The sequence below is a fragment of the Tachysurus fulvidraco genome, chromosome 20, assembly GCF_022655615.1.
Source record: "Tachysurus fulvidraco isolate hzauxx_2018 chromosome 20, HZAU_PFXX_2.0, whole genome shotgun sequence".
Classification (NCBI taxonomy): Eukaryota; Metazoa; Chordata; class Actinopteri; order Siluriformes; family Bagridae; genus Tachysurus; species Tachysurus fulvidraco.
Genome location: NC_062537.1, coordinates 12,362,040 through 12,434,128, shown reverse-complemented (window position 1 = coordinate 12,434,128; position 72,089 = coordinate 12,362,040). Strand labels below are relative to the sequence as shown.

The 72,089-nt window shown below is 36.5% G+C and overlaps 4 protein-coding genes across 6 annotated transcripts in view; all 4 read left to right on the top strand.

The window, feature by feature from the left end:
• The window catches only part of LOC113644212 (ferroxidase HEPHL1-like), a 12,611-nt gene extending 3,277 nt beyond the window's left edge, over positions 1-9,334 (top strand). The window contains exons 3-19 of the mRNA XM_027148862.2: positions 372-584; positions 1,023-1,223; positions 1,328-1,582; positions 1,959-2,133; positions 2,275-2,405; positions 2,687-2,818; positions 3,178-3,383; positions 3,476-3,620; positions 3,850-4,062; positions 5,122-5,329; positions 5,408-5,547; positions 5,654-5,782; positions 5,891-5,997; positions 7,306-7,525; positions 7,662-7,801; positions 7,997-8,156; positions 8,475-9,334. Coding sequence (XP_027004663.2) covers positions 372-584; positions 1,023-1,223; positions 1,328-1,582; positions 1,959-2,133; positions 2,275-2,405; positions 2,687-2,818; positions 3,178-3,383; positions 3,476-3,620; positions 3,850-4,062; positions 5,122-5,329; positions 5,408-5,547; positions 5,654-5,782; positions 5,891-5,997; positions 7,306-7,525; positions 7,662-7,801; positions 7,997-8,156; positions 8,475-8,548 — 2,849 coding nt within the window. The 3' untranslated portion in view covers positions 8,549-9,334. The remainder of the gene's footprint in view (positions 1-371; positions 585-1,022; positions 1,224-1,327; positions 1,583-1,958; positions 2,134-2,274; positions 2,406-2,686; positions 2,819-3,177; positions 3,384-3,475; positions 3,621-3,849; positions 4,063-5,121; positions 5,330-5,407; positions 5,548-5,653; positions 5,783-5,890; positions 5,998-7,305; positions 7,526-7,661; positions 7,802-7,996; positions 8,157-8,474) is intronic.
• Positions 9,335-16,230: 6,896 nt separating this feature from the next.
• Positions 16,231-29,655, top strand: LOC113644015 (ferroxidase HEPHL1-like). 3 transcript variants are annotated; one of them, XM_027148511.2, is made up of 19 exons: positions 16,231-16,594; positions 19,940-20,184; positions 21,504-21,716; positions 22,171-22,371; positions 22,476-22,730; positions 23,178-23,352; positions 23,498-23,628; positions 23,911-24,042; positions 24,186-24,391; positions 24,548-24,692; positions 24,909-25,121; positions 25,941-26,148; positions 26,227-26,366; positions 26,473-26,601; positions 26,711-26,817; positions 27,627-27,846; positions 27,984-28,123; positions 28,274-28,433; positions 29,353-29,655. In XM_027148511.2, the coding sequence occupies exons 1-19, from the start codon at positions 16,422-16,424 to the stop codon at positions 29,370-29,372; spliced, it is 3,213 nt and encodes a 1,070-aa protein (XP_027004312.2). In that variant the 5' UTR covers positions 16,231-16,421; the 3' UTR covers positions 29,373-29,655. The 3 variants fall into 3 exon arrangements, with proteins under 3 accessions (XP_027004312.2, XP_027004320.2, XP_027004304.2); XM_027148503.2 differs by lacking the exon at positions 29,353-29,655 and adding an exon at positions 29,099-29,346 and having other exon boundaries at positions 16,232-16,594; XM_027148519.2 differs by lacking the exons at positions 21,504-21,716; positions 29,353-29,655 and adding an exon at positions 29,099-29,346.
• A 2,354-nt stretch (positions 29,656-32,009) lies between these two features.
• Positions 32,010-44,522, top strand: slc43a2b (solute carrier family 43 member 2b). The gene is made up of 14 exons (XM_027150185.2): positions 32,010-32,146; positions 32,671-32,883; positions 36,795-37,080; positions 37,161-37,216; positions 37,316-37,392; positions 39,002-39,094; positions 39,306-39,439; positions 39,689-39,885; positions 40,082-40,225; positions 40,820-40,949; positions 41,246-41,378; positions 42,512-42,585; positions 42,702-42,825; positions 43,012-44,522. The coding sequence occupies exons 2-14, from the start codon at positions 32,724-32,726 to the stop codon at positions 43,171-43,173; spliced, it is 1,770 nt and encodes a 589-aa protein (XP_027005986.2). The 5' UTR covers positions 32,010-32,146; positions 32,671-32,723; the 3' UTR covers positions 43,174-44,522.
• Positions 44,523-46,439: 1,917 nt separating this feature from the next.
• pitpnab (phosphatidylinositol transfer protein, alpha b) lies at positions 46,440-68,607 on the top strand. Its single transcript, XM_027150199.2, has 11 exons — positions 46,440-46,646; positions 49,781-49,811; positions 59,374-59,519; positions 59,609-59,700; positions 60,397-60,404; positions 60,596-60,670; positions 60,833-60,916; positions 61,834-61,911; positions 62,001-62,111; positions 63,744-63,866; positions 66,028-68,607. The coding sequence occupies exons 1-11, from the start codon at positions 46,630-46,632 to the stop codon at positions 66,073-66,075; spliced, it is 813 nt and encodes a 270-aa protein (XP_027006000.2). The 5' UTR covers positions 46,440-46,629; the 3' UTR covers positions 66,076-68,607.
• The last annotated feature ends 3,482 nt before the right edge of the window (positions 68,608-72,089 follow it).

Here is a 72,089-nt window from a genome sequence, read left to right as displayed (position 1 = left end):
TCTGATGATTCTAAACAGAGAAATAATTATAAACTGGTAAAAAGGTCAGCACATTATTTAAGTTTTCAGAAGTCATAGGGCACTGATCTATTTTATTTATGTCATGGAGCTTTTACAGAAATACATGTAGTGAAGGAATGTAATCTATATGAATACAAGACATATACATTTTCCCCACACTCATCCTACTCAATGTCTGTCTTCCATTAAAGCTGCCTTTTTGTTAGAACTATTTTTACACGAAAATTGAGGATATCTGATATTAAACTTGAGGGCTTAAGAGGTTAATGTATAATATAACTCTCAGTTTCCATGTTTTAAATAATATCCAAGCAATGTGATATGGACTAAATTGATGTCATGTGTATCAGGAGCGCTATATCCAGATAACAGCTCTATAGCACAGAAGCAGGATGATGGTGTTCCTCCGGGTGGAAATTATACTTATACCTGGAGAGTAAAGCCAGAGTTTGCTCCCACTCAGGGAGATTCCAACTGCCTGACTTGGGCTTATCATTCACATGTGATTGCCTACCATGACATCTCATCTGGACTTATAGGAGCTCTGCTGACTTGCAAGAAAGGTACATCTGTAATCAAACAATGGCGTTATCACACATTACACTCAGTGTATATCCATAGATGAGTGGTAGCAATTTGACTATTGGATTTTGTTTCTGGTTTTGTTTTTCATTGACTAAGACCTTGGCATACTGTACATGATGAAAAAAACATGCACAATAAACAAACAATTTTACAATATTCTAAAAACAAATTAATTTTTTGTGAGCATTATACCACATACAACTTTAAATAGAGAAAAACAAAACAACCATTTTGGGCGTTACAAGCCTTTTTTGGAGTTACAGTTGAGGTGTGAATTTCTTGGCATGATTTAAAAAAAAAAAAAGAAAAAATTTGCCTATTGATTAGATCTGTATTCACATTCATTTAGGATACATTTTATGCTTAGTTACACATGTTCAGTTTCACCCCTAATATTTATGGTCTGTTTCAATCAGGGATCCTGCAGCCTGCTCCATCAGGGGATACCTACTCGCAGGTACGGAGGACAGATGTTGATAAAGACTTCCTCCTCTTATTTAGTGTGGTGAATGAAAACCTGAGCTGGTACCTAGAAGAAAACATCCAAACGTTCTGTTCGGATCCTAAAGGTGTCGAACCATCTGATCCAGACTTCCAGCGGTCTAACCAGATGAATGGTAAGTATATCTTTGTTGGGGCAGTATCTGAATGCCAAAGACGGAGCTGAAATTCTGAAAACTAATACTATCAATAGCATAACATTCTTCATCATATTTTATAGCTATTAATGGATATGTGTTTGGGAACCTTCCTGGGCTTGACATGTGCCAGAACAAAAAAGTTTCATGGCATTTCATTGGCATGGGCAATGAAGTAGATATCCACTCGGCATATTTTCATGGGCAGACGTTACTGATTGATGGACATCGTTTTGACACTGTCAGCCTGTTTCCTGCCACTTTCATGACTGCATTGATGGAGCCCTTAACAATAGGAAGATGGATGCTGAGCTGTCAGGTTAACAGCCATATACAAGGTAGACTTTCAGCTTTAAAAATGTGTTGCATTTGAACCATGCATGACATCCATTAATTTTGTTCTAAAAGACATGCATCTCTTGGTCTGACAAAGCTGACATTTGCATAAAGTTCCAATACATTCATATTGGAAATACTTATATTTAATTATTGGGAGAATTGTATAAAATCTACATTCCAGACAATGGGTTCAATTTTGAATATGTAAAGCAAAATATTAGTCTGTAAACAGTTTTGCATTTTAAAAGATGATTTCTCCCATATTAAGTATATATAAGTATAGTTTAGATATACAGCAGAGTAAACCTGTGTGAGTATTGCGGATCTAACCAGCTGTGACCTAATGCTGGAAAGAGTAATGATGTTTGTGTGCAGATGGTATGCAGGCACTGTTCAATGTTTCACAATGTGCTGGGGAGACAAACTCCTCTGTCACTCCTCTGAATGGGACAGTGAGGAAATACTTCATTGCTGCTGAGCTGGTTCGATGGAACTACGCCCCATCAGGAACCGACAGTTTCACTAATGTTTCACTGAATGAAAGTGGAAGGTATGAAGCTGAACTATTTTTTATTCAGTTTCTAGTTTCAATTTTTTAACTGACATTATATTATTAATCGATTGCTTGTACAGTTTTTTAATCTAAAATATAAGCCATACTCTATCTACATTGTCTTTTTACTCTTCTTAGCAATTCAGAGCTGTATTTTGGTACGGGTAATGGTCGTCTTGGTGGAGAGTATACAAAAGTGGTATATAGAGCATACACCGATGAAACATTTACAGAAAACATCAGCAAGGATGCGTACCTAGGCATACTAGGTAGACAACCATTTTTAAATATTACATACATTGTGTATTTGATATATAAAGGTTGCCAGAAAGAAAAAAGAATGATATAAAAACATTATTATTGTTGCATAAGAACAGTATGAGGATGTCCAGGATGTACATTTTAAAGCATATTACATGTCACAGATACTGTAGTTATATTTACATAGTGTATATCCTACAGATACAGCACTCTCCTTCAAGTAGGGAGATTTTGTATCGATATTTGTATTACCTTGTTCTATACTATTTCTTTTTTTTTTCTTCGTCAGGTCCTGTACTCAGAGCTGAAGTTGGGGATACTTTACAGCTCACATTTTTGAACAAGGCTGATAGAAATTACAGCATTCAGTCCCATGGTCTTCAATACGCAAAGTTATATGAAGGAGCTCAATATGAAGACGGTGAGAAGGGGACAATACAGACTTTCAATACCCAGTTCCTTTTTTTGTTGAACTTTCTGTAATTTTTGCTGTATTTTTTTATCTATATTTTAAATAAGAAGCAGCTCATAACAAATATACTAATAAACAAAATACAGCCTAAGCTTACTTAGACTAATATGAAGGCAACATTTCAGCTTGAAAAATAATAGATAATAAGCAGCAATTCCTATGAAATAATTTGCTCTTATGAAATTTTACAATTCTGTCCTAATTATGATTGGCCAGAGCATCTTACCTATAGAGTCTTAACTAATTATAACTAGTTTTTTTCAGGTTTATCTTATTGATATCTTATTGATTTTATATTTGATCATTAGATACAGAAAAAAAAGGATCTAACGTACAGCCAGGAAATTCCTTCAACTACACGTGGTATGTGAGAGAAGGGCCATCTGACAGTGACCAGGCCTGCATCTCTTACCTTTACTTTTCTTCCCATGAACCTATCAGAGATACCAACTCTGGCCTCCTTGGACCTCTACTTGTGTGTAAGAGAGGTGCACTGACCCCCAATAATACCCAGGTATGCTTTTCTCTACAGTTACATAATATATGTATATTATATTTCAAAAATAGGTTTTAACATTTTTTTTTATTCTTTGCTGATAATATAAGAAAGATGTGGACAAAGAGTTCTTCCTACTTTTCGCTGTGATGGATGAAAACTCAAGCTGGTATCTGAAGAACAATATTCAGATATATGGTACAAATGAATCAGACCCAGAGAATGAAGGATTTCAGGAGAGCAACATGATGCATGGTAACATACACACTGTCACTTTCTCATAATTTATGAGTCATGAGTTAAATTATTTTCAATGTGAAGGCCTAGGAGTTGTTCATATTTTCACATTATTCATTTTCTTTGCTTTCGGACAAACTGTTTTTCCAATAATTACTATACAATATAGAGGATACAGTACAATATAAAATAGAGGATATTCCATGCTGTCTAGTTTCATCTGTGTCTTTGATCGGGTGTAATACAGCAGTGAATGGCTACATGTACGGGAACCTACCAGGGCTGGAGGTATGTGATGGTGACCGAGTGAGATGGCATGTCCTAGGCCTCGGCACAGATATGGACATGCATGGGGTGTACTTCCAGGGAAACACCTTCCACAGAGACGGCATCACCCGTGACACCCTTGCTGTGTTCCCGCACACTGCTGTTAATGTTTTCATGCAACCAGATACAACCGGTCAGTTTCCTTATATCAGTGTTTTTGTTAGTTTCTTCCCACCATACAATCAAACGCCAAAAGGTGGATTGGAGGATGCACTAAATTGCCCATAGGTATAAATTGTACCCTTGTACCCACTGCTCCCAGGATATTCAAGATACCCTGAGAAATACTTCTGATGGATAGGATAAAACAGTTTCTAAAGATTTAATTTAATTTCAAGCAAAATTACAAACAAGTCAGTGGAATTAATCTAAATCATTTGTTTTGTGTCAGTGTAAACCTTGCATGAAAAGCTTAAAAATACTAAAATCTGACAACTATACATTATTACATTACATACAGAACAACGCCAAACATTGAGCAGTCAGTTGGAAGACTGGATAAGATGATGCTTTTGATTTTTCACCTTTTAACTATTTCTCAAAAAAAATTATATTATTATCAAAACAATTTAATCAGTCAGTGATCCAATAGCAAAGCAGACACCCTTTCTGGCTTCAATGGGCAAGCAGGGTTTATGTGCAGTCAAGATCAAGCGTTTGGGTGTGTTTTTTGAAAAGCTTGAGGAAACTTTGAACCATTGAAGCATGCACACCTCCCCTGAACAATCATGTAGACAGACTGCACAACACAGAGTCAGGAAACAAACAAGACACCGAAATTAAATACAAAAACAATGGAATCTTGAAAATAAATCAGAAAATTTTATCTGCAACTCAATGTTCTATCTATCTATCTATCTATCTATCTATCTATCTATCTATCTATCTATCTATCTATCTATCTATCTATCTATCTATCTATCTATCTATCTATGATATTTATCCGTTTGTTTTCTTTCTGTGTTCCATTTTAGTTTCGATTTTACTCCTTAATCTCCATTTCAAAAGCTGGCCATGAGTAATAGCAGACACAGACAATGAAAACAAAGGCAAAATTTAATCAGCCTCTACAATTGTGGGGAACTGACTTCCTTCGCACGGGAAATCTCAGTGTGCGTCCCCTACTGGCTTCTGTTGCCGAGTGTAGAGAATCATTGTCAATTACTGTGTACTGATGTATGTGTGAATACAGGACTTTTTGAGGTGAGCTGCAAAGTGACTGACCATTACATGGGAGGGATGAAGCAGCAGTACAGAGTGAAGAACTGTAGGCAGAGATCATCTGCCAATGCCTCTGCTCCCACAGCACATTACTACATCTCTGCAGAAGAGCTAGAGTGGGACTACTCACCCAATCGCACATGGGAGCTCGAGTACTTCAACACCACAGAGGAGGACAGGTATTTACAAACACACATAAGTATCTTTATTATAGGTGCAGTTTTTATCAAACTTTTAATGGACACTCTGTTTCTTAGTCCAGGCAGTATATTTGTGGGAACTGGTGAGAATAGGCTTGGCTCAAAATATAAAAAAGTGATTTATAGAGAGTACACTGATGCCACCTTCAGGACCAAGAAGCTACGGTCATCTTCAGAGAAGCATCTGGAAATCCTGGGTACAAAGATATGATTTTCTAACTGGTCCTTAATCCTCTTTGCTATTTGTTGATTGTCATGTAGTGTAACTGTCATCTGTACATCCGTGTGTGTGTTTGTGTGTAGGTCCAATCATCAGGGCAGAGGTCGGTGAAGTAGTTCATATTACATTCCTTAATAAAGCTAGTCGTCCATACTCGATCCAGCCTCATGGAGTGAAGACCTCACCTCAGAATCCAGCACCTGTTTTGCCTGGTGAGGAATCCTGCAAGTTTGGACATCTAAAATTTTGGATGGAATAAAAATTATTTGAATGAAAAAAGAATGAATTTTTAAACAGAAGTGTGTAATCATTAACTGCAGGAAACATGAGTATGTACCAGTGGATTGTTCCAGAGAGTTCTGGGCCAGGAGTCTCTGATCCAAACTGCATCACATTTGCTTACTACTCTACCGTGGACTTCATTAAGGTGATCTCAAATGAGCAGTGAATGAACACATATACATTATAATACCTTTACATAGGTACTACACTGGATCAATGTGAACGGTGGGTGAGTAGACAAACATCAGCAGCTAGTTAAATGCCGACTAGAAAAATAAGCTTCTGTGTGTTCTGTTTTAACTTGAACTGGAAGTTTAAATTGATTTGAGATTAAAACTGTTCTGATGGTTCACTTTCCTGGATATAGCAAATTTGTGAAATGTCAAAAAAATACACGTTAATAGTGATGGGAAGTTCGGTTCTTTTCCGCGAACCGTTTTTTTTCGGACAGTTCGTTTTAATGAACCAGTTCAATAATCCAGTTCACCAGTTCTTTTACGTCCTGACGTGATGACGCAATTCAAATTCCTTCATCCCGCCGCTGCCGGCAGATATTAGTACAATCAATTTAACACGTTTGAAAAGCTCTTTGTAATCATAAATTTTGTTGAATATGTTTCGTACATTTAAGTTTTGCAACTAAAACACCCAGTACAGGCATTGATGTGCAAAAACGTGGTTGTTTTACGTGTCTTAAAGATATAAAGTTAATAAACTAATCTTCATCAACTTACAAAAATTTACAAAAAAAAGCATAATTTTGAAATGTTTCTTTCGCTCCATCAGTTGTTTCAAAAACTAATGCAACGGAGTTAAACACTCATACGTTGATATTGACATTAAATCATAACCATTTCCATTTGTTTCCAGCTGTTTCAGTTCAGTCATTTACGCATGCGCAGTAACAACAGTTCATTGATTCTCAGTATGTCGGACGCGTCCAAAAGAAACAGTTCTCGGTTCTGTACTGATGATTCGCTGTATCGGTTCAGTGATGCACGCATGCGCAGTATCAACAGCTCAAGCTCACAGTTCTCTCAGCACAACATGTCTCAGTTCAGTGTACAGGAGTTACATATACTCCAGGATATTAGTTTATTTAGACTCGGAGGGGCTGTCAGGCATGACCGAAAGTGAGTAACTTTTGTAACTTGTGGATCAGCGCTGAGTCAGGATGGGAATTGTTTAGAACGAATCACTCCAATTTGTTAAACTGGTTCATCCAGTTCACTAAAAAGAACCGGTTCAAAAGAACGATTCGTTCACAAACCGGCCATCACTATGTTATATGTAAGAATATTCAGATGAAAATCTCTCTAAAAAGTTACTGTCAGGCATCTATAGATCACACAAGAAATCTGTCACTGCATACAGACTATATAGATTCTTTTTTATCGTTATGAACTGAAGATGATGTTTGATGCCTCCTCTTGGATGTTGTACTGGGTTTCAGGACACAGTCAGTGGGCTAGTTGGGCCCTTGGTGATCTGCAGGAAAGGGACACTAAACCAGAACAGACAAAGACTGGATGTGGATAGAGAAATTGCACTTCTTTTCTTTATCTTTGATGAGAATATGTCATGGTACCTGGAGCAAAACATCCAAACCTATTACAACAGCTCAAAGCCTCTGATCAGAAATGATGATTTTGTCGAGAGTAACAAAATGCATGGTGAGACTTTACCATGTTATTTTTCCTGACTACTATCTGTTTATTGTAGAAATTTTATACCTTCACAATTATTTAAAAAACCTCATTTTGAGGTTCAACCCTTGTCAGTATTGTGTTATTCATTCTCATTTTTCAGGAATTAATGGCAAGCTGTATGGAAACCTTAAGGGAGTGGAAATGTGGCAAGGGGAGAGAGTAAACTGGTATCTCCTTGGGTTGGGTGGTCAAGCTGATCTGCACACAGTGCATTTACATGGTCAGACCTTCATCTACAAGGTGATAATAAAACACATCAGGCTGTGCTAGTCATTATTATTCAGATGTATATCATGGAAAAAATATATATCATTGGATAAAATAATGATAATGATAAAATATATCATGGATAAAATATATTTCTTTTTTTAAACTACGAAACTGAACAAATGTTTACATGTACACTGCTTTCTTTAATTCTCCTCCATGGAGCAGACAGACCTGCCCCACCGGGACGATGTTTTTGACTTGATTCCAGGCACATTTCAGACACTGGAGTTGGTGGCATACACTAAGGGAACATGGCTGCTGCACTGCCATGTGGATGACCACATCCGAGCAGGCATGGAAACCACCTACAGCATCAAGAGTTCAGGTGATTTTTAAAATAAAAAAAAGCTTTGAAGAAGCTATAAAACACTATAGTTTGTTTAAAGTTTTTAGTTTTAGACACTAGTGTGGAGTTTATTTACAAGTTATACTAGCATAACTTTTATACTTTTATATGACCTTTATTGTCTGAAGGTGTTAATATTCAGGATGTCAACAGAAGTAAGCACTACATGTTGAGACATAGTTTGTTAAAGTTCACAAAAATCAGTTTGTTAAAATATAACTTGTTAGCAATTGTTAAAAAGTCTGTAAGATGTAGCAGTGATTGCACAGTTTTTGATGTTTTATATGTGTGTTGTAGGTGCCAGTGCTGTGACTCAACATCTGGGTATAGTCTCCATCCTGGCTTTTATTTCTGCCCTCGGACTAAAGTAAAATTAGCTGAAGTATAGATTTTATAGACTTTATAGATACTGTATAGGTTTAATTAAAATAGCATACATAGATCTATTCTGTTTAAGTGGTGCATAATAAATGGGAGATTATACCAAAACCTTGAATGCAATTTTATAATTTTTTTTTTTGTTTCTTAAAGATTTAGCCAATGTTTGTTTACCTGCTCCACACAAACTGCAGATCTCCAAAAAAAGTCTTTTACATTACTGCAATCCAAAAGCACACTTAACTTTACAAAAGAAATATAGTTGTCATTGTTTAAGCACAGCCCTGCGATGGGTTGGCACTCCGTCCAGGGTGTATCCTGCCTTGATGCCCGATGACGCCTGAGATAGGCACAGGCTCCCCGTGACCAGAGAAGTTCGGATAAATGGAAGAAAATGAATGAATGAATGTTTAAGCACAATTTTTTTTCAGTGTTGCACTCTGAATATATAGATAAAAAGTATTTAAATAAGCTCTTTGGTATGTTTGGTGACATAAAGAGGAGCCAATGAAAACAGAAGAAAGTAAAGGAGAAGAGGACAAAAAAAGAGAGGAATACAACTACTTATGAGAGAAGCCTGACAGACCAGAAATGTAAACCTTAGTTACATATAAATCTATGTGATTATCTGGTTACTAAGATATAGTTGATACATAATAATCATTACAATGACTTGGAGATCATATAGAGTGTAGGATGTGTGCTTACAATAAATTGTGACATGTCTCAATGCCTCTCCATTTTTGCATAAAAGATTATCAACTGTGTAGCCAGAAGATGTAACATACTTGATATCACATGCAATCTGTGTCTGTATATGTGTTTAAATATGTATAAACCTGATCAGAATATTCTAAAACTAATTAAATATATTACATAAGATGCTGGTGTCACTGAGATTTTATAATGAATTTCTTAAAGAAAAAGAAAAGTCATATGAATGCAGTAAACTACACATCTGTGGAATTATCTCTGATAACTAGCCATACTACAAAAGACAAGCATCTAGGAGCTATTGGGTCTCATATACGAAAGTTTGGATTCGTATGTTGATTTAAAATGCAACAATTTCAAAGAATCAAACATAAATGGATAATTATCTATTGGAATAGATTATAAATCAGTTATTATCAAAGGGGACAGACAACTGGCCTGGAGAAAATAATGAATGTTTTAAACCACTGTGTATATAGACTGCAAACTAATTTGCCTATGACTCTGATCATTAAAACTCTACCTTCTCTACATCATGAATCACATTTGAAAGCAGACCTACCCCAGATGACTCTGAACATAGTTGGTCACATAATCAGTCTAAGGTGTATTGAGGATATTATGGAGGGTAGTGAATCATATTATCATTTTATAGTATCACAGTATATTCATGCTATGTCAAATGTTAAATCATTGTCATATGAAATTAAATTGTATCCTATTGTAGTCTATCATCAAATATCCAATCACTGGCTTTAAAACCTGAGTCTTCATGTATCATAGTATATTATGTGATAGCATCCATTATGAAATTGTTGACTTATAATGTGGAGAATCAAAAGCCTGTCATATTATGTGGAGGATTCCATCCTATGCTGTAATGATCAAGGTGTCAGGGTGGACTCAAATGCAGGATGCCGATGTAAATAATAAAAGTCTTTGAGCTTGACACAATAATCAGGCAAGGCAGGCAAACACTTACCGTAAAGACCAGTTTCTAATTGAATGCAGAGGCAGGCAACGAATATAGGGCAGGCAAAAACACAGAAACTAGAAACAAACCGAGTCAAATGAGGCAGGGCAGTACAGGAACAAGGCTGGATGAATCACAGTGCACAGGGCAAGCTGAGAAACACCATCTGACAAGGTGAAAGCAGCATCCTTATATAGTGCCTAACACCAGTGAGCAGGCTTGAACTGGCTTGAGTCTGGCTAGGGTGAATACGTAGGGCTCTGGGGAGATTGAGTCTTGCCGCCACTGGATTGAGCACCTTGGAGATGGGAAAAGGCCCAACAAAGCGTGGAGCAAGTTTCCAGGCAACCTTAAGCAGCAGGTCTCTGGTGGATAGCCAAACCCTCTGACCAATGCGATACAGCGGAGCTGGACGGTGCTTGCGATTGGCCCACTGTGCGTAGCTCCTAGAAAAACAGAGTAGGACAGCTTGTGCCTTTCTCCAGACATGTCGGCAATGCTTGACCAGGGCAAGGGCAGAGGGAACTGATGCCGCCATTTTCTGGTTGGAGAACTGTGGAGGCTGGTATCCATACGTGGCCTGGAAGGGGGAGAGACCCGTGGCAGCCAATGGCAGGGAGTGTGGGCGTATTCCACCCACACCAGGTTAAAGGACCGGGATGTAGGTTCTTTGGAACAGAAGATGCAAAGTCCTTTTTCTAGTTCCTGGTTTAGCCGCTCAGTTTGTCCGTTAGACTGAGGGTGGAACCCAGAAGACAGGCTGATGGTGACCCCCAGGAGCTGTCAAAACTCTCTCCAGATGTTAGAGGTGAACTGAGGACCTTGGTCGGACACAATGTTGCGCGGGATGCCATGTAGGCGAAAGAGCATGAGCAGGGCTGTTTCCTTGGCTGACGGAAGTTTGGGCAAGGCAATGAAGTGGGCCATCTTGGAGAATCGATCCACCACAGAGAGGATGGTGGTGAGCCCAGCTGACGGGGGTAAGCCCATAACAAAATCTATGGAGACGTGAGACCAGGGCAGCCTGGGAACAGGAAGAGGACGAAGCAAGCCTGCTGGGGGGCCCCGGGGTTTCTTTTGCTGAGCGCAGACAGGGAAACAAGGACATGCCGCCACGAACTCCTGGGCATCCTTCCTTATCTTAAGCCACCAGAATCGCTGCTGGAGGACTGACAAGGTGCGGGGCAGAGCCGGGGTGACAGAACAGGTGAGAGCTGTGGCACCTTTGGAGGACTTGGGAGTGTAGATGGTCAGGAACGAACAACCTTCCCTCTTGACAGCCCTCTGGAACCAGGAGACTGGAGGTGGCCTGCTGGACCCTCCATTCAATGTCAAGGCGAAGGGCTAAGACCACGACGGAGGAAGGAAGTATATGTTCCATGGCAGATTCTCCATCATCCTCCATGGTGAATTGCCATGATAGAGTGTCTGGCTTGGAATTCTTGGATCCCGGGCGGTAGGACAGGGTGAAATTAAAACGTCCAAAGAAAAGATCCCAACGGGCTTGCCTGGAATTCAGATGCTTGGCCAAGCAAAGATATCCATGATTCTGGTGGTCCGTCCACACTAGAAAGGGCTGCCCAGCACCCTCCAACCAGTGACGCCATTCCTCCAGGGCCAACTTGACGGCCAAGAGTTCAGGTGCACGTATGGGATATTTCCGTTCAGCCGGACTGAGGCGCCTTGAGAATAAAGCACAGGGATGGAGCCGGTTGTCTTTGACTGCTGAGACAGAATGGCCCCCACACCGACATCGGATGCATCCACCGCCACAATAAACTGCTGGTCTGGATCGGGGAGAGCCAGGATGGGAGCTGTCGTGAAGGTCCTTGAGTCTGGTGAAATCTTGCTCAGCTTCAAGATTCCACAAGCTTGAAGTGTGGAGGTTAGCTTTACCATAAGAACTGACCACAAGCCACTCATAACACTTCTGAAGTCCAGAGCAAATTATAAGCAAAAGAAGTCCGGAATTGTCCATGAATTTGAAGTACAAGACACCTGTACAAAGATGGCGGCGGTTTTGATGCATTTTTAGGACCCCAAGGCGACATCTAGTATAGATATCCATGGTTTTCTGATATCATCCAGTGAGTTGTGTCCTTGAATACAGAGTATAGAGGAACAATACACACAATTTACACACAGTTTCACACTTAAGTAAAGTTGGCCTCATATTCACAGATTCAAGTTTCCCGAGTCAATAGCTCCTGAACTGAAGGGTGTTACTACACAAATAACAGCTCATTTTTATCGTAGTAAGCTACAAAGAGTCAGCTACAACCAATTTTTTCTCAAAATCGGCTTTCCTCCACGGTGGACAAAATACACAAGTCTCTATGTGCAGACGACTGAGAAACAGATTCTAAGGACCCGTCTGCAAAGTGCAAAACCCGAAAAGCGAATACAAAAAACAGTCAATAACTTTACTGTAGTACACTGTACTGTCACCAAACTCATAACACACATCCCTGATGTCCTAATACATATACTAAAACACAAATTTTGGGGAAATGTCTTTTTGTTCATTTTTTATATTATTAAAAAATCATAAAAAATGAACAAAAAGACATTTCCCCCCAAAAAGTTGTTGTAGTAGATCAATTAGGACATCAGTGATGTGTGATCTGCGTTTGGTGACAGTACAGTGTATTACAGTAAAGTTATTGATTTTTTATATTATGAAAAATCATAAAAAATGAACAAAAAGACATTTCCCCAAAATTAGTGTTTTAGTATATGTATTAGGACATCAGTGATGTGTGTTATGGGTTTGGTGACAGTACAGTGTAGTACAGTAAAGTTATTGAATATAATTTCCATAATAGTCAATTTATTGATTTTTTATATTATGAAAAATCATAAAAAAATCAACAAGAAGACATTTCCTCAAAATAAGTATTGTAGTACATCAATTAGGACATCAGTGATGTGCGAGTTGAATTTGGTGACAGTACACTGTACTACAGTAAAGTTATTGACTTTTTTGTATTCGCTTTTCGGGTTTTGCACTTTGCAGACGGTCCCTTGGAATCTGTCTCTTCGGTACTTAAGTCAAGTTGGCCCCATATTCCCAGATTCAATTTTCTCGAGTCAATAGCTCCTGAGCTAAAGGGTGTTACTATACAAATAACACCTCTTTTTTATCCTAGTAATATAGAGAGGCAGCTACAATGCAGCTACGACCTAATCTTCCTCAATATCAGCTTTCCTCTGCGTTGGACAAAATACATAATTCTCTATATGCGAACACCAAAGAAACTGATTTTGTCCACCGCGGAGGAAAGCTGATATTGAGAAAAATTTGGTTTTAGCTGCCTCTCTACATTACTAAGATAAAAAAGAGGTGTTATTTGTGTAGTAACACCCTTTAGTTCAGGAGCTATTGACTCGGGAAACTCGAATGTGGGAATATGGGGCCAACTTTACTTAAGTTCTTCGGTGTTCGCACATAGAGACTTATGTATTTTGTCCACCATGGAGGAAAGCTGATATTGCGGAAGATTGGGTTGCAGCTGCCGCTCTACATTACTACTATAGGAAAAGAGGTGTTATTTGTGTATTAACAGCGTTTAGCTCAGGAGTTATTGACTCGGGAAACTCCAATCTGTGAATATGCGGCCAACTTTACTTAAGTACTAATCTCAAACTGGTCATTTGTTAGTTTGTGGCAGTTTTAAAAGGCTATATACTTAAAAAAATATGATCAACAAACTCATGGTTTTGAGTTGGTTACCTAGCAAGTCAGTTATTTTCAGTAAATTAATTCATAAGCTTGTTGGTCCCCATTGCTTTTGCTCTATACTTCTCACCAAAATGAAGAGATAGAACGACATCATGTCGTTCTTCCATAGAAAAGATAAGGTAGACAGTGAGCCAGATGGTTCAGGTAATAGTAATCCCAGCAAAATATTTTTGTATATAGTTGTAGTAATATCAACAAAAAGACATGACAAAGAGTAAAAATGAGGGTGGTAAAATAAATATATAAAAACATTGTCATCAGCAAGTAAATGAAAACTGAAATATACTAAGATAGACATAATAAGTGCACTTCAAACTTCTCAATATTTATGTAAATGAAAACTATTTGCTTAAATGAAAAGGGTATATATATATATATATATATATATATATATATATATATATATATATATATATATATATATATATATTTATAAAAATGGATGAATTTGCTGATTTTTTTTGCAAAAAACCCCCACAAAAATCGTAGAATACAGTTACTGTGACTGATACTGAATATGTAATGCAAATGTAAAAAATAAAATTGAAATGCAAATACATTGTTGAATGATTATAAACATGCCTGCAGTGCAGTGCAGAAAATGATATGACAAAAATAAGGTCTAAATGTAACTGGCCCCTCTAACAATATGACTGGCCCCAGCTTGGCCCCCCGAGTTGAAATGGTATAGAACCGCAACTGGTTGATACATGACGACAAGGTGACAAAGAGTTTATCCAGAAGAATCCAGTCAGATTATTTCACGTTTCAACATAGATTTTCAATCGATTAAAATCAAACATCCCTTAACAGATTGTGTTTTTTAACTATAAGATTTTTTCCTTTTTTTTTCCTTGTTTACAAAACATCTTTAACAGTTTGAGCACTGCTAACACACTTTTACAAAATTTAAATTAGCACAGTTACATTTTATACATTAACAATTTTACTCTACATGTGAAAGAAACACAATAACAACATGAGCACGAGGCGTTGCACGAGTAGCAAAACGATCATCGTGATGCTACACTTAGCAGTTCTCTTTAGCATATTTAACTTCACGTTAACAATTTAATCGCATTTTCTTTGACATTCATACATTCTGACTGGATTTGCTCAAATACTAAACACGATATAACAACAAAATAATCATATACGTAGAATAAACTGCAGTAAACAATCACGGAAAGCAACAAGTACTTTTTGACTTCAGGGGCCTGTTTCAGAAAGGAGGTTAAGTGAAAACTCTGAGTATGTTAACCATGAAATGAGGGAAACTGGGTTTTCCGTTTCAGAAAGGGAGGTATGTTAAACCCGAGAAAGAGAGCTAACCTATACTCATAGTTAGTTACCATAGTAACTTACTCTGTGAACCTAACCTGGTCAAGAGCAGGTTTTCTTTGGTAAATCCAGAGTTTCTTTCGGTCTCCTCCCTTTTTTAAAGAGGAAGGAGATGTTTAAACACCTCATTCATGCACACATTTCAGTTACGCAGAGAGCATCAAATGGAATGAAATGTCCTGTTATGGATGATCCTGTTGATGAAGAGGCTGTATTAATTCGTAGAGCATTTTTATTTGAGCGGTACCGTTTTTCTTTACAATTAATAAGATACATCCATAATCTCATCCACTCTTACATCAGAAACATCAGCCATCGCTTCTGTGCTCTTACATCCGAGCAGATGCTTTGCGTTATACAGTTTTCTGTATAACAGTTTTTTTATACGTGTTCAAATTCTCCATATGCTTGCATAAGCACTCCCAGTTCTGCTGGTGAGAAATATGCAGACTTTTTTTTGTCTGACGCTGTTGCCATGGTGACTCGTTATATCTGCGCTCCATTGATAATGGCTTTTTATAGTTGCGGTGCACGCGATGACTCAGAGTCAGTCAATTTAGAGTTGATAAAACTAACAACTCTTTTCAGCTGTTCTGTAACCGAAAACTCAGAGTTTCCCATCCCAGGGTAAATTAACTCAGAGTTCAAGTTTAAACTCAGAGATGATTGAACCTCCTTTCTGAAACATGCCCCAGCACTCTTCCACAGTATTTCGATTCAACTTCATAGTAAGCATGTAAATCAATAAACCAGCCATTTAACTTCAATTTGCAATATACGTCCTCGTTTTAATCAAACCAAATCAGCATTTCTCACATTCTGTGTGTTTTCTCCCTGCTGATTACACACACGCACTCTCTTAAAGGGGCAGTACAAATTTAAGTGCTTAATAATTGTGTTAATTCGGGATACAAAATGAAAGGGGTTACACGTGCACGTGTGCCACTGGTTAATTACGCAGATGTGTTGGGAAGCTCCAGATTCCTCAAATTATGGGATGTTCCGTGTGCCATAGTCTGAACCCTACTATCCCCTGCCTCGTCATTATCATCCAGCTTTCAGAGTGCTTCAGTGAAAACACGCTGCAGTTTACAGAATGGAGTATCATATAAACCGTCGGTGTTTATTGAGTCTAATCACTTTTTGCACCCTCTTTGGACAAAATGAAGGAATCACACGAACTTTCTTCATCGGGATAAGAGAAGAGAATTGGGATTATGCACCTGGAGGTTACAACCGCATCACAAAGAAACCAGTTACTCAGGATGAGTGAGTTTCTAGTTTGTAATTTATTTTGCGATATTTGATTATATCATGCCTGGATCAATATATCGATATTGTGTCATATCAGTCAGCACTGAGATAAAGTGCTATGTGATACTACTAAAAGTTAACATGTTATTGAATAGTTTGATACTTGTGTAGTTCCCCTCCACAAAAACAAATAAATATATAGATAAATAGATAATCTCATCTCATCTGTTTTACTTATATTAAAGCAGCCATGTCCAATCTTATCCACAAAGGGCTGGTGTGGGTGCAGGTTTTCATTCCAACCAAGCAGAAGCCACACCTGATTCCACCTGGGGCATGTTTCAGAAAGGAGGTTCAACCAACTCTGAGTTTAAACTTGAACTCTGAGTTAATTTACCCTGAGATGGGAAACTCTGAGTTTTTGGTTACAGAACAGCTGAAAAGAGTTGTTAGTTTTATCAACTCTAAATTGACTGACTCTGAGTTAAGCGCGTGCACCAGAACTATAAAAAGCCATAATCAATGGAGCGCAGATATAACGAGTCACCATGGCAACAGCGTCAGACAAAAGAAAAGTCTGCATATTTCTCACCAGCAGAACTGGAAGTGCTTATGCAAGCATATGGAGAATTTGAACACGTATTAAAAAACAAAAACCCTATATACCCTTAAAAGGTATATTTTCAATGTAAACTTCTCCCTGCTAGTTACACAGTTTGTTCAATTAAAGAATTATTCATGTAATTGTATATTGTTTATGTGAAAGCATTAGAAGTGCAGTTTCTTGTCTCTTCTTATTGTTCAAGCGGTTGAGGTTGATTTGGGGTTTAGAAAGATATTAATAAGTAAGTAGACCAATACTTTCTAGAGATACTAACTATTACATTAATCTAATTAGACTTGTTGAAGATGTAATTTGTAGTTAGTAATTAAGAACTATTTTAAAGTAAATTCCCAACTGTTATAATATCAGAGGCGAAACCGGAAAAACAGTATTTTATCAACATAAAAATTGTCAGAGAGCGCTTAAGAGTAAGGCACACTTTCCTGACCGCTCTGTAAACAGTAGCCTTACTAACATTTTCTGCATCCCCGATTTTATACACAAAACTACAATTCGCAAAGAAACGTAAGGCAGCACAAAGCATCTGCTCGGATGTAAGAGCACGGCCGCGATGGCTGATGTAAGGATGGATGAGATTATGGATCTAATTGACTGTAAAGAAAAATGATACCGCTCGGATATAAAAATTCATAGTGACAAAAATCCACTCTGGGCTCAAAAGAATTGATACAGACTCATCAACAGGATTGTCCATAAAAGGACACGTCATTTCATTCATTTTACATTTACAGAATTTTGCAGGCCCCCTTACCCAGAGTGACTTATATTTTGTTTCAATTTATACAACTGAGCAATTGTGTCCACAAAACCTTGGAGGACCTGGGATTCCAACCCATGACCTTCTGATCAGTAGTCCAACACCTTAACCATTGAGCTACCACATCCCACATTCGCTTTGCTGCTGTCTACGTAACTGAAATATAGGCAATGAATGAGGTGTTTAAACGTCGCTTCCTCTTTAAAAAGGGTAGGAGACCGAAAGAAACTCTGGGTTTACTGAAGAAAACCTGCTCCCAACCAGGATAGGTTCACAGAGTAAGTTACTAATTCACTTAACCTGCTTTCTCAGGTTTAACATGCCTCCCTTTCTGAAACGGAAAACCCAGTTTCCCTCATTTCAGGGTTAACATACTCAGAGTTTTTCACTCCTTTCTGAAACAGGTCCCTGTTTAATCAGTTGTTCTTGGCTTTTAGTAGACTATGTGTGGCTTCTGCTTGGTTGGAATGAAAACCTGCACCCACACCGGTCCTTTGTGGATAAGATTGGACACTGCTGTCTTGAAGAATCTTAATTGAGAAATGATTCCCTAGTTGAATGAGAGATAATGTGTTAAAATATTATGAAAATGAATGTAAAAGTATTCAACAAAAATCCTTATACTTTCAAGTTCAAACTGTCACTATTGTCACTACTGTCACTAATACTATTACTAACCAGAAAAAAAGACCTTTAAGGTTTAAAAGTCTAAATAAAAAAGCAGGGAACAAAACAGTTTCTTAGAAATATAATTAAGCAAATGTGCATAATTGTTCCATTTCAGGATCAGTTGATGTGGTGAAAGCAGGATAAATGGGCAAGCATGAGGATTTGGGGCCAAATTGATAATGTAGCACAAATTGCTGAAAATGCTGGCTATGCTATAAAGGTGCCAGTACACACAGTGCCTTAAAGCTTGCTGCGTATGGGGCTGCATAGAGTGCAGTTAGAGTGCTCATGCTGACCCTTGCCCACTTCTGAAAGAGCCTTTGCTCTAGGATCATGGCACTAATTGAAACAACACAGAACTGAAGAAGATTAAAATGACCTGCATTACATAAAGTACCAATCAGTAATGTGTGCAAACAGTAAAATATTTACTAAATATAAAATAGTGTGAAAACACATTACAATATACTAAAAGAAATATAACACAATATACTAGCTAGCATTGTGATGCTCTGGGAAATTTTCTACTGGGAAATCATGGGTCCTGGCATTTGTATGGAGGTTACTTTGACACGTAAAACCCACCTAAACATTGCTGTAGGCCAACTAAGACCTGCTACAATATACTGCAAAACATGTTCAGGGTGGTTTGAATGATAAAAAGAGTTAAAGGTTTTGACTTGGCCTGATAATTGCGCAGAATTCTCAAGTTAATTGAGCATCTGTGGTTTGTGTTGGACAAACAAGTGAGTCATAAAGGCTCCACCTCACAGTTTCCAGGAATTAAGTGATCTGCTGCTAACTTGTTGGTGTCAGATACCACAACACACCGTCACACACCTTTGTCTTGTGGAGTCCATATCTTCTTTGGTCAGAGCTGTGGTTCTTACTTAACAATAGGTGGTTGGTCTTAATGTTATTGCTGATCAGTTTTAATACCCCAAAATAAAAATTAAATTACAATATAGTAATATTATCACTATATTAATATAGTAATAGTATAGGAATTAAAATTTGATTCCACTCCTGTAATCAGATTGCAGTTAATTTCAGAATAAAATAGATGCATTTTAGATACTAGTTAAGATGCAGAACCAGTTGTCAGGTTCAGTTTCAGGTGCTCAATTCCTTGTCATGTTCCCTTTGAAATGAACTACATTTCAATTTCATGCATGCTTATGTTGAATCTAATGTAACAATATACATATAATTATGTAACCCACATAGTTTCAAGTTTAGGTCCTCCGTATTTGCTGAAAATAATAGTGTACCAGTAATAGAAACTATTGTGTTGTTTATTGTGTTCTAGTGATGCATCACTGTTCCTGCTTCAAGGTCCCCATCGAATTGGCCATGTGTATAAGAAAGCCATATACAGGCAGTACACAGATGCGACATATTCACAGGAAATCTTCAAACCAACTTGGCTGGGTTACCTGGGGCCTGTGATTCATGCTGAGGTTGGAGATGACATTGTGATCCATCTGAAGAACTTTGCCTACAGAAGATATTCACTTCACCCACACGGAGTCCACTATGAGAAAGACTCAGAGGGTAAAATATGTCTGCTGAGGCCATTTAAAACATGTTGAACACACAAAAATATATGGTGTAAAAATTGAACTGCGCTAAACAAGAGAGAAACGATTTTTCAATGTACTGAAACATTTATTCAGTAGATCAGATTCATGGGGTATATGATGCTTACGGCCAACTGCGTAACTGTGGTCTGGTTTTGTTACATGAAAACCCCTATTCCTTAAAGGAAAAAGGATATGTTAAAGGGAAAAAAGACACTTTGCGTCAGAGTGGTCATTATCTTCTAAGTAGGACATCCTGTTTTTTCAAATGATCTAGACTATGCCTTTTGACTATGACTAGGCATTTTCTTTTTTTGTCTCTTTGTCAATATATTTTTTTCTCCTAAAACTGCACTGCCTTCCTCAATATTGGGTGTCAGAGCAGTATTAGGAGAAAAAAATCTGGTGCCAACATCTTAAAATGGCAAAATTGATTTTCTTGGGACTGATGAAACCATGAAACACTATAGATTATATATGCAAAAACATCTAAATTGTCAATCTCTCAACAAAAATAATAATGACCAACTCACAGTTAAATCTGTACCATGAATAACCACAGAAACAAATCATTACATTTGATTTATTACAACTAACAGCCAACTGGTGTTTTGACTGTATTTACAAATGAGAGTTTCAGCAGCATAATCATTTATAGTGACTGTTGAAAGTTGTGGAACAGAAGCAGAAAGTGTTGAATCCATTAGAGTAAATTTATTAAACAAATTTAATTGTGGGTGGCGTTCTTACGAATGCACTCCTTTATGTGATTAGTGCTCTCTTGGTCAAGAGCATTATATACTAAACAACAAAAAAGTCACTGAGGAAAGATTCTTAAGAAAAATCTGAAAAAGAAAAAGTTTAGCTGTAAATTATGAATATGTAATGCATTATTCCCAAATCTGATGATTCTAAACAGAGAAATAACTATAAACTGGTAAAAGGGTCAACACATTATTTAAGTTTTCAGAAGTCATAGGGCACTGATCTATTTTATTTATTTCTCTGGGCTATGTCATAAGTGGAGCTTTTACAGAAATATATGTAGTGAAGGAATGTAATCTATATGAATACAAGACATATACATTTTCCCCACACTCATCCTACTCAATGTCTGTCTTCCATTAAAGCTGCCTTTTTGTTAGAACTATTTTTACACGAAAATTGAGGATATCTGATATTAAACTTGAGGGCTTAAGAGGTTAATGTATAATATAACTCTCAGTTTCCATGTTTTAAATAATATCCAAGTAATGTGAAATGATAGGACTAAATTGATGCCATGTGTATCAGGAGCGCTATATCCAGATAACAGCTCTATAGCACAGAAGCAGGATGATGGTGTTCCTCCGGGTGGAAATTATACTTATACCTGGAGAGTAAAGCCAGAGTTTGCTCCCACTCAGGGAGATTCCAACTGCCTGACTTGGGCTTATCATTCACATGTGATTGCCTACCATGACATCTCATCTGGACTTATAGGAGCTCTGCTGACTTGCAAGAAAGGTACATCTGTAATCAAACAATGGCGTTATCACACATTACACTCAGTGTATATCCATAGATGAGTGGTAGCAATTTGACTATTGGATTTTGTTTCTGGTTTTGTTTTTCATTGACTAGGACCATACATGATGAACAAAACATGCAAAATGAACAAACAATTTGACAATATTTTAAAAACAAATTCATTTTTGGGAGTATTATACCACTGTTAACTTTTTTTTAAATAGCTTTAGAAACAAACAAACAACCATTTGGGGCAAGTCACAAGTCTTTTTTTGGAGTTATAGCAGAGGTGTGAATTTTTTGGCATGATTTAAAAAAGCAAACAAACCAAAAAAACACTTAATAATTTGCCTATTGTTTAGATCTGTATTCATATTCATTTAGGATACATTTTATGCTTAGTTACACATGTTCAGTTTCACCCCTAATATTTATGGTCTGTTTCAATCAGGGATCCTGCAGCCTGCTCCATCAGGGGATACCTACTCTCAGGTACGGAGGACAGATGTTGATAAAGACTTCCTCCTCTTATTTAGTGTGGTGAATGAAAACCTGAGCTGGTACCTAGAAGAAAACATCAAAACGTTCTGTTCGGATCCTAAAGGTGTCGACCCATCTGATCCAGACTTCCAGCAGTCTAACCAGATGAATGGTAAGTATATCTTTGTTGGGGCAGTATCTGAATGCCAAAGACGGAGCTGAAATTCTGAAAACTAATACTATCAATAGCATAACATTCTTCATCATATTTTATAGCCATTAATGGATATGTGTTTGGGAACCTTCCTGGGCTTGACCTGTGCCAGAACAAAAAAGTTTCATGGCATTTCATTGGCATGGGCAATGAAGTAGATATCCACTCGGCATATTTTCATGGGCAGACGTTACTGATTGATGGACATCGTTTTGACACTGTCAGCCTGTTTCCTGCCACTTTCATGACTGCATTGATGGAGCCCTTAACAATAGGAAGATGGATGCTGAGCTGTCAGGTTAACAGCCATATACAAGGTAGACTTTCAGCTTTAAAAATGTGTTGCATTTGAACCATGCATGACATTCATTAATTTTGGCTAAAAAAGAAAAATATTCATTTTACAATTTATCCACAGAATGTTCTAAAAGACATGCATCTCTTGGTCTGACAAAGCTGACATTTGCATAAAGTTCCAGTACATTCATATTGGAAATACTTATATTTAATTATTGAGAGAGTTTTCCAATATATTATTCATTTTGTATAAAATCTACATTCCAGACAATTAAATTTTGAATATGTAAAGCATAATATTAGTCCGTAAACAATTTTGCATTTTAAAAGATGATTCTCTCCATATTAAGTATATATAAGTATATATAAGTATAGTATAGATATACAGCAGAGTAAACCTGTGTGAGTATTGCGGATCTAACCAGCTGCGACGTAGTGCTGGAAAGAGTAATGATGTTTGTGTGCAGATGGTATGCAGGCACTGTTCAATGTTTCACAATGTGCTGGGGAGACAAACTCCTCTGTCACTCCTCTGAATGGGACAGTGAGGAAATACTTCATTGCTGCTGAGCTGGTTCGATGGAACTACGCCCCATCAGGAACCGACAGTTTCACTAATGTTTCACTGACTAAAAGTGGAAGGTATGAAGCTGAACTATTTTTTTTATTCAGTCTCAAGTTAAAATTTTTTAACTGACATTATATTATTAATCGATTGCTTGTACAGTTTTTTTAAATCTAAAATATAAGCTATACTCTATCTACATTGTCTTTTTACTCTTCTTAGCAATTCAGAGCTGTATTTTGGTACGGGTAATGGTCGTCTTGGTGGAGAGTATACAAAAGTGGTATATAGAGCATACACCGATGAAACATTTACAGAAAACATCAGCAAGGATGCGTACCTAGGCATACTAGGTAGACAACCATTTTTAAATATTACATACATTGTGTATTTGGTATATAAAGGTTTGCCAGAAAGAAAAAAGAATGATATGAAAACATTATTATTGTTGCATAAGAACAGTATGAGGATGTCCAGGATGTACATTTTAAAGCATATTACATGTCACAGATACTGTAGTTATATTTACATAGTGTATATCCTACAGATACAGCACTCTCCTTCAAGTAGGGAGATTTTGTATCGATATTTGTATTACCTTGTTCTATACTATTCCTTTTTTTTTTCTTCGTCAGGTCCTGTACTCAGAGCTGAAGTTGGGGATACTTTACAGCTCACATTTTTGAACAAGGCTGATAGAAATTACAGCATTCAGTCCCATGGTCTTCAATACGCAAAGTTATATGAGGGAGCTCAATATGAAGACGGTGAGAAGGGAAAATACAGACTTTCAATGCCCAGTTCCTTTTTTTTTTTTTTGCTGTACTTTCATTTCTTTATCTATATTTTAAATAAGTTATTTTCAGGTTTATCCTATTGATATAATATTGATTTTATATTTGATTATTAGATGCAGAAAAAAAAGGATCTAATGTACAGCCAGGAAATTCCTTCAACTACACGTGGTATGTGAGAGAAGGGCCATCTGACAGTGACCAGGCCTGCATCTCTTACCTTTACTTTTCTTCCCATGACCCCATCAGAGATACCAACTCTGGCCTTTTTGGACCTCTACTTGTGTGTAAGAGAGGTGCACTGACCCCCAATAATACCCAGGTATGCTTTTCTTTACAGTTAATTGTATATACCACTGGAAAATAATGATGTGCATTTTAGAACAGGTGTGTGTGTTTAACACATATAATATATGTATATTATTATATTTCCAAAATAGATTTTAACATTTTTTTTATTCTTTGCTGATAATATAAGAAAGATGTGGATAAAGAGTTCTTCCTACTTTTTGCTGTGATGAATGAAAACTTAAGCTGGTATCTGAAGAAGAATATTAAGATATATGGAACAAATAAATCAGACCCAGAGAATGAAGGATTTCAGGAGAGCAACATGATGCATGGTAACATACACACTGTCACTTTCTCATACAACTTTATGAGTTAAATTATTTTCAATGTGCAAGTCTGGGAGTTCACGTTTACATATTTTTTTTTGTTTTTGGACAAACTGTTTTTCCAATAGTTACTATACAAAATAGAGGATACAGTACAATATAAAATAGAGGATATTCCATGCTGTCTAGTTTCATCTGTGTCTTTGATCGGGTGTAATACAGCAGTGAATGGCTACATGTACGGGAACCTACCAGGGCTGGAGGTATGTGATGGTGACCGAGTGAGATGGCATGTCCTAGGCCTCGGCACAGATATGGACATGCATGGGGTGTACTTCCAGGGAAACACCTTCCGCAGAGACGGCATCACCCGTGACACCCTTGCTGTGTTCCCACAGACTGCTGTCAATGTTTTCATGCAACCAGATACAACCGGTCAGTTTCCTTATATCAGTGTTTTTGTTAGTTTCTTCCCACCATACAATCAAACGCCAAAAGGTGGATTGGAGGATGCACTAAATTGCCCATAGGTATAAATTGTACCCTTGTACCCACTGCTCCCAGGATATTCAAGATACCCTGAGATATACTTCTGATGAACAGGACAAAACTGTTCCTGAAGATTTAATTTAATTTCAAGCAAAATTACAAACAAGTCAGTGAAATTAAATCATTTGTTTTGTGTCAGAATTTTTGTGTAAACCTTGCTTGAAAAGCTTAAAAATGCTAAAATCTGACATTATTTTATAACATTTTATAACATCTATACATTATTTTATAACAACACCAAACATTGAGCAGTCACTTGGAAGACTGGATAAGATGGTGTTTATGCTTTTGAGTTTTCACATTTTAAGTATTTCTCAAAAAAAAATATTTAATCATTGCACAACACAGAGTCAGGAAAACACCAAATATTGTGTGTGTGTGGGTGTGTGTGGGGGTGGGTGTGTGTAAGTTTTATGTATTTTTCTTTCTGTGTTCCTTTTTAGTTTTATTTTACTCTTTTAATCTCCATTCCAAAAGCTGGCCATGAGTAATAGCAGACACAGACAATGAAAACAAAGGCAAAATTTTATCAGCCTCTAGAATTGTGGGGAACACTTTCTTCGCACGGGAAATCTCAGTGTGCGTCCCCTACTGGCTTCTGTTGCCGAGTGTAGAGAATCATTGTCAATTATCTCTTCTCCCATTAGACCTTTAGGTGCTCTATTGACTGTGGGTGGTTGTGTACTGATGTATGTGTGAATACAGGACTTTTTGAGGTGAGCTGCAAAGTGACTGACCATTACATGGGAGGGATGAAGCAGCAGTACAGAGTGAAGAACTGTAGGCAGAGATCATCTGCCAATGTCTCTGCTCCCACAGCACATTACTACATCTCTGCAGAAGAGCTAGAGTGGGACTACTCACCCAATCGCACATGGGAGCTCGAGTACTTCAACACCACAGAGGAGGACAGGTATTTACAAACACACATAAGTATCTTTATTATAGGTGCAGTTTTTATCAAACTTTTAATGAACACTCTGTTTCTTAGTCCAGGCAGTATATTTGTGGGAACTGGTGAGAATAGGCTTGGCTCAAAATATAAAAAAGTGATTTATAGAGAGTACACTGATGCCACCTTCAGGACCAAGAAGCTACGGTCATCTTCAGAGAAGCATCTGGAAATCCTGGGTACAAAGATATGATTTTCTAACTGGTCCTTAATCCTCTTTGCTATTTGTTGATTGTCATGTAGTGTAACTGTCATCTGTACATCCGTGTGTGTGTTTGTGTGTAGGTCCAATCATCAGGGCAGAGGTCGGTGAAGTAGTTCATATTACATTCCTTAATAAAGCTAGTCGTCCATACTCGATCCAGCCTCATGGAGTGAAGACCTCACCTCAGAATCCAGCACCTGTTTTGCCTGGTGAGGAATCCTGCAAGTTTGGACATCTAAAATTTTGGATGGAATAAAAATGATTTGAATTAAAAAAAGAATGAATTTTTAAACAGAAGTGTGTAATCATTAACTGCAGGAAACATGAGTAAGTACCAGTGGATTGTTCCAGAGAGTTCTGGGCCAGGAGTCTCTGATCCAAACTGCATCACATTTGCTTACTACTCTACTGTGGACTTCATTAAGGTGATCTCTAATGAGCAGTGAATGAACACATATACATAAATACCTTTACATAGGTACTACACTGGATCAGTGTGTACGGTGGGTGAGTAGACAAACATCAGCAGCTAGTTAAATGAATGTTATATTATTTTTATTATTATATTATTATTTTACAAATATATTATTTTTCCTGGATATAGCAATTTTGTGAAATGTCAAAAAAAAAAATACACGTTAAACAAAATAAATAGTGTATGTTTAATTTCACTATAGTGTGCGGTTAATCACACAAAAAGAGTCTGATTAATTGTGATTAAAATTAATCTATTTACAGCCCTTGATTGATTATATATTACTTAGATTTATCCTTATAAATAGAATCTTTACCAGCAATCAGTCAAATAAATGCCTTCAATGTGTAATTATAGCTAAAAGAAAAAAACCTTAATGATAGCCTAGGATTTTAGAAGAATATAAATAATAGTTTTGTATTGAACTAATTATGATAACCTGCATTATTGTTTCAAGCATGTAACTCAATTGGCACCAAACCAAAATGTTCTTTGATTTGGTGAACTGCAGTAGCGGTAACTCTCCACATAGTGGCAGCAGTGAGTACTGATGTGCTTTACCATGTAACTCATTGTTATATGTAAGAATATTCAGATGAAAATCTCTCTAAAAAGTTACTGTCAGGCATCTGTAGGTCACACACGAAATCTGTCACTGCATACAGACTATATAGATTATTTTTATCGTTATGAACTGAAGATGATGTCAACTGAAGATGATGTTTGATGTCTCCTCTTGGATGTTTTACTGGGTTTCAGGACACAGTCAGTGGGCTAGTTGGGCCCTTGGTGATCTGCAGGAAAGGGACACTAAACCAGAACAGACAAAGACTGGATGTGGATAGAGAAATTGCACTTCTTTTCTTTATCTTTGATGAGAATATGTCATGGTACCTGGAGCAAAACATCCAAACCTATTACAACAGCTCAAAGCCTCTGATCAGAAATGATGATTTTGAGGAGAGTAACAAAATGCATGGTGAGACTTTACCATGTTATTTTTCCTGACTACTTACTGTAGCTGTTTATTTTAGAAATTTTATACCTTTACAATTATTTTAAAAAACTCCATATTTAACCTTGGTCAGTATTGTGTTATTCATTCTCATTTTTCAGGAATTAATGGCAAACTTTATGGAAACCTTCAGGGAGTGGAAATGTGGCAAGGGGAGAGAGTAAACTGGTATCTCCTTGGGTTGGGTGGTCAAGTTGATCTGCACACAGTGCATTTACATGGTCAGACCTTCATCTACAAGGTGATAGATAAAACGCAATCAGGCTGTGCTAGTTGTCATTATTCAGATGCTAATAAATATCATGGAAAAAATATATTTCTTTTTTAAACTATGAAACTGAGCAAATGTTTACATGTACACTGCTTTCTTTAATTCTCCTCCATGGAGCAGACAGACCTGCCCCACCGGGACGATGTTTTTGACTTGATTCCAGGCACATTTCAGACACTGGAGTTAGTGGCATACACTAAGGGAACATGGCTGCTGCACTGCCATGTGGATGACCACATCCGAGCAGGCATGGAAACCACCTACAGCATCAAGAGTTCAGGTGATTTAAAAAAAAAAAAAGCTATGAAGAAGCTATAAAATGTTATAGTTTGTTTAAAGTTTTTAGTTTTAGACACTAGTGTGGAGTTTATTTACAAGTTATACTAGCATAACTTTTATATGACCTTAATTGTCTGAAGGTGTTAATATTCAGTTGTCAACAGAAGTAAGCACTACATGTTGAGACATAGTTTGTTAAAGTCCACAGACATCAGTTTGTTAAAATATAACTTGTTAGCAAGATGTAGCAGTGATTGCACAGCTGTTTGATGTTTTATGTGTCGTTGGTGCCAGTGCTGTGACTCAACATTTAGGTGTAGTTTCCATCCTGGGTTTTATTTCTGCCCTCGGACTAAAGTAAAATTAGCTGAAGTATAGATTTTATAAATACTGTATAGGTTTAATTAAAATAGAATACATAGATCTATTCTGTTTAAGTGGTGCATAATAAATGGGAGATTATACCTAAACCTTGAATGCAATTTTATAATTTTTTTTTGTTTCTTAAAGAGCCAATGTTTGTTTACCTGCTCCACACAAACTACAGATCTCCAAAAAAGTCTTTTGCATTACTGTAATCCAAACACACATTTAACTTTACTATGAAATATAGTTGTCATTGTTTAAGCACAAACTTTTTTTAAGTGATGCACTCTGAATATATAGATATGTTTGGTGACATGAAGAAAGTAAAGAAAAAAGCAGAAGAAAGTAAAGAAGTAAAGGAGAAGAGGACAAAAGAACAGGAATACGACTACTTATGAGAGAAGCCAGACAGACCAGAACTTAATCCTTACTTGCATATAAAATCGCTTTAAAAATCAGTATAGGTGAAGATGACTGTCTGTCTGTGTCTTGTATGCTCTTGTATATTTTCGACTTTGCATGTTGGTGACTTGACTTGAAGTGTTTTTTTTCAGAACATGCTGGTGATCAATAAAAAAAAGAGAATGAAATAAGGCGTGGCCTGATTCATGTATGGGAACTGGACCAAATGCATAGCCACAAGCAGCCATGGCTATTCTATGGCTTACTATGCAATTATCTGGTTCCCCATGTTACTAAGATATAGTTGATACATAATCATCATTCCAATGACTTGGAGATCATATAGTGTGTAGGATGTGTGCTTACAATAAATTGTGACATGTCTCAATGCCTCTCCATTTTTGCATAAAAGATAATCAATTGTGTAGCCAGAAGATGTACTGTAACATACTTGATATCACATGCAATATGTGTCTGTATATGTGTTTTAAATATGTATAAACTTTATCAGAACATTCTAAAACTAATTAAATATATTACATATTAAGATGCTGGTGTCACTGAGATTTTAAAATGAATTAAAGGAAAAGATAAATCATATGAACTCAGTAATCTACACATCTGTGGAATTATCTCTGATTGATAATTAGACCTACTACAAAAGACAAGCATCTAGGAGCTACTGGGTGTAATATACGAAAGTTTGGATTCGTATGTTGATTTAAAATGCAACAATTTCAAAGAATCAACCAAAATGGATAATTATCTATTGGAATAGATTATAAATCTATAATCTAAGTCTGTCCCCTTTGATAAGTTATTATCAAAGGGGACAGACAACTGGCCTGGAGAAAATAATGAATGTTTTAAACCACTTTGTATATAGACTGCAAACTAATTTGCCTGTGCCTCCGATCATTAAAACTCTACCTTCTCTACATCATGAATCACATTTGAAAGCAGACCTACCCCAGATGACTCTGAACAAAGTTGGTCACATATCAGTCTAAGGTGTATTGAGGATATTATGGAGGGTAGTGAATCATATTATCATTTTATAGTATCACAGTATATTCATGCTATGTCAAATGTTAAATCATTGTCTTATGAAATTAAATTGTATCCTATTGTAGTCTATCATCAAATATCAAATCATTGGCTTAAAAACCTGAGTCTTCATGTATCATAGTATATTATGTGATAGCATCAATTATAAAATTGTTGACTTATAACGTGGAGAATGAAAATCCTGTCATATTATGTGGAGATTTTCATCCTATCAGGTGCAAGGAGTTGTGCCTTAAAAAAACATGAATAAAAAAAGGTATTAGACAATAACAGAAGTCAGGCTTGTGACTGCAGATAAGCGCATGGTAACAGTCAGAGAAGAACGTCACTGAAAAAGTGGCTATTTAAGGGCGGTTTAGAGACCTGACGTGTCTGTGCGACGTGTTTATTATGCAGGCTTTCCAGCATAAGCTGTTCTTTCAAGGATTAGACCATGTTTGTAAGAACGACCTTAATGCTCAATTTTGATGGTAAACCACCTGCAAGAGCGCACGAGCTCCACGACTTACAGCTTTTCTCATGCCAGCTCCCTGCTCATTGTGCCAGCATGTGATCTTGTTTTTATTTTTTTGTATGATTCTGAATCCCAGAACTGCACTTTAAGCTTAATTGTCATCATGATCATTACAAGACATTGCTTACGATCCCCAATTGGAGCATCTTTTTGGATATTTACTGCCTTCTATTCCTTTGTTATTTTGACTAAAGACTCATGATTAAAGCCCTGAAGAACTCAGGAACGACTTCCGGAAAGATAAAACAAAACAAAAAGAAGAAGTAAAAATGGAGAAGGAAAAGAATGCAGACTAGCTAAGCGAGCGATAAGGATGAGTGATTGTGCTGATCAGACTGTTCAACAACTGTGAACGCTGAGTGTGCAACAGGAGATCATGTGGTGTGTAACACGTGAACGACTGGTTTAGAATGACATCATCATCATCATCATCACCATCATCATGAACACGTCTCGAGTGCACAAAGCTGTGAAACTTACTGATAACCTCGCAAATTTTTTAAAGGGCTGAACTTACACTTTGATCCCAGTGAAATTTCCGACAGCCTACAAGAAAAAAAAGCCTATGTGAAAAGCTCTGACTAAGCCCATGTGGAGAACAAACTGTTGCGTAAAGCCTTTTTTTTTTTTTTTTTTTTTTAACGCACGCAGTCTTGTTACTGGAGCTGTTTTTCTTCTACTTCTAATTAACAGGAAAGTTGTTAGAATTTTTGCTTATCTGCAGGGTTGCAATATTGTACTACCTGTTTCCACAACCACTGAACAACAACTATTGCAAGGAGTGTTCTACATTTATACTAAAATTGAAGTCCACAAATTAGTAACTTGATAATATTATTATTTTTTTTTTAAAGTAAGGTTATTATATAAAAATAAAGTTATTGTCTTTTAAATAACTTGATATAGTAAAATGTAATTATAGTCTCGTTTTCGAGCCATGCAACACAATCCAGAAATAAAATATAAAAATCTCGGATAAAAATAAAATAAATATTTTTTTTCCAATTTCGAACGAAATATTTATTAATGTTTATTAAGAAATACTGTTTTATTGACATATATACATATATACACAAATATTAATTAGTTTATAATATTTGAATATAATAAAATAATAATAATATATCATTTTTAGTGTCTCCCTTCTTCTACTACTGTAGTGGAGTGAGTTCATGTTACCTGTTAACGTTTAATCAGTGTATTTCACAACTCATCTCTGATTGGCTGGAAGACTACCGTTAGCCAATCAGAAACTCCTGCCGTTTTTTTGGCTTTGGCTCCTATAAATCAGGGCGAATGACTAGATGGAATTTCTCTAGTGACGAGAGCGCGCGAGAGGAAGAGCTTCAACCTGTTTCTATTAGGTAGGCTTTGAGACCATAAGTTATATGATAAAAAGAAATATATCTATAAGCTGCCTATAGAAAATGGAATTTTATTTTAAGCATGGACATGCTACTAACAGAGTACAACTTTTGTTATTGGTTTTAGTTGTGATATAATGTTTAAAAAAAACATCTAGAAAATATATACTCGATTTAAGAAGCTACTATTTCTAATGTAGATAAGTCCATTTTAATTGTTTTAATGGTTATGTTTGTAATGACAGTAAATAAATTATCACATTTATATCACTTATATACTATTATACAGCTAGACCATAATGAAACTTTGGGGGAAAAAGGAAGTTTAACTTTCAGTTCCTTATCAGAATTTTCTTACAGCCATAATGTTTCTGAAGATGAAAGTTGACTACAAGGCTATTTTATCAGGGAAAGAAATATGTGATCACTATATTTTGTTGTAACACTTGTATTTCCCAAAACCTATCAACTTATGTACCATCAGTTTTATAACAATGACTGTCAATTCTCTCTTTCACTTATAGATCTGAACTGGTGTGTGTGCATCTACCTCTTGTAGTCCACTCTCTTGTTCACTATGGCTCCTACACTGTCCACGGCGTTTGCTCGCCGGTGGTGGATGGCAGTGACGGCCATCATTGAGAACCTGCTTTTCTCTGCTGTACTGCTTGGCTGGGGCTCTCTTCTCATTATGCTCAAATCTGAAGGCTTCTATGCTTATCTCTGCACAGAACATAGTAAGAATCTCAAATTCATTATTCAGACCATGCTTGCATGTAACATGATTTGTTAAGTTCATAATATGTTTGTTGATAGTGAAAATTTTGTCATGCTTTAGATCCTGTAGTCCTTATTTGGCTTATATTGTGCCTTAAACCAGCAAATCAACACCTACTATCTTACATTTAAAAGGCGTGGGATGCATTGTGCTACAATAGTGCTAAAAGCCATTTATCAGTTCAACAGCTGTAAACAAGCCATAAAAGCCCTTTGTGCTCTCCTTCCCTGTGGATGAAGAATGGGTTCATCCCCCACAAGCCAGTCCACTGGAGATTCTTAATCAGTAAATCGTCTCTGTGTTTACAATGCTTTATAGAGCTTTTGGGTCAAGAAGTTGCCCGCTGAGATTCAGTTACCTAACCAGATCAGCCACAATTTGAGGAGCCAAATCCTTTAAAATGTATAAAGTCTTAAATAACAACTTAACTCTTTGTAGATAGTTGTTTTTCAACTTTTAAAAACATTGTGTATAACATTATCAGAGTTATTGATGTGTCTTGACTGATTAATTGACTTAAGAATTGACCTGGTGGCTCTGCAGGGTCTAAAGATTTCACCTGAACACATTTTCTTCCTTGAGTTTTCTTTGGTTTCCTTGAATTTGAATTTGAATCAATGAGAAACTAGAACCTGATAAATCACAAAAGTCATGCTAATGTACACTAAAGAGCACAAAAGAAGATGCCTATGAATGGAAACTGTATGAGACTTACTATTTGGGAGTGTTCTTGCTACAGGCACAGTGAACTGCCAAACATAATCTATATTAGTGGAAGCTCTAAAACATTTGGCACACTTTAAAGAACAGTTTTATACTGCCTGGGTTCTATTGATTTAAGACACTGTATTGGGACAGAATGCCTATATGGAATGCCATAGACATATTTAGAGCCTTAATCAATTTATATTAGCTACAGCTTTGATCAATTTGTAGTAGTTACTGTAACGAAGATAAATAATCAGCATCAAGTTTTATCATGTATTTATCAGATGAATTAATCAGTTTAATTTGATTTAATAAAAAGCTATTCACCTTAAAGCCAATATATAAAAATAGTTGATAATCAGCCATAGAAGCATTAAAAGATACAACTTTCATGCTTTTGGACATGATGAAACTTGATGCTTGTGACCAAGCATTTGTGTAACCAGATTATCTAATAAACATTTTCTTGGCATTACAGTATGATAAAAGCTCTCAAATGGTGCCAAAGTTCCAGTCTTGCACATAGTATACAGCTTCCTCAGCAAAAACTTTAGAGCGATACAAGCCTTTGCCCTCGTCTTGAGTATATCTGAGTGCAAAGTGGCCTCATGAACCATCTGTTCCCGATTTTATCAGATCTGGCTAAGTGTATCGGCTGTAAATAAGAAAGGACACTAGCAGTTCTCATTTTAGTTCCCTTGTCTTTTTTTTGTGAACTGGTAACTGATTTACCAATTACCAAATTCTGAGAATTTAGAGAGTTAATCTTAAAATCGAATCGAGTATTATTGATCTTTTTTGAAGCATCACACAAGACCAACATTTCAGTGAATTTTAATAAAACATTAAAGAAACTGAAAAGTAACTGAAACATGACATATTTGATTACTACTATTTCTGCTATTACTTTGGTTGTGTATTTTGTCATTAAATGAAAGCAGCTGATGAAACTCTCCCTTCAGATTAAAATGTTTTGAAACTTTTGTTATTGGCATTATTTTCAATAAGAACAATAAGGTATACTACATAAAGTATAACCGTTTGCTATCCCTTTGTCTTGGATTTGCTGCATGTAGCTAAACTCTGTAAAGAGGACAATACTAGGTTTAAAGTCTGTTATTTTATGGATATTAGTGTAAGATTAGATCGTTTGAGTTTTGTGAATTACTAAACAATTGGAAAATATGATCCTGTGCTGAACTTAAAAAACTGATGCTTACCATCAGGAGAGTGTGTGGAATCTTGACACATGGGGAATGTAGTTATTACTGCACTATGACGAGTTCTAAACAGTTTATGACACCTAACTGGGTTCCAACACAGTAATGCACATCAATAAAGTGGTTAAGACAGAGGGTGATGTTTGCCCAAATGTGCTGCTCAGTCACTTGGGCAGTGCACATTTAACATTTAAGTGCACCTGAGAATTCCACAGGGTGGTTTCAGCATGACTGACTTCTCAAAATCACTGTTTTTGGGTTTTATAAGTGTATTATTATCTACATATCTTGCTAGGATAAATAATGGGATTTTCGTGATTACTACACTTCAATGATTTACAAAGAAATTAATTTGTATCTGGCCCATTGCAAATGTTTTACTTTTTCAAAAGGCTTTGATCTCAGTTACTCATTTTTATATTATACTCATTTTATATCTTATCTTCTTAGATGTCTATCACTGTCACTTTTTAGGTCATGATTGCAAACCTCACTTTCAAATGAGCTCACCAGCATTAATATTAAGGCACAGTGGATAATATACAATATGAACAGCTTGCGGTTTTGTGTAGCCAGAAGAAAGATAGGTAAAGTGGTTTTCTCATGGCTTTAGTGCTAGTCCTAAGAGCTAACACGTTTTTCAGTGTCAGCGACCTCTAAGGCCTTCTGCTGAATGAAGTAAAAAGGAGTAGTTCCAGTTACAGGCGGTTTGATTATGTAAGAGGCCCAGAGTGCAACAATAACCTCTTCCAGCAGTGTACAATAAAAGAACAGCAAATTGCTGCTTTCCTCCTGCCTATCGCAGTCTTATCTATGTCTTTTACTGAAATCTCCATACTAATCAGCACTTTACAGCTGGCACAAGGTCATATGGTAATGCTAAACAGTAAAGTTTTGCTCTTATTGTACACTTAAGTATTTGTCACATAATATAACTTAATTAGTTTTCATTACAATGATGACCTTATACAATAAACTCAGATTGGGAAGTCATAAATACTAATGTCCTACAACAAATTAGATTTTATAGATAATAAATTAAAGATCATAAGTGTGTAATATACAGTACAAAATGAGTATAACATGCTCTCTTGTTGCATGGTTAAGTTCATGCTGAGTCTGTGCAGTTCAGAATGAGCTATGTTGCTAATTCCTAACCCTGCTGTGCATATATTAGGTAAAGAATGTGTATTTTGTGAGAGCCACATTTTTCCAAGAACAGCTGTGCAGTTCCTAGAGCAGCACGTGAGGCTGTGTGATAGAACAGCTACAAGTTATAAACAACTAAATCTTAACTTACTTTAGACCTTTGTGTCCCCCATATGACACTTGTGTGCCATTAATTCCATCTGTGGAGAAGGAATCTGTTTCTCTTCTTTCTCTTCTGTAGTCAAACAGCACAAACCATCAGCTTATTATAAAGATGTTTATTGCTGTTGTGATTATACCTGCTGAAATCGGCATTTAGTGGAAATATGTTTCCTGAACATCAAAAACATGAAAAGCAATTAAAATGGACAGCAGAAAAAATCTTTTAAAGAACTAATAATGGTTTGGTAATTGTCCATTTAAAAATCTTTTTAGAAATGGTCAAATGTGATCTGTTGGACTTATTTGCAATAGTTAAAGAGATTTCCTGTTGATGTAGAGGTGTAATGTACATAAAGATCTAACTGTTAAATACAGCTCTTGAAACACTGCATATTTAATAATAATAATAATAATAATAATAGGTTCTTAAGAATGGTCTAGGAAACACTAAACTGTTGAACAACTCTATGGTATGGTTCCTGCTGACAACTCAACCACTATACACTTTATCACGTTCCTTATCACCCACTGTATTTCAGATGTAGTCTATAGCTATAGAGATTAGCTTGAATGCTAGAGCCTAATTGAAATGAATTTGCTTATCCTGTGTTTGTTCCTATTTCTTTTCAAGGTAACGGTTCTACTTTTAACACCTCTACGAAAGTGGTCACTCCACCAGCAGATGTTGGGGATGACTACCTGTATGACGACTTCCCGCATGTTGATGGGGTAGAGATAGTTCCTCTGAAGCCAGTGGATGGGCCTCTACATTTGAATGGCTGGCTGATCTGTAAAGAACAGGATGAGATGCTAAACCTTGCCTTCACTGTGGGTTCTTTCCTCCTCAGTGCCATCGCTCTTCCTCTCGGCATTGTCATGGACAAATACGGACCACGAAAACTCCGTCTGACTGGCAGGTTAGACCCATGGATTTGTCTTTGATTTTGGTCTTATGGCTGTAAATGATCTTCTTCTGACTGTCATCTTCTTATTTCAGTGCCTGCTTTGGCTTGTCCTGCCTGCTAATCGCATATGGAGCAAGCAACCCCAATGGTATAACTATTGCTAATCTGTCCATTATCATCAGAACATTAATTAGAAATGTTGCTGTGGGTGTAATTAACTGAAAAAGGCTTTGTGTTTTTGTTCCAGAACTTTCCGTGCTCATCTTTATTGCGTTAATTTTTAATGGCTTTGGAGGAATGTGCATGACCTTCACTTCCCTCACAGTAAGTATGGGTTATGGGTTTCTGTTGTGCTGTTCATTCAATTCTTTTATATTATATTTCTCCTATGTTGTACACTCCCTTTAGGCTCCTTATTGTTTTCTGCCCTGTTTCTCCTCTCTGGCCACTTGGATATGTACTCAAGCTTCCCTTTCATGAAGCCATTAACATTTTGTCTCTTAACATAAAATAGGATGTTACCAGAGGCTCTGCGGTGATGAATGGAAGGACAAAAGAATGAGAGACTTTGTTTTTCTGTTTTCTAGCAACAAATACCCTCCCCCTGTCTTTCTCTCTCTCGATTAGTGTACAGTAGGTTAATTATTAGGCCCATCTCCCGTTCTTACTTCTCTTTCGCGTTACTGTTGACTGGGGTTTGCTGAGGCATGAGATGTCCTGTGTTAATTCCTGATTGAGCAGTAGAGCGCTGACCTGGCAACAACAGCCCGAGGTCATTACCAGCTCCAGGAATGCTTATGCAGTTGTGAAACCTTGATGGCTTCTTGAACATTAAGAGCATTTTTCCATTCCCAAGCAACATATTCTGTTTTGGAGGGTCACTTTCATGGTTGCAGAGGACAGCAATACTGAAAAGAAAGTATTCAGGGCACCAAATTACTGAAACCTGTGCAATGTTTATGTACTAGCATTATTAACCTGCTGCTGCCAGACTGATGTAGAGCATATACAGATGTGGAGCTGATATTTAGATAAATTCATCTCAGCACACAAATGACAACATAGTTTAATAGCTGTCCTGTGTAACTATTTGTTGGGTAATGCAGTGATGCCTAGCAATATACTCATAGCTGGTATAACATTAATCGTTAATGTTGAGTTCTGAAACTTGAATGGGTTTAATCTATACCTCAATAGCCCAAAATCATGTAAGCTTATAAGTATTGGTAGCACTGATTTAACGAGTTCTCCCAAAGAGCAGTCGGTAATAAAAAGCTATATAGCTCTAAAAACAAAAGCAATAGCAATTTAATGTATTTGACCAGTGAGAGCTCAACAGTGTAATGATACAAGGTGTTGCGATATGACCAGGAAAACGTTTACTTGTCAAAAACCAATTTAATTCTTTAATTCATCTGTATATTTTGACAATTCTTTCTGTATACACTAATTCACTATTTTGTATATAAGCTTTATTCTAGTAATTGATTGTGAACAGACAATCAGACGTTCACATATCACAAGTCATATTTTGGTGTTACTAGGTATTTTTTCAATCAGCCTACCTCCATTATTGATTTTTTTTGTTACATTTTCCAGCATTTTCCTTGTATTGATAAATATCACAATATCATGACATCACTAGAGTCTGAATGAAGGTTGATCAATTAAAGAAACAATAAAGAAACAAGACAGAATGAAGTGAGAAGAGATAGAAATGTAACCAAGCACATACTTTTGCTCTGATTTTCAAACAAGTTTCCACTTAGTTGAGCAGTTCACACAGCCAAGAGCTGTTCTGAGATCAGTTTACATTGACATCTACTACAGAGGGCCTCACGGTCCTAGTGTTATGAATATTAGGGGCAGCAAGAAGAATTAAACTTTCACTGAATAGATAAAATAAATAGTGTTTTTTCTTTTTTCTTTCCAGCTACCCAACATGTTTGGAGACCTGCGTTCCACCTTTATTTCACTCATGATTGGCTCCTATGCATCATCAGCTGTCACTTTTCCTGGAGTTAAGGTGTGAACAAATTACAGTCAAATGACAATCATGCATAAAATTGAAGATAATAATGATGTAGTCAATATTGGGATTTCTGCACAGTGTTCCAATCAAATGCATGCTCATTATACTGAGAAATCAAAAGTAGAAAAGAGCAAAGTACAAAAAGAAATCACAAATGTCAGACAAAGGGTAAAGGTTTCAATGTGTTTTCTATACCTCCATGCAGGTGATCTATGACCTGGGAGTGACCTTCATCACTATCCTGGTAGTGTGGTCAGTGTGTGCGGGCCTCGTCTTCCTCAACTGTTTCCTAAATTGGCCTCTTGAAGCCTTCCCTGGCCCTGAAGACATGGACTACACGTAAGACATAAAACAATAGCATGCACATATTTGTGTTAAGCATATTAGCATAACGCTTCTTAACGGTAGCAAGATTTAGATACAAATTATTACTTGTGATTGTTTTGCTATAATCTGTATTTGAATAGTGTTTTTCAGTATATTAAAAGAAAATGCTGAATCGTGGTGTGTTACTGTAAAATAAAAAATATATATATATACATTGCACAACCTTGTTTCTAACCTGTGATTTTCTGGTCTTTTCCTCAGTGTGAAAATCAAGTTTAGCTGGTTGGGGTTTGACCACAAGATCACTGGAAAGGAATTTTATAAGCAGGTGACAACAGTGGGCAAACGATTAAGCACAAACAACTCTCCCACCCAGAAGGAACTGACCGACAGTGAAGGTCACAAACTCTGCCTTTCAACCATGGACCTAGAGGTGCAGTGTGAGCCTAAAGAGGAATGTAAGACTTCATGAGTTTGTGTTTTGTTTCATTAGCTATATGCATAACCCCTTGCAGAATCTGTTACATGGTGTAGTCAAGGTAGAAGAAATAAATTTTACACAGTGGGATATTGTCTAAAAGTATATGGAACAATATAATTTATATTCCATATGTAATTGTGGTAATTAAAATGTGTTGTTGTTCTTGGTTGCAGCTCAGTCCTTCATGAAGAGCATATTAAGCCCTCTGTTCCTGCTCAGTCTAGTTACAATGTGTGTCACTCAGCTGCGTCTGATCTTCTACATGGGAGCCATGAACAGCATCTTGGAGTCTATGAGTAATGGAGACCTTGATACAGGTACATGAGGAATAAATGGAGAGATTGTTTCAGTTTTCCCCCCTGTGTATGAATTATGGGCCACTTTTTTCATGGTAATTAGTACTGCAATATTATTTCCTAATTCTTCCAATGGCAATTACGTATTTTTTTCTGTTCCACTTCCTTATAAATTCATCATGCTTCTTGGACTGTTTCTGAAGTTGAAAGAATGGAGTTGGGTAAGAAATTGGTAGTTGTATGTAGGGATGGGTGAAATGGTCTAGAGATTGTGACATTACAATATATCAATTTTATGATAGTGTCAGTGGTATCATCAGTACTTAACACCATATTGTACTGTATTGTGGTGTTGTATTTTTTCCATATCACCCACCCCTATTTCTAAGCTAGCCTAGGGAATTCAGCCACTTTCCCAACCCAGCAATTAACCTTTACCTGTGCAGGTCTCTACTGGACAAAAAAACCTTTATTCTTAGCTGTCCTGCCTTTCATGACCTTGGAAACTAAACTCATTAATGCTTACCTTGCCTCATTCATTAACCACAGTAGATACTGAAATCTGATTATTCATTATATACACTGATACATTTTCCTCTTTCTCTCTACTCACAGTTAGTTTGTACACCTCTATTTTTGGTGTGATGCAACTGCTGTGCCTCTTGACCACTCCAGTCATTGGTCAGATCATGGACTGGAAGCTAAAGGAATGCGATGATGAGACTGACATGAAGGATGCCATTAAGTGAGTGGGCATCATACATCAATAGTATTAATGTATAACATGCATAGCAATACATTATATTAATACATAACATATTTTATGTCAGCTTCTGTGCATAATAAAACATTACTATAACGTGCTAACGGAAAATCTGTGACTGTATGTGGGCTCATGATTTCTTTAAATACATACTTCGATCGACTTTTCTGTGATGTGTTAAATGGAACGTACCTGACTTATATGATTTTAGATGGTATATAATGGTCTCAATAATCTTCTAACAGATCAAAATGTATTTTTTTAACTTTATTTCTCAGAGATCAGCCACAGCCCAAGAGAAGGGACAGAAAAATCCAAAAGATAACTAATGCCATACGAGCTTTTGCGTTAACTAACATCATGCTTGTCGGTTTTGGCATCACCTGTCTGATCCCTATCCTCCAGCTGCAGGTAAGTGAATGCAAACATATCTGTTCTCAGAAATAAAAAAACTGTTCTAAGATGACTTGCCCAAATATGAACCCTTTCATAAATCCAAGGCAGGAGGATGTAAGCACAAGCTTAATGTTTGTTAAAGATTATTATTACTCTTTTTTTCAGATTATCCAAACATGCAGACAGTAATGTGAAGAAAAAAAAAATCACAATTAGAGGACAGCTTTCAATATAGAGAAGACAGAGCAAAAACCCAGAAAGCAATCAGGAAATAATGCTTAGAGTTCTTGTTTGAAAAGTTGGCATATCCTCACAAAAGAACTGTCGCTTAAAGAAGTGGCTTAAATATAAAGATTTGATTAGGAATAAACAGGAAACATTGAGAGCATTGTAAAGTTGGGGTTTAAGTCAGATTAGGATGAAGTGTTGAAAAATCATGAACAACTCACCAAAAGCAGCACAAAAATAGATATGTAATATTATCAGGTTATCTACACTTTTCCTATATCTAGTAAGCCATTCTCCAACAAATTAGTATCACAATCTTGATTCTTTCATTTCTGTATTTTGTCTCCTCCTAGAGGACAAAGTGGCCAAATGCTTTACAAATAATAGTATTAATTATTAACACACCTATATACATAGGTAGAGGACGTGAAATGAATTTTCAATTGGTGTGAAAATGACCAAATATTAAAACATTAACAGGCATCAAGAATCATAAAGAGTGCAAAAGGCAAACAATTCCCGGAAGACAGGTTATGGGTATCTTAGCTGATGCAATCTTTAATATTTGATGATCCATTTTTGTCATAATTGTGGCGCTTATGATAAAGTAAAAAATGCATAATTTGTAGTGACTATGAACTGTTTTATGGCATTAACATGTGCCAATTTCATCCAATTGATCAGAACTGATGATTGCACACAGTGTTTTTGTGACAATGTGAATGTACGTTTGTTCTGAAAATACATAATAGTTTTTAAATATAAGATGGATCTGGAAAATACCAATTTTCTGCAGCGTTAATGTCATTACTCATAGGAATAAGCAATAAAATGTAAAAATGTGATCATTAACACCCTAATTAACAAAGAAAGTTTAGGCGATTTAATCTCTAATCTTAGCCAATATTCTCTCCCATCAGATGCTCTCTTTTGTTCTGCATACGATTGTCAGAGGTTTTATCCACTCAGCTGTTGGAGGACTTTATGCTGCTGTGTAAGTTTGCTGCTTTTAATCCAAACTTTTTACAGTGTTCTGCCAGTGTAGCACTCCAGTTAGTAATGTAAGAACTAACCATTCTTATGGATGTATATTTATGTGTTTCTTTACAGCTACCCATCTTCTCAGTTCGGAACCCTGACAGGGATGCAGTCTCTTATTAGTGCCCTTTTTGCTCTGCTCCAGCAACCTCTTTTTATGGCCATGATGGGACCACTTGAAGGAAATCCACTCTGGGTAAGAACACAGGCACTATCAGAAAGAATTGCACTGTTTAACAGAGAAAGAGTAGGAATCTGCAGTGTTTGTAGTGGTGAGATCTCGGATCTCTACTCCTATAAGCTGAATATCATATAGTGTGTAATAAAAGTGGTGGTGAAGAATTTGCTGAACCTCTTCTTCTTTCTCTTCGCTGCATCCTAGGTGGATGTGGGTCTCTTTGTCCTCAGCATGCTTGGGTTCCTCTTGCCCCTCTACCTGCTATGTTTTCGGAAAAACCTTCACAAAAAGAGAAAAGAGAAAGAAAATGATGCCAAGATTTACATGAAAATCAATGGCAGTGACAAGACTGAGGCTTTTGTCTAGACCAACACCAGACCCAGTAACTGGAGCAATGATATTCAGAGACAGAGAATGCGTGTCATTTTTATTATGACATACACATTCACATACGCTCATGCACACACCGCCTGCTTAAAGGTTCAGTGAACTAATAATGCTGTCTTGGAAACTGATGTATCATCGATATGAATGACAGTTTGATATAAAGAAGTGAAATTAGTGAAAAGTTGTGTGTTCAACTGTATATTTTTCTATCTTTCCTAGATTTCTAACTCTTTTCACTGTGTCTTATGTGTGGAAAAAAAAACATTTGCACATACATGTTCTGCTGTCTAACTCTTGGTGCCTTACCAGTGTGCTGTGCAAGAAAACAGCAATGAGACTGGTAATGAGAATTTTGCTAATGAGAATTTTGTGTTTGTATGAGTTATTATGGATGCATTAAACAAGCTGGCCCGAGTTGGCTGAATGAAATATAAATAGTAGTACCTACTGTGCCTCTTCCATTAAGAGCCTTATTCAGGAATTCAATAACAGCAAAGAACAATCAAGAAGTACATCCTGAGCTCAATAAGTGCCTTCTATCTAGTGTGGATGAATGAACTTGTGTCACTCCCTAGAGGCACAATTAGGAAATGCAGGCTGCAAACATCACACAGAGGCACTATTTGTAGCAAACCCACATATTTCTGCCTGGTTATAGAGATTATGGAAAATCTACCGGTCTTTACTACCTTATTTATTTGCAATAAAGCATGTCATCAAATCCATAATGATATATTGACCTACATTAAAACAATGTATTCCTGAGAAGCATACACCAGGCACATAGTTGCTCATACATCTTTGGTTATAGATACTTAAGTAAAATCTCACTCATGCCTTATGCATATAGTATGTATATGCATATAAATTCACACATTAGTTACTGTAAGTACATAAAGGCAGCTTTAGTCACAGTTTGTGAGTGGAGTGAATGTTGGCTACTTTGGGAACTACAGCACTTTTATTTTATACATAATCTATCAAATCCTCACATTCCCTACATCTGATCTTTCAGAATGGTTGAAACTCTGTTTATCTCATTGACTGTAGTTATTTATTGTCCCACAGGGGCACATATTAATGTGTCATTTAATAGTATGCATTAACCTTAGACGCTTATGCTATTTAAAATGTGATAAAAGTGCAATGTTGAAATGCTCTGAACTGTATTTATTTGCTTTATTTCTTAATTCTAAGCATTATATCCAAGGAACACTCTTCAAGCTAGTTTGATAACCAGCTTGCAAACAATTTTCTGTTATATTTTACTTTGTTATTTGAGTTATTACTGAAGAATAATGCTAAATAAATTCGCTCTACTCATTGTTCATTTTGTCTTTACGTCATTTAATGAAATTGTTTGTAAATGTCAGATAACAATAAAAGTTTCTAGACTTAAGAACAAATAGGTTTTTAGACATTGAGATATAATCATTCTGTCAAAATGATATCTAAATGTTGAAAATTGACTTTTTATGAGAGGTATGGAGCATTAGATTTGAATTATGTTTAAGGTATTTTAAAACATAATGATCAGATACAGATAGATTTAATAGAGATGATACTGCTTCTATTGAATATCAAAGTTACACTTATTTAATTAGTAGATGGTTTTATGAAGAGTGGGACATAACACAACTCAACAAAATAGCTAAGGCATTAATAGGTAATGACTTTCTCATTGCTCATTTTTGTTTCAAGTAATATTCTGTTTGTGAAGATTTTGTTCTGCTGCCACATGTATTGTCAATTAAGTAAGGAATCTTTTCATGATGGTTTGCTGACAGCACAAAAGGCCTGGTCACATTCAGGTCTCTTGACAAAGAAAGCTGTTTTCATTGTCAGTAGGTGGTGCAGGAGCAGAGAAAAGACAATGAAATAGAGAATCATCTGGTATTGATCTGCCAAAAACATAAGACCTTAATTATATAAAAATTTGAGAAAATATAATGTTTTGCTTAATTTCTATGCTTTTGTCTCATTACACCTCCAGCATTGTAGCAGACTAGTTACACCCTTTCATGGCAACAACATTTTCTAATGGTAGTGGTCTATTTCAGAAGGTTAATGTGCCCAGCCCACTGCAAAAACTGTTCAAGAATGGTTTGAGAATGGTTTGAAAATGATTGTAAAAGGTGTTGAATTGGCTTCCTAATTTCCCAGATCTCAATTTGGTTGAGCATCTGTGGGATGTGCTGGACATCAAGTCCAACCCATCAAATAGATGCTTCTAATGTCTTGCTGCCAGATATCACAGCACACCTTCTGAGGACTTGTGGAGTCCATACCTCGAAAGGTCAGAGCTATTTTGGTGGCACAAAGGGGACCTACATATACAGTATATACAGAATATCGCCTTTTGATTTTATTACACCACTCATCCTTCAGTCTATTTAGTAGAATTCTATCAGCATGGCACATCTTTACTTGGCTATATTTTTCCACTCTTGTTGCTAAAACATTCTAGATCCATCAAATAAATGGAGTCAGTTCTGGGTTCTGGTGAGATCATTCAAACATTTTGGTCTAAATTTGGTTAAGTGATTTCTTTGTTGACTTGCAGGTATGCTTTGGGTCTTGTTGAATGATGAAATTCCTTTACATATTCAGCTTTCTAGAAGACACCCGAAGCCCGAAGGACTTGGAAAATTGACTGGTCTATTTGTGGGTTTGTTTTTTTTGGTTCTCTGGGTTCCTCCTACTTCCTAAACATGGTTGTAGATGAAATGTTACTATATATTATTTCACCATTTTTTTTTGTTTGGAAAGAAAGGATAGGAGTGGGGGAGAGACTGAGAGAGAGTCACAGAGAGTCACAGAGAGTCAGAGAGTGAGCGAGAGAGCACGAAAGAGACAGCGAGAGAGCGAAAATTATGCAGGCACGATATGATGCTATAAACAGATGCAGGTTTACTGTTACATAATTTCTGGCGGCTCTTAAGTGAGATCAGTAAGCCTTACAGTCCACCAACCAGATACCATCCCTCTATAGCCACAGTTTCTACATTAATCCTACAGAAGGTTTTTAACACAAAATCCACTATAGGTGTTCAAATGGGGTTGAAACCTATAATGTAATTATATTACATATGGGAGAGAACATGGGACATTTCAAGGACGTGACGTTCAACACCATGTAACAAATGCATTTATATACGGATAAAATTTATGTATTCAGACCCCCAAACCCCCCCCCCCCCACCCATGTGGTGTGACGTCACGCTGCCTACGCCATGGCTCCAGCTTGTGTGATTAGGGCGAGTGCGCCGCGCCCCCTCGGCCCCGATCAGGAAGCGGAGCGGAGAGAGAGAAAAGCGCTGGCTAGAATGACACAGAAGCAGCTTTGAGCTGTAGGACAGACTGCGGCTAAACCAAGGACCAGCTCCAGCACGGCTTCACAGCGTCATCTCACACAAACACACAGCAACGACGAAAATGCTCATAAAAGAATTGTAAGTAAGCGTTTTTTTGTTGTGTGCTTTTTTCGTCTTAGTGGCGTGTTGGGAAAAGGAAGCATCCTTCGGCTGAGTAGCGCAGGTGGACTGGCGTTTCACTGATCCAGGCCATGGCGACATTGTAAAACTTGACTTTGACGTCAAATCTCGTCAAATGTATCCATGCTTTTTGACTGGCATACTGTCCAGATATACCTTTTTATTGACCGGATGCTAACAGTGACAGTATCCAGTCTGTTTGTGTTAATATCGCTTGTATTTTTCATCTTCAATCCTTGGTTGCTTGGTAGGTGTTTTGACTTCTCTTTTTTAAATCTGCTGTATTTCATTCTCTTTTCTAGAGCACTTACTGCATGTCAATTACTGATATACAGTTAGATAAAGGGCATCATACTATAACACAGAACACCGTGGTACTAATTCTAGGAACTCGCACTGTAGTTATTTTTCCAAACTTTGTTTCGTTTACTATATAAACCTATAATGCTAGGGCATTCTTTTTAAACGTATGCAATTTGAGAAGATGTGTATGTTGGCTTAGAATCATATGATGCACCTCATAACCAAACATCCCTACCGGCATCCTGACATGCACGCGCTCTCGCCTTTACGCTATCAGTGGGGACATGGTATGGTTTATCAAGGTCATAACCAAGTTATCAGTCAAATCATGATAATTAATTTATAGGATCAAACCTTAATTGGGATACGAGATAATGTGACATAAATGTTAAATACCAGCTTGGCAATGTTGTGTATTATTCATTTGGAGAGTGAGGAAGGCTTGGAGCACAGTCCAAGTCTGTGATTGGTCCGTTCGGTCTTGTGCGTTATCCATGAAACGCGTTCAAGGACCTTACGCGCGATGGAGTGCTGAGTTATGGCTGCTGAGGTCGTAACCTACTACTGTGACGTGCTGTGTAGTATTTGTAGGTCTAATGTACAGGTTGTGATCTGAGTTTCTTTTGGTCCTTCGTGTCATAAAGGTCAAAAGGTATAGAGATTAGAATTTTGAACGAATATATGCATTTGTTGCTTTTAACAAAAGGTTGTCTTGGTGTTACACAAAGAAATGCTTGTCTTTTTCAAGTAATAGTATGAAATAAATAATTTTCAGTAAAAACCTTGGATATAAATATGATTAATTTAGCACTCTGGACAAAAAAATCAATAATTGATCCAACCAATACAATTTTTAATGTCAGAAAATGAAGATTTAGCCATAACCTTAGGGTTTAGGGTTCTGGGTTAGTTCCTAAGTCGATGGGTTATTATCTTTATGAAGGTTCGATTCTCCCTATGTCTTTGTGGATTTCCGGCAGGTCCTGCATTTACTCTCACTTCCCAAAAACATTATCTGAACTGAATTACCCATGGTGCCTAGTCATGTAAATAGTATTATCCCACCATATTCACACTGTTCCATGGGTAGGTTTTGGGTCCAGTGTGATCTTGACCTGAGGAAAGTTACTGTAGATGATTTAATGAATGAATATGTATTTCATGACTGTTTGTAGATTGTTTGTGAAAACATGTATATGCTTTTTAAGTTTGATTCAGCTAAGTGGTTTATTATATTATTACTAGCTATTTGTTTTAGTGCAAAAAACTGGTGGACTGGTTATGGGTTGTGCATTGGTTTTTGGCATGCGCTGTCCATGGTACCAGATTTTTCTTGGTTTGTAGTATAGGGTACATTTTATTCATGGGAGCCAAATATAATATTTTAACTCATACCTTCCTGACTGAATTATGCTTTACTTTTTTATGGTTTACTTACAGGTCACAGTCATATTATTATAATAAAATATTTGAGTATGTTTTTGGTTTTTGAATTTGGGAATGTAACCATGTTTGTGGTTTTGTGAAATTTTCATGCATCATCATGAAGCAGTGATCTCTTTCTACTTAGGCCTCTTGTGTTGGATCCACTTTATTTTCAGAACCCTGCTGTGTATTTTGATGGACTGAACCATCACCTGTGGTACTTACAAATGTGTAAAAGTCTCAAAAGTCACAGAATCTAATCAAAGGGAGTAGATGTACATTATGTAAATCCAGAATATAGGCAGAGGTGTACTGTGACTCAGATAGATGTTCTTAATGCAGGAGATCGTGCTGTCATGGAGGCAGAGGAGAACAGAGACACCGGATCTCGAATAGTGACCGCTAGTGACTGCGCAGGCTATAGAGGTCCTTAGGCAGAGAAGGTGACTCCTGATGGTGTACAGTATATTTTACATCACAACACCTGCAGCCTTAGACAACCTTGAAAGCACCCTCCTCTTACTATGGGAACTGGAGCTGAACTAGACAGCACACTTTGTGTCAGACATGTGGCAGTGAAGACACAGCTAAAGTAGTTTTTTGGTGTTTGACGTCATCAGACAGATAGGAGCGTAGATGGGAAGAACCTAAAGCCAGTGAACCACTGGTGTCATGTTACTCCTGAAGAGTATTAAAAAATGCAGGCAGTACAGAATGAGCTACACTATCAGTGCCAATAATAATCACACACTACACCAAATTTCTCTTTCACAAGTTTATTTGAAAGTCTAGTTCAAAGATTATGACATATTACATGAATGGAGTTAACGACTATAGGATCACTTCAGAAAAAGTAGTAAAATGGACCTGAATGGGGCCATTTTAGAAAAGTGTTAGATATGGAAAGTGATGAAGTTTCTTTGAGTAAAAGGAGTGAATAGTTTAGCCGATGGCCAGCAAGATTTACCCAGCCAGACACCAATGAATAAATAGTTTGCATATGCAAAGCATCCAGACTTCATGGTCACACTGGCATGACCTGTCTTCTCATGTCAATGGTATAAGAAAAGGAAACATGGTTGTAAAAAACTAGGGAAAAGATTATGAATATAACTATTCCAGTTTTAATAAATCTTAATTAAGCAAGTAGATTAAGCACTGTGTACTGAGGCCTGCATCCAAACCACCCCCTCACCTCACTGATGTAGCAGAAGCTATTTATTTTCATTAATTTCCAGTAAGGAAATGTTCCTGGGATGAGGTTGTAACATGAATGCAATTAAACTCCACAGTATAGATTAACGCGGTTGTACCGAGGTGAATGACTGGTTTGCGATCTCAATCTTTTTCTCTTTTCGTTTCAGTCGAGTGATCCTACCAATTTCTGTGGAGGAGGTAAGTGCTAAGTATGCACTCATTTTGTATGTGTGTGTGTGTGTTTGTGGTGTAAAGCAAGATTTTATACAGCAAATTCCTTATTTATACTGACTGCAAAAAACCTTTGAGTTATGAATTATTTGCTTGTCTACAAAGGATTGCCTTTGTCATTTTGAATCAGATCAGTCTCATGCATGTCAGTGAGCTGTGTATTAGTCAGCACTACAGGGAGGGAGCCCTTTCACTTGGTCTTGCTGTGTGTTCTTTGCAAACACTGAAAAAAATGACAAAATTACTGCTTACCTATCTGCCTGCCAATATTAAATGCTGTGTCAGCAGTCTAAGCCTCCTCAGCAATCTCTCTGACTTGATAATTTAATAATCCAAATTTAGCCACACAGTACACCAGTCAAGATATTTTTTTAAATTACACATCTTTCCCCTGGCGTTAAATAAGTATCCCTGCCTTCCATATCTTCTATGTTTTTGTCACTGCTTCATCTTCTATGATTCTTTAGTATGTCACTCAGTTCAGCGGTTGCCTGGTGTTGAATAGCCAGTGAGACATCTGATATCACTGTGTCCTGCTCCCCCGTCTCTCTCTCTCTCTCTCTCTCTCTCTCTCTCTCTCTCTCTCTCTCTCTCTCTCTCTCTTTCTCATTCTCCCTACTTTTCCATCATTTCATCCTTAATTAAGATTATAATTTTATAACATATACTTACAAAAACATAGCAAAGCAATATTTACTGGGAATACTGGGAAATAGCATCCTGAGTGTGTTCCAATATAATTTAATGTTGTTTTCTCTTTAACTAATACAGAGGAAATCCATTTATTAATGAAACATTGAGAAAATGAAAGGTCTTACTGAACATGAATACACATTTTGTCCTTTCAATTTTCCATGTATGTGATTTACTTGAGCAAAAGAAATGCCTCATCATATGACTTTTTACTTATAGCTATTACACAGTGTATCCAGCTGAAACAATAAACAAAAGAAAAACATAAAAGGACATTTAAGAGCAATTGGTCTCAAATGATGACAATAAGTAACAGTAATACATAGCGAATCAAGAAACAAAGGCCATGTCAACAGTTGCAGGATATATTTCCACAATTAAATGTACTTACCTGGGTTCAAGACAAAAGTTAAAATTACTTAGCCATGTGTACTAATGTTAGCTACTCACAGGGCAGTGTAATTCCTACTCTGAGGAAATATGCCCTGTTCCGTATATATGAGCTCACAAATGGGATAAATTGTCTGGTGTCGCTGTGATCAAAAACTTTATGGAATTCTGTGCACACAGGATGTAAGCAGATTTCAAACCCCCAACCCCTGAAGTGCAAGGCAGACATGCTCAGCACTAATCCTCCACTCGCCCATGAGGATTCCCAATGATTGCATGATGTATTTGCATATAGCCTGTGATAATTATAGAAACTTGTGAATTCTGCAAAATTATGAGATGCTGAGGCTGAGAGATGCGTTGTATTGTTGTGATATATAACCTGACACATAATCTATCAAATACTAGATTTATGTCAGAATGCTCACCCCTTTAAGCTGCTTATACCAAGGCTAATGCCTGAACATGTGCCTGGGAGTATCTACATCTCATGTACACATATTAGACATACTGAATGATGTCTAACCAGATATACAGAAAGAAATGTGAATGTAGCTTTTTGTTCCTGGTGAAAGTAAAGAATTCATCCAGTAAGTGATTTAATAAAAGCTTATGAAATTTGGGTCATGTATAGTATATTTTTCCAAATTAATGATTAACATGTGGTCCATGATTCTGGACGTGTGTCAGTAGTCTTGTTGTAGCCTATGCTGAATGGTTGTGTAACATGCTATTTTTTGCTGACTTTCTAAATTTATATCAGCGAAACTTATCTATACAGTATAAACTTTGCATTAGAATGTTAGTCAGAATGACTGGCTTTGCTCAAGGACCAACCTTTGAATATTGGCAGTGCTTGGAGTTACACCTACACCTACACCCTTCTGATCTGTAGCTCAAATGAATCACCACTTCTCTCAACTTGTGTGCACTGCATATTCACTTGCATTAAAATAATTCATTTCAGTGCTTTACTATATAAAAATTTCTGCTGTCTTATAAACATACAAAAATATATTCATTGAAAATAGTTACTACAATAAATAGCACAAAATCATTCACTAATTTTCAGAATAAGTTTTTCTTGTATTTTACTGTATTTTTCTTTTATAGCACTGCTTACATTGGATTTCTGTAGTGGATCTGTACAGTCTTAATTGACTACTTTAAATAGCCACAATAAACATTTGAATTAATTTTCATATTTACCTATCTGGCATGTAGATTTTTAAAATTTGGAAATTTGATTAAATTACCAGCATGCAAAAACCTCACACAGTAAGATCAGCAGCTTTAAATTTACACCTCTAGTGTCGATCAGAGAGAGTTGGAACACAGTGTACTTTGGAGAGCAGTTTATTTAAAGGTGTTAATTGAAGATTTTGCTTCACAGAAGCAGGTTTTGTTTAGTGGTTCTGTTTTAAGCTATAGCTAAACTAATGTTAATATGGATTAGAAGCATGATCATGGTTAATAAAGGGCTAATGTACCTTCTGTCTTACATTATCATTTTATGCCATTTAATATCTAAACTGTATGGTCTCTAGTTTGTTCAGTGTGTTGCTTTGTCTGTTACTGTTTTGTCTGTGTGAGCAGTCAGGAAGCTATCCAGAAAAAGAGACTAAAATAGTCATTTAGGGTTATTGTGATATATGGTCCATTACTGAATAGCAATCAAAAATGTACCTGTACACTACCTGCACAAGCCCTCCCACTCAGCTTTTTATTCTTTTTTGTCTTATATATAACTACTTTGCTAAACTACTCAAGATCAAAATCTGTCTCTCAAAATGTTAAAATTGGGATTACTACATAGTGTTGGAACTCAGAGCCCGCCTCGAAGTGGACACATCTCAGGGTGAACCAGGGTCTTTTGTCTTCAGCTAAATAGTAACTAAAATATAATACTTTGATAAGGAATATTACAATGAAGAGACTCTTCAGACCTGGATGAGAATGAAACTTCTTTATTGCAGTCAATCAGTCAACACTTTCATTGAGCTCAATGAACAACCTCACAACCTGAAGCAATCACCACACACCCACGCAGATCATCTAAAATCCCCAGAAACATCCCCTTTATGTATACCTTAGTGCCTCTGCTAATTTACATACTCTTTTAGATGCTATTAAAGAGAGCAGAGAAGAAAAAAAATTTGCACGCTATTATTTTTTATTTGCATAAGCTGTCCACTATTATTGTTACCTGTTTCAAACCCAATGACAATATATGAATTAACTTTAAGCTTCTCCTTACATCTGAGATGTCTGAGGACTGAAGGGCTATTACCATATTAACTTGCTGTACCTCTCAGTGCAGGTGTGTTTAAATCAACTAGAACATAAGTAGGGGTGCTGTTTAGGGGAAACACATGTAACTGATCAGTAGGACATGTGACAAAGTCATTTAACATGCAGAGCCTGATAAGCATATATATGTTTTGTTGCTTGCATAGTACATTATTGGGTACTGCATATCATGATGCATTATGACATTATGAGATTAAAAATACATTATATTCCCCACTATGTTTTCTACGGCAAAATAGCAGAACCCCAAAATAATGCATTATATAGAAAATAAGGCATAGTTTTGGACACAACGAATAAATTATTCTGTAACTGCAATTAAATTAGTAATAAAGGCATATAACTATGTAGGTTGTGGCAGTCACTTGCCGACATGGTTTGTCTCTATTTGGTCCATTTTAGTATTAAAAGTCCAAAAGCTCATCTTTTTTTCATTCACAGTGACAAGAATCCACATATATTGTAGGAAAATGCATATGTTGTGCAAGATCGTTCACAAGAATTTTTTTTCATCTGGGTAATAAAACTGACAGCAATGGAACCAAACCTCAAAGCCTGATCTTTTTTTGTCGTGAAAGAAGCATATTAAACCAATAAATCATTCATGCAAGAGATATATGGTCCTGCAGACTGAAGAAGAGGCTGCAAATGCACTTCTCTTTTTATCTTTGCACCTCCTTATTTCTTATTCTCAGTTCTTGTATGTTTGATTCCTATTCCCTATTACCATCGCTGTACCTCTGTCTGTGGTAATACATGCTCTGTGAAACACATACACATATTAATATATGTGTGTGCTGCACAGTGACATAGAGTGCGAGTAGACTGGGATTGGCTGGAAGATGTAGCTTATGATTGGTTGGGACAGGATGATGCAGAGGTTGCTGTTTCATGGCTCAGTGATGTCTCTCTCTCTCTCTCTCTCTCTCTCTCTCTTTCACACACACACACACACACACACACACACACACACACACACACACACACACACACACACACACACACACACACACACACACACACACACACACAAATTTATTTGTCCCTCTATACCCACCTTCTGAACATCTACAGTAAATGTGTATACTTCATAGTGTACTTCTCATCCTGTATTCTCTCTCTCTCTCTCTCTCTCTCTCTCTCTCTCTCTCTCTCTCTCTCTCTCTCTCTCTCTCTCTCTCTCTCTATTTTGCCATATTCCTGTCATATAATCCTTGACACAGCACTAAAAATAAAGGCAACTGAAGAAGCTTCTCTGCACTCCCTCCTGTTTTTTCTACTTGGCCAGTGTAGTGTGGATGTTTGTGCTAAAAATAGTCTAGTCTGCTTCCTCTGTCTCTATGTTATAGATGCACACGTAGTATATGAAGACATATATATGGATTTGATGAATGACTGTAATTAAAATGATCACATTGGAATTTAATTTTTATCTTATTTTTCATTAAACTTCCCTTGTGAACATCACTCCTACGCTCACATATCTCTCAGCATTGAGGTGGGAGGAATAAGTACAAAATGATCCAAAGCTGGCCTTTTTGTATCTACATATCTCTCTTCCTTTAATAAGTTTAAGAATGTCATTGCTGTTTGTTTCACACAAGTTTAACGTAAACTGCCCTCTGATTAAAATAAACTGTGCCTTCAGAGAAGAAGACCAAAATCAGAAGAACATAAACATTGTCTGTCAGTTATTTCTATGGGTCATAATTATATAATTTGTCACATTTTTTCATTTCATTTCGTCAAATGAAAGTCAATATATAACATAATAAGCTAACTAACAGTTAAACACGACTGAGCTATTTGTTGCATTAAAAATATATGCTACATTATACATGGGTATCTATGACTGAGCTAAAATTTACAAAATACAGCATAACACTAAAATAAGGGACGTTGATACAGTTTATGATGCACAATAAATATTCTTTGCAGGTCAAATAATTTGCATGTGCACATGACTTTCCTTCTCAATCATTGTTGGAAGACAGATAGTGTTTTATATGATGGAATGAATTATAAACAATTAATGATGCACAGTGATTAAAACTGTCAGTTTACTTTACTTGCAGACAGATCTGTGAAAACTAAACTTTAATGCACCTTAACACAAGTGTGTCTGCGTTTGTGTACATGTCTGCGTTTTTATGTATATTTAACTTACACTGCATTTTTAAATGGTTTAAGGCAAGGTCAGATCTTAATCAGTACACAAAAATCGTTTTTACATGGTGTCCAAAAAGTCTCTATAAATAGGGGAAATTTGTAAGATTGCCAAGTCTCCCACTCATGACGAGGTTGTGTTATCACATCTGGTGTTATGCATGTATTTGCATGTCCATCATGACAGCTTCCTGATCCTGCCTTAAGAATGATTTAAATATGTTTTTCTGTTTTTTTTTTCAACATGTTTGTCTGTTTGGCAGAAAATAAATAATTTCCCCTGTGTATGGAGAATTTTTGGAACACCCTGTAGTATAGTTTATTGAGATTTGCTTGATTTCAGCAGCACAAATGTGTTCTATTTTCCACTCGTTCTAACCACCAAGGACTGTGAGAATCACCTGGATATCAAGATCTTTCAACAATTTCACATAGGAATGTATGATGCCCCATTTGCATCTTTCCATTTCTTCTTCTCGTCTCATATATTAGAGCACATATACAACATAGCTATCCACTCTGCAGCCAGTGAGTACAGTCGGAGCTATAATATTCCTGTCCTCTAAAAGTGGTGATAGTATCCTTACATCTCATCTGTTTAACCTTGGTGAGTATATTTTATTATTACTAGCACCTTTTTTGCTAGAACATTCCATTGCAAATGTTAACATTTTTAGCCTAATTAGCAAACACTCACCACGCTGTTCATGAAGTCCTCTATGAACTTCCTCTGTGTAGTTTTTGCTTTCTGCTTGGTAAGCAATGCTCACATCTCATACTCCTTCCTAGGACTACTGTACATCAGGATGCACAATGATGCATGTTGATTTGAAGTGACAACGTAAAATATTGCATCATGTATGGCACACAATGCTAATGCACAATGTGTTTCTGTTAGCAGTAGACAAATCTGTCCAATCTACACATTGACAGACATCGACACTGCCCCGTTGATTCCACTGCTCAAGGCCATAGCAATATTCTACACCAATAAGTTATTACCCAAGCTCTTACCCAATAACTTTGCAAACAAATTATGGCTTGGTTTCAAGGGTGAACTCGGAAATGATGTCCCTAATACTGAAGCAAGCCATAAAATTCATCAGCCACATGTGTCTCAGTGAGCAGAGCACCCAGAATTGGTTGTCCAGATCTGGGAAATGTTTGACAATATGCAGGTGATCCTTATTTGCCAATTCCACGACAATGCATTGCTGATTGTGATTTTTCCCTGGCAGAGCAGGGCAGTTCATTCAGTTCATTCAGACTATCCTCATCATCCACTATTCATATTTTGTTCTAAAACTGATTCTTGCAACGTTGCACAGAATTCCTGTTTGTTTTCCTGATATGGTATGCAAGGAACTTGTTTTACATGTCTGTTTTTGTGGTCACTACTAATTGAAAGCTTTATTCCTGGACAGATCTGCTGTCCTAAATGGCCTTAAAAATTTGTTTGCCACTTTCAACCAGGACACATGTCCTTGTGGGTTTGACTAACTGTACCCCAGTAGTATGAATGTCTTGTGTACCCTAGTACATGGTACATGGATAGTCTAATAACATTGTTACAGTCTTTCTTAAAGGGACATGGTGTCTCAATTTACCATAATCACCTAAGAGTCATATGTGATCTTGCTTATGTTCTGGTGTCCATGAAAGCCCATTCTTACAAGATAAAGGAACTGCTCTGAAACTGTAATTTGCTAGTTATAACTTTGCAGACTTTTTTTATTTTGGGGAAAAATTGGGGACTGCATGCTCTGGTGATAAGCCAGATGTCTGTATGCTGACCTTGAATCTGGGATTCCTGACCAAGGTCATATTGCTTAGTTTTGTGATCACTTTACCTTGGATTGTTTTATAAGCGCAAACCTAGAGAGCATTCTGTTTTGTGACTGGTACTGTACACTTTTCACTTATTAATACATTACAATGAGTCCTAATCCTTGCATGGCCTATATAGGTCATTGTCACCTCCCCTTGTTGCCTAGGAAGGGTCAACTCTAGTTACACAAGATAGGGCTACAACAAATATTGCTATATTTTACTTCAGCATTTAAATAAAGTTTACTTAATATACTTAATAAATAAATAATTAGAAAATAGTAAATACATTTTAATTATTGTCACAGTTATTATTCAAACTGTAAAATACTCTTGATACTCAAATTTTTATCTTTCACTAAAGCTGAGGAGCTCCACTGAACTGAATACATGACACTTGCTATGATTGAGGAAAGAACATTCAGCGCAGTCAATTAAAAATAAGAAATTGCCTTACACACCTGCACAATTTGAAAGAACACACCTTGGTGACACTTTAAGTGAAAGCTACATAACTTTGAATATCAGTAATGTGGCCATTAATATACAACATCTAGCCATATTATAACAGGGAACTGATATGATTGACATATGTGTAGCTATTTTTAAAATACATCATGGTCACAATCAAGAATCAAATGCATGTAACTGACAGCATGAACTAAACTGAAGTCACTGAAGTAGAGGGAAATTGGCATTGCTTACAGAGAGTAGTGTTTAAAGCATGCTGTGGTACAAATATGAGCCTTATTTATCATTTATTATTACTACAAACCACCATATGCAAGATAGTCCCCACATAAGGATGTAATGAAAAACATGTGGATTAAATACACAGTACGGCTTTAGAAATGAAATTTGATTGCTATTTTTGTTTTGCAACCTTAGTGTAAACAATTGCAAACAACTTTATTATGTATATATTTTCATATATATTATGTATATATTTTCTGAATCAGATCTAGATATTCATATAGAATTTCGGTAAATATTAAAAAGACATAATTATAATTTATACTTGTGGCTTTCCTATGCAGTTGATTTTGTTGAATACTAGCCTGTCTTCAAATACCTGATTAATGTTATAGAAAGTCATTCAGCACTGGTATATAAAATAAACTGCTATACAGTATTTATTGTGCACTAAGTTCCAGCCAACCTTCAAAGTAATAATCTTGTGTTGTTAAGACATTTATCTTATTGCTATGACAATTATTGATTATCTCATAAATTAATGTGATTAAGCATGTTATTGATTTGGAAAATGTGTACTGGATCATGGCAGAGGTCTGTTTACACTAACATGAAGGTGTAGTTGAAACTGTTAATAATTCTAAGCAAAATAACGTGTTGTGCAATGAGGCTGTGTGAATGTTAATAAAACATAAATATAGCCAAATCACATGCTGAATCACTGCTAGGTGATTTTAGTTTAGTAGAAGTTAAGCAGTAGGCGGTAAGGAATCCAGTGCAGGTGGATAGAATTTATTAACTCTCAATGGTTCATGAAAATCCACATTTATTTGATGCTTTTATATCAGCAACAACAACACATTACATTATTGAAGTAAAAAAATTCCTTTTTTTGTAATAATTATAAATGGTCTTTTCCTGGTGTAAAACATCTTTAGATTTTTCTCAAGACTAATTACAAAAAGTTGCAGCAGAGTGAAATCAGCTTAGTGTAACAAAGCCCCCTCACTAATATGCTTGAACTCAGTTACAATAACTTGTCTGTACTTCATGCTTATTTCTGCATCAGTTTTAAACAATCGTGCCTGGCTAGTGTATTGTTTGTGATCTCAGGATCTTCTGCACAGTGTTAAAGGTGATTAAGGAGTGAAAGAAGCCTTTGTTCTGCTTGCACAATATGTGCACAACATGAGAAAATGGCCAAAGGGGAGAAAACAGCGAATGGGATATGGAGAGAGTGAGAGAGACAGAAGACATACTCCAGTGATATCATTTAGTAGAGACATTGAATTTATGCTGATTCAAATACCTTGTTAAGGTTTTATTTGGGTATCTGTATTTGGAATTATGTGGACTCCAAATGTCACATAGATTCATTGCTTTTAGCTGAAATTGTTGTCTTGGTATGTCTATTTATGTCTATTTATTTGTGTGTGTGTGTGTTGTACAGTACCAGGTAGGTCAGCTTTACTCAGTAGCTGAGGCAAGTAAGAATGAGACAGGGGGAGGAGAGGGCGTGGAGGTCTTGAAGAATGAACCATATGAGAAAGATGGAGAAAAAGGCCAATACACACACAAAATCTACCACCTGCAGAGGTGAGTTATTACACACAAACACGGATTAAATACAGATATAAAAACATTTAGTTTGATATAATATATTATATATCCCCCTTTTTTTTTAGCAAAGTTCCCTCTTTTGTGAGAATGCTAGCACCAGCATCAGCTCTCAACATTCATGAGAAAGCCTGGAATGCTTACCCATACTGCCGCACAGGTATCACAGACACCACACACACACACACACACACACACACACACACACACACACACACACACACACACACACACACGCCCCAATCACCAACTTCTATCTCTCTGTTAAATAATTAACTGAATGAGCAGAGTGGGAGTGGAGTTACAGCACAGGGAACTGAGGTTACTCTGATGGCACACACACACACACACACACACACACACACACACACACACACACACACACACACACACACACACACACACACACACACACACACACACACACACACCTTTGTCTTGCCTGTACTTGCCTATACTTGTTTAACTATGTATACTCGATTTTACATAGTTAAATCATCGCAGCTATTCAATGCTATGCTATACCTAAACCTAGCCCTTGCCTTTTCTTCAAGAACCCATTGACTATCACTTTATAAATCATATAACAGGTGCATTATAATTAAAACAACAAAAAAATATTTCCTTATAGACAGCCAAACTTCCCCAAGTTCAACACCTTAATCCTTATTCGTATAACATAAATATTTTGTATATTTTTGTGTAGTATATACTATGAATATATACTTTATAGAGTAATATATTACTATACTATAATATGTACTATATTACTATATTATATTGGTACTATACTATAAATTATATTATAAATGATGTGTCCTTTCTCCTTCCCTGTCATTGCTCTCCATTTCTGCAGTAATCACGGTGAGTAGATGACCACCTATACTTCACAACACAGACACACACAGACACACACACACACACACACACACACACACACACACACACACACACACACACACACACACACACACACACACACACACCAATAAATGTCAAATATCACTTGTAATTTATTAAATATAGTGCATTATAATGATGCACTTTTCCTTTAGAACGAGTACATGAAAGAAAATTTCCTCATCAAGATAGAAACATGGCATAAACCTGACTTGGGTCATCAGGAGAATGTGAGTACTCTTTATTTGACTGAAACATCACTCCTGAGGTCTCTGTTTCTCAGAGGAACTAAATGTGACTTTGTGTTGTTGTTTTGCTTTGTGTGTGTGTGTGTGTGTGTGTGTGTGTGTGTGTGTGTGTGTGTGTGTGTGTGTTTCGCTTGGCCTGTGCAGGTACACGGTTTGGACCCTGACACATGGAAGAAGGTCGATGTGGTGTATATTGACATCGCTGACAGAAGTCAGGTGGAGCCAAAGGTAAGAATATGTTTCTTTTCTGTTTGAATAAAAAAAAGAAGTTATTATTTGTTATTTTGAGCCCTTGTTTATACAGAATACAAATTCAAATTCAATCAGGAGGAGTCAACACAGCTGGAATGAAATTTATTTTGGCTTAAAATAGATATGTCAAAATACACAAATCATCATGGCTCAGAGGACATTTACAGGTCCTCTGTAGATTGAGGAAAGTTGCCAGAAAGCAGAGGTAATCTTACTGAACACTGTACAACTCATTGCAGTTCACCTTATTCCTCCTTTAGCATTTCATATCTTATAGCACATTTTCTTTGCTTCATTATATATCATTACATCACATATTGGTGATGCTGCAAGAAAATACTTAATTTTTCCTTCTGACTGTTTTTACCTGCATTGAAAGATGGCACTTCCCTGACTTGTATTAGGTGGCATTTTATAATACAGTCTGCATCATTTAATAGCTTATAAACAAGCTGCTATTTTTCAGATTAAACTGCTTATACCGTGGTGTATATCAGACTTTATGTTCAGTTTTGTTTACCTTAATAGGTAATGAGTTCAAATACTTTAATATATTTGAAACAATTCTGACAGATTCTGAAGTGTGTAATTACTTATGGACAACATTGCATTAGGTCCTAGTTTAAGTGATCCAACACGTTTTTCCTGATATAACAACTGACCTAACTCATGATATTTTGTATAAGCAAGTGTTGTTTCAGGGAATCAAAAACATGTACAGGCCAGGACTCCAAAGGAACAGAAATAAATCACCAGACAGTATGATGTTCCTGGCTTAAGGGTTCAGTGAATTCAGTTGTCCACACTCCGTCATTTGGCAGATGAATGAATACAATTGTTGAAGTGGACATGCGATTTTGAGTTGTAATGTGGTGTTATGCTGCCCTCTGCAGGACTACAAGCCAGATGAAGATCCGTCCAAGTTTAAATCTGCCAAGACTGGCCGAGGACCCTTGGGGCCTGACTGGAAGGTGCACAGTATACTATTTTAATATCTGCTGTATAAACATGGCTTGTCTTTTTACATTATTTGTGTGTCTGGGTTCTTTCTGGGTTTCAGAAAGAACTGCCCAAAAAGACAGACTATCCACACATGTGTGCCTACAAACTGGTAACAGTGAAGTTCAAGTGGTGGGGACTGCAAAACAAAGTGGAGAGTTTCATTCAGAAGGTGAGTTCTACTGCATTCAGTGCTTAGGCAATGCACGCATGCCTCAAACTATCATTTGCAAAGCCTGAATCAATATAAAACTTTATATGAACTATGGGATATTCAAAAACAAGTGTAGATGAATTAACATGCAAAATATCTTATCAGTAGTTTCTACAATATTTCAGAAAGCAAGTCCAAGTAGTCAGTAGCCTTGTGATCTAGTAGTGTTAAACAAAGCCTTTATTATTGCCACATATATATATTACAGCAGAAGCTTTTTCAAATGTACATGCAGTAAAGAGATTTTATTATGAGAAACAGTTTACATTACAGTAAAATTTCATCCATTTAACACAGTGAGCTCGCTACTCTTGGTTCAAGTAGTTTCAGGAAATATCTAGCTAAATTATTTTGTTAAACTACTTGGATCACACTAGTTACTACATTAATTTGAAAATAGGTCAGCTACTGGCTATATAAGTCTATATAGATAAGCTAGTATTAATGCATCTTGTAGCCAGCTGCTATCTAACACAGATTGTAAGTTAAGTCCTGTATAATTATAGGAATAAATGAAAATCTGAATGTAATTTTCATTATGTTATCTCACAAGGAGTGTACATATTTTCTTCTAAGTATCTTTTTCCTGTTTAATAGTTACAGTAGGTTTAGCAAATAAACTACATTGGTCCAGGTCATTTCTTAGTTAAAACAAAGTGGTCCTTGTTTATTCCAGAATTTTTTTTTTCTCCCTGTGTCTTTGTTTTGAAAAATCGCAGACACAGGGACAAGTTTGCAAAACTTCACCACTTCAAACTATTGGGATACCTGACAGCCAATTTTAATGACCTCATGCAGTGAATATTTTACAACCAGACGTATCCGAAGATACAGTTTGGGATTCCTGAGCAATTAAGGAGCTGTTTGGTGAAGAAAGGGATGCACTCAATCAGAAGAAACACGGCATGCTATTTTGAGCTAAACAACTTAAAATCCTTGGGTGTTTGTGCATCTTATCTCTGTCCACAGCATCTGTGTGTGTGTTTGGTTTCCATGGACAGTGATTTACAAATGACAAGAATGGAAAACCTGTTTATTTGAAATGCAGATGTAAATTAAGCATAGGGGTAATTGCTGAATTTCTTCTATAAAGGAAGGTTTTAGGATGATACAGATCTAATACCATTTCATATATTGGGAGTTTTGTGTAATTTTTTTCCCCACAGTTCCTCCCCAATATGCCTTTTTTTTTCAAACTGTTGCTCATGCTTTTTTCTCATGGAAGCATAACATAAGAAAGCAATATCTCTTTTGAATACATGAGGATTGGCAAATGTCAGTGTGATTAACTGGGGAGAGAGAGTAATGCCATGCCGCCTACAGAGAGCACAACCAATTTTGCGTCTTTAAAATCCCAGCCAACTGGATTTAAACACAATCTCTAAGCAACATGGCAAATTATTATGTATTACGCTGGGTATTAAACACATGTTCCTGCACAGTACATGTGTACACAGTACACAACACTGTTATATACACAACACATATTTGGCTGTGAAAACCTATGTGCACTTAATATGCAAATGAAACATCATTGATCAGCTATTGTTTTCTTATACTAACCTTCTACTTCTTTCTGTCTGTCAATAGCAAGAGAAACGCTTGTTCACTAATTTTCACCGACAACTCTTCTGCTGGATTGATAACTGGATTGAGCTAAACATGGATGATATTCGTAGAATGGAAGAGGAGACCAGGAGGGAGCTGGATGAGGTGAGTGACAGAGAGAGATAGTAAGAGAGAGAATGTTTCTGAGGGAGGGAAGAAATCCACACAGAGAAATCACCAGACCGTTTCTCTGCCATCTGTTTGTAGCTCTTGCATTATGATACTGAATTGTCTTCTTCGTTATTCTTACTCTTATTATGTAATGAAAATGCTATCTTTTTTAAACATATATTCATATATTCTTTATAAGCCGCCTTCTTATTTAGAAAAGAAAAGACACAAATTGTTAGTATGACTCTAACTAACAAGTTCTTAGCTGCTAAATTATTGAGTGAAGCTGATAATGAGGCAGGACTGTGAGGACAAAAGCAGCAACCAAACAGAACAGGACACAGCTAAACCGGTCAGACGTTCTCCTAACATTTGTGGCAACGGTCAATAAAATGTCACTGTAGCTCCTCTGGCTCTGTAAACATTCAATTATTCATTCAATTTCAGTAACTGCTTTATCTTGGTCAAGGTCATGGTGTAATACAGGAACATTTTAGGATGCCATGCACACACATACATTTATTCACACCTATGTGTAATTTAGGCAAGACATCATGTTTTTTAGAGATGGGAGTAAATTGGATAAGCTAGAGGAAACCTACAGTACATAGACATAGGAAGAACACGTAGGACTGACAGTAGCTCAAGCTGAGGGTGAAACCAGGGACCCACTTGCTACAGCATCACTATACATAATTACTTAAATGTAAAACCCAGGTTTCTTTTTTCTTAAAATTTCTGCTGCATGTTTTATATAACAAGCCTGCATATTTTCATGCCATATATCTTCATGTAACACCTGAATGCTGAGAAAGGAATGCTGGGTTTATCATTGATATTTACTGTGCAACTACTCAGATGTTATTGTGGTTTCGGTTCATAATATGACATAATTGCAGACAAGATGAACAACAGATGTTGTGAGGTGGCTTTGTTTACTGTGTCGTGTACATGGCAGCTGGGCGAAATCTGCAAATGAACATGCTGTATGACAAAGCATGGGATTGGAGCGTTAATATGTGACAGTCAACATGAAAATGCAGAGATTATATGAGATTGTATACTTGTTTAATTTTCCACACCCACAACTATCACAAAATGAATTGCTCAAAAATTATACCAAAGCTTTTATTCAGTTTTTTTTTCACTGATTAGACTGATTAGTCACTGATTGGATTACTTATTACAGTTAAATGTAATTAAATACATCAAAGTAAGGTGGATTTGAAGGATCTACATAGACAATTTGAAATGCATGCAAAAGTGTATTCACATAAAAACACAGGAAGAATTTACGAGTTTACGTCTTTTCTACACTGCAATCGAGCCTGTGTAACATATTACACTATCGAAGGATGTACACATTTATAAAATTCACTCGTTTGGATGAGAAGGTGAATTGCTGATTCTACAACTGAGAGTGTGTAATGCAGATGTTTAATGCAGCTTAATGATGGGTGGAGGATAAAATATCTGCAGGAGTTTCGGGGAAGGAGTTTTTTTTTCATTGTGTTCAACACAGAAAATAATAAAGTGATGCTAACATGAAACAAGCTGAGTGGAATAAAACAGTAATGTGCAGCCCCAGCCTTTTGTCTCACGTCACTGGTCACATCGTACTACACTTGTTACAGTGAAAAGATTTTATTTACATTTTATTTAGCAGAAAATGTGCACATCTCTTCACTTCATACAAAGGGATATCAATTTTTTGATGGTCCATAAAGCAAATAGAAATAAAAAAGACATTTTCAGCATTTTATAATAATTTAACAGTTACCCTTTTTTTTCTACCACTACAACTAATCACCATCTCCCTATTGTAGAGTCTGTGATTAGAGAATGTTTTGATTTACTAGTCTTCAAACATTAGTAAGTATATTTTATATCCAAGTGAAAATGTTTTGTAGAAACTTTTGTAACTTCAAATTGAATTTTATCTTGTTTTGGAAAGTCAATGTTGAATGTCTAATGTTTGTTAGTAATATTGCAAGCACATTATGAACACTTTGAGATGAAAGATCGTCAATTGTGAGTGAAAAAAAAAGATAGCTTTCACAAACAACAATTACTTATTTATAGAATTACTTCTGCAAAAAAAAAAGAATAACAAACTTTCTCGTTCTGTCTGTCTTTCTGTTGTTTTCTTTCACAGATGAGAGTGAAGGACCCTGTAAAAGGGATGGTGGCTCTTGAGGACTGAATCTCCTGTGTATAGCCAGAGTGTGCTGCTGTTTATATTGGTGTGTAACAGAGGTGCCGGTCGCATTGCCGTATTGTGAAATTATAGGCTTCCCCTGTCGTCAATTGTTAGAAAAATTTCCCTCAAAATATACATTATAAATGACTTAATTAATGATCTCATGTTACTCAGGCGTGAGTTTTTAAATTTCTCATCTTTTTTCTTTCACCTCCTACTTCTCGATAAGTAAAGTTACATTGTCTCCCTCTATCACTTACTTCTGTAATCAGCTGCATCAATTTGTAAAGAAATTGGATGATTTATAAATGTAAATAAATCTTGTGCTCCTCTAACCAGACTGATAATACAGTATGAAAAATAGACACACAATAAAGATAAATAGGATTCATAAAGAGCAAAAATAATCATTTTTCATGCACCATCATGAAAACTGACACAGCTGACGCACCACAGAGACAATTGTGCTAAAATAATTAGTATGTCAAAATCAAATGGTGGTTCTGTATATATTCCCTTCATATCGGGAGGTGAGTTATTCTCAGAGCTGTATAAAAAGTTTTTCAAAGTAATTACTCTCAGTAACCAATCTTAGATGTGTTTTGCGGACCAATCTGACTCTCCTCTGTGTTCTGTTTTGAACCTCTTGTGATTGTTGAACATTATTCTTATTTTAAAATTTGATTACATTCATCTCATCATCCTCCACTGAAACAGGAGCTCATTTGTAAATTGGGCCTCCGGAATGACAGGTGCTCATTTGTGTATTAAGAGGTTGAGGCGGGGTGTCAGACTAATATATTATATATATTATTATTCATCATAGGGCAAAGAAAGTCATTAAAATAAAAAGACTACACTAATTGTTCTGTGCTTCTTGAACTTCAGAAGTTATTTCAAGTTCACCAGCATATCCTTTGTCTTATAGCAATTGTTGATCAGTACAATGTGCTTCCCTGTGGATCGTTTAGGATGTTTAACAACTTTGCTTTGTCCTCTGTATGCACAGTGTGTGCTTAGTCATTCTGTGTGTGCTCAGATTCTGTCGTCTTCCTCTCGTCATTTATGTCCTGTGTGTATGTAAGAGAGGGCAGAAGAGGGTCACAGAAATGAGTAAAGTCTGTGTGTGCATGCAGGTTTCTGTTGGAACATACATAACTCAAGCATGTAGTCTCCAGCCATTTCTTGTTGAGACGACTTTACAGATCAACAAAGCATGAAAGATTTGGTTTGTTGACAGCAAAGTTTTGTTGTCTGCTTTTAATGGCACACATTTTAGCACTTCTAACTGATAAAAGGAAACTTTTATCTGGGTTTTAGCAATAATGCTCACATTTCCATCTCATCTCACACTTTATTTTTCAATACTAAAACTCATCTATGTCTTTTAGATTAATTCATATTGTCCCTAGAAAGTGTCAGCACTTGACTGACTTCAGGAAACGAGGATATATATATAACTCAATGTGTGTATGTGTGTGTCTGAAGTTATGTTATGTGTTTGAGAGATGTTTAAAATATGGATGGACTGATGGTTCGCACTTTTGTCCACGTAGCTGAGTTTCACGTTCAATACTGTACAATCCCATTAGCAATACTCCACCGCTGCATCGGCCCTAGGAAACCTTTCATGGAGCTGTTTGGATGTATGTATTGAATTGTACATAGTATATAAATATATGTAGATGAATACATGCCTATATATAGGTCAGACTGTCCTGCCAATACATCCACATTCGTCTTACACATACACCATACTTTGCAGGATGGTGTATTTTTAGGAAAATCCCTAATGCTGCTGTAACACACTGATTTGCTCTTTGCATTAGTGCAGTTTGATTCTGTTCTGTCAGGATGAACAGCTGGAAAGGAAATTGGTTCTGAACCATTTCTGCTCTGAAATCATAGAATATATTGTTAACATTGTTAACATAAAGGCATCTCAGTGTCCTCAGACTCCACATCTTTGGCAGGACAGTGTTGATAAATATATATAAAATATATTTTTTGTTCCCTATTGTTGTCGTACCTGCAGTATGTCATCAAGTCTCCGAGCCCTGTTGCTGCCTCTTTTAACAGGTGTGATCTTTCAGAGATGTCACCTCCACTTTTTAATGACCTCAGAGAAGTTGTCTATAATACTAAAAAAAAACAAAAAACAGAGTGATTCAAAGCAGAGAAGCTGGTCTTTGACTAATAAATATGCAGCTTCTATCCAGAATGTTTGTAATAAATATGAGAGTCTTAATAAGAGGTGACTAAGCAGAACATCAAATGACCTGATTCCTTGCCCATGCAGAAAGAAGATCATTATGCACAGAGACTCTCTTATAGCTATGTTGTTAGTACAGTTCTCGTTTTGTCGCCAGGTTTACAAATCTGCTAACTCAGAACAAGAAATGTTTTATTTTAAAATATATTTGTTTAATGTCACTCCCTTGCTTGTCATCTGTTTTTAGTTTCTTTTACTGTGAATTTGTGCCTTTTGTCATTTTATCCTCTTGACTACATGGAGATGTGAATAAAATAAATATGGAAAAAAATGTGGTGGTCACTCTTGAATTCGGAAGATTGTGAATTTTAACTTCTGCAATTTTGTTTGATTTTTGATATTCTCAATGACATCACTGACTTTACTCCAATTATGCACGGTCTGAACTTCAGGACCACAAAGAATAGGGTATCAGTCAAATAGAAACAATGAGTTAATGAAGGTCGTCAAAGCTTTAGTTATGTCACCAATTTAGTTACAGTAATTAAATGGTATCTTTTAGAATAAAAAAATATTATTATTTATTACATACAACGCTACATGTCATGATGTCATGACCTTGCTGATGAAAAGAGAAAACTCAGAAACAAAACATGAAGTAGAGAAGCAAGGTAACAACATGAGATTAATTTGATGACAAAAACAAACATTAAAAGTTAGACCATGAGTGCTATGCAAGACATGACATAAATACTATTTCTCATTATACAACATGATTTAGGTGCAAAGCATCATGTGACTTGAGTGTTGGGGATCAGGTGCAGGGGCTGATGTGAATTGTAGGTCTGTGTCATTTTTTAATTAACTTTGCTGGGGCATCATCAGTTACACTAGTTGTGTGTACCTGACTTATACAGTTTTAGCTTAAGAAGACACACATTGTTATTCTATTTTTCATAGAGTCACTATAATGTCATTATAATCAAAAATGCTGCTATTGATACCAAACCACCAGTGTACAACAGCAATTCACATATTCACTTAAGCATAAATATATCACATCAGCACAACACAGTAGCATCCTCTGACTCTCACCAAACATGGCTGATCATATAGTGCCCATTGTGTCATCATGAATTCCCTTACAGTATATAATCACCTTAGTGTTTGTCCAATTCACTCAATAAAATAATGAATTTATTATTGTTGTTTTTTTAATAAACTAAGAGGTTACTGATAAGTTAATTAGTTATCTTACATCCTAAATACTGCCCCAATGTCCTCCCCAATTTGATAATCTGCCAATTCTCAGGCTACTAACAGGTGAAGTCTGTTCATCTGAGACACACAAGACAAGGCCTATCACCTCATCCTTTCAAACTTCTGTTCAACTTGTATCACAGTATCACAAACTGAGAGAAAAGTCCTGTCTACACTCTTCTGTGTACATGAGTTCACAGACAGTAAAAATTGACTTGTGCTTTTGTGATTGACAGGAAAGAGAGAATATACCCACTTTTAGAGCACAGACAATTTGGCTTTTGGCCACAAATGGGTGAAAGTGAGATAGGAACTTACAATCTCCTACTACTTTTGAGGGCACAATCAAAATCTTAAATTCTTAAAAAATATCTAAGAAATGGAAGATTGTCATACCCCGGAAGGAGGTGGATCGGAGACAGGCCCGTACGCAGGATAGCTTCAAATGAAAGGGGTTTAATACATAAGGAAGACAAACATAATCCACACTACACAGGGAACTAACGAAACTACTTACTACACGTAACTAGATTATTAATGAAGCCGCGCTGCCTATGGCAACGCGGCTCACATATATACAGACAGGGACAATCACACACAATGGGGAACAGGCGTGATGACCGAGAGGAGTAGACGAAGGCGGGGCAATCACGTGACACAAACAAACACAAATGCACATGGCCAAAAGTCTGCGCGGATCCCTGACAGATCCGCTCTGATCCCTGACAAAGATGTCATAAATACATGACACATGCCTTAGTTGTAAATACGTCAAGAAATACCATGACTTAATCACATCACTTACCAATTTATGCATAGTAGAGAGGGTTGCTGTAAGTGAATAGTTCTGGTTCAGAACCATGCCTGGCTCTGTGCTCGGAAAAAATAATGAATGTCTGAAAGCCCTGTGAAAACTTTGGCCTATTCAGGATTTGGTTAGATGTAGTAAGATTAGTTTAAACCAGTGTTCACAAGGTCAGATTAGTCTAATCCATTGTTCATTATTTGTAACTTAGCACTAGTGACTCGATTTAGATGTTACTATGAATTTTAAATGAAATGTAATGTAAATTCTGAATTAAATGCATGACATCAGAACTAATGGAAATGTAGCAGTTATTTTAGCTAGTAATAAAAAACAAACTTAGTTTTTCATGTACTTTCTTATGAATCAAAACACTTTAATCTATTTTGTCAAGGAATAGCTTAGGTCTTGACTGATTTTTGACCAAGTGATTACAAACTGGTCTTCAACATTTTATAAGCAGGAATATCAGACAATCACAGACAGCAGTTTCTCACCATTCTGAAACTCCATCCAACGGAGCCCATTGTTTCAAAGGCACCCATCAACAACCAATGAGAGAAGACATTTGCGCAGCACTAACATGCCCGACATGACAGGGTGGTTACTGTGGTCAGATTCTGCTGCATTTTCATTATGTGTAAAAGCTTTAGAGAGCATTTAATAAGCCGTGTATGTTGTTTGACAATGAATGCTGGGACACTGCAAAGAAGACAAAGGCATCATGCATACAGGTAGGGCCATATTTTTTGGACCCTGTAAGAGGTTTAGACCAATACTGGAACAGTGTATTAAAAAGAATTCTGATTGGTTATCTTTTTATTATCTGTATACTTTAGACAGGAACTGAGGTACATCTGTGTTTGCTTTGGGCTACAGTGAAACAGTTACTATATCCAGAGTACAAATCTTGCTTTTGCTAAAAAACAAAAGAGTATAAAATGTCATTGTTATGTACAGAAATCCACAAAAAGGTTGTCAACAGGAAACTAAATATAAAAAAGAAAACTAAGAAATAAGAAAACGAATTAATCTCAGAAACGGTCATGCAAAATTGAAACAGATGCTATGTATTATTATTATTATTATTGTTGTTGTTGTTATTGTTGCATGCTTAGAAAAAACTATTACTTTTTGAATCTATTGACATTTGTGTAAATCTGTCAGTAACAGGAAGGTCCAAACAATAACAAGTGTTGTGATGAGCTAAAATATCTACTGTATCTGATTAATTTTAGCAGATATTTGTGTTAACAAATATCATTTTGTCTGTCATGGATTCTATAGTTAAATAGAAAAAACCCAATTCTTCCACTGTTCATTTACAGTAACAATAAACAGAGTTGTATAATACAAAAAAAAATGTACAAAAGTGACTCCAAATAAAAGTAGCAGGTATTATTTTGAAGTCTCTAGCCTCATATTTAACATTTGGTCCATCTTTCCAGACAAAGCTGAGTTTTTTCTCTTTGACTAATCCCATTCACCCGCTTCGAATGTTATCACACTATTGAAGTGGTAATATTCTTATAAAACTGATTAACATTTCAGTGCCTTGCACTTGTCCAAAAAACAAACAAAACACTCAGTAATATAAAGATCATTGTGTATTTTTAACCTGTTACAGATTAGTCCAACTAATCTCAATCACTCATTCCCATGTACCTGCTTCCAAAAGCCTGTATTCTAACTGCCACCTACAGTAAGTGCCAGGGTAGTGTGAAGTCAGCATCAGCCTGA

Excerpts from the sequence above, each read along its gene's own strand:
- slc43a2b (XM_027150185.2), top strand. The coding sequence starts at position 32,724 with ATGGCTCCTACACTGTCCACGGCGTTTGCTCGCCGGTGGTGGATGGCA. Across the intron at positions 32,884-36,794 it reads TTATCTCTGCACAGAACATA|GTAACGGTTCTACTTTTAAC; the intron begins GTAAGAATCTCA and ends TTTCTTTTCAAG. Across the intron at positions 42,586-42,701 it reads GGAGGACTTTATGCTGCTGT|CTACCCATCTTCTCAGTTCG; the intron begins GTAAGTTTGCTG and ends GTTTCTTTACAG.
- pitpnab (XM_027150199.2), top strand. Across the intron at positions 59,520-59,608 it reads AAAATCTACCACCTGCAGAG|CAAAGTTCCCTCTTTTGTGA; the intron begins GTGAGTTATTAC and ends CTTTTTTTTTAG. Across the intron at positions 62,112-63,743 it reads TGGAGAGTTTCATTCAGAAG|CAAGAGAAACGCTTGTTCAC; the intron begins GTGAGTTCTACT and ends GTCTGTCAATAG.
- LOC113644015 (XM_027148503.2), top strand. The coding sequence starts at position 16,422 with ATGGAGTATCATATAAACCGTCGGTGTTTATTGAGTCTAATCACTTTT. Across the intron at positions 23,629-23,910 it reads TGCGTACCTAGGCATACTAG|GTCCTGTACTCAGAGCTGAA; the intron begins GTAGACAACCAT and ends TTTCTTCGTCAG. Across the intron at positions 26,818-27,626 it reads CTACTGTGGACTTCATTAAG|GACACAGTCAGTGGGCTAGT; the intron begins GTGATCTCTAAT and ends ACTGGGTTTCAG.